Here is a 61,146-nt window from a genome sequence, read left to right as displayed (position 1 = left end):
GTGAGTGAGGCATGATGTAGCAATGAGAAGTCACTTACTATGCTGCCCTGTCTGTAACAACCTGCGCACCCGGAGATTTTAGGGACAAACCCGTAGCCCGAAGAAGGGGATGCCAAACCCGAAGTCTCCGGGTGAAACCCGGAGAGGTGGCAACCCCGGTTGCTGACCTGCCTAAGACATGCAAAGGAGCATACAGTTATATTTCCATTTGCTATATGCTTTCCTGTAGAGGATTTTTGTCACTTCTTTTACTCACCATAACTTAACTAAGTATAGATATATATATATATATATATAGATATAGATATATTGTAACATCATTGGAAGAGGAGATCAGTGTATCTCGAAAGCTCGCAAGAATAAAAGCATTCGTTAGTCACAGAACGGTATCGTCTATTCTTTTTTGATTATATATATATCAGTTTATTTTATGTATTACAGCCCCAGGGGTTATGTCACATCAACATTGGCCAAAAGGGAGGAACGGAAGCAACTTTACTGAAATATATTAAGGAACAAGAGGAGTATACAGCTACATGCAGCAGAAACTATCTTCCCCTAGCACAGTGCCTGGGAAATGTTACTGTCTTGTTTCTAATCTGCACAGCATGTGACACGTGATCCGTTTTGAAGTCTAAAAACTACAACTCCCATGATCCCCTTGGTGTGAGCATGCGCAGTAGGACACAGAGCTGTGACCTGGATGTAGTCAGTGTCTCCACTTCCGGGAAAGTGAACCGGAGACTGCAGCAGAGAGAGAAGAAATCAGAGTACACCGCCTGCGGCAATGCCAAGAGGTAGGGGGGGGGGGGGGGGGGGGCATTTTGCCCGCTGTGGGGTCTCTTACCAGTGGCTTCCTCTGCAGCTCCTGAGACCGCGTTGCCATGACACAATTGGCTTTGCATCTCATCCCAGGCTATGTTTAAAAGCTGTGTTTAAAGCAGCATGCATTGGCTTAAGGATTTTCCATGTAATGTGGACTTGACAAAAGATGGCAAGGTGCTCATTTTCATGTAATTTCCCAGAATCCCTTGCTGCAGTGGAAGCAGTGTATGATGGGTGATAATGGGGAAATGCAGGGTTGCAGACCTGTCTAAGGCCAGGTCCCTGCAGCTGTCTGCAGACCGGGGAATTCAGCTGCACAAGGCGCCGTAGCTTTAGATGTGAATGTGCTCACCAGTTATATATACACCTCTTTTTTTACCCCCTCCCCCCAGCTCAGTTTTTAGCACCTCCCCTCAGCTCAGTTTTTAACATCTCCCCCCCCTCCCCCTGTGATTTAGTGAGCCCTCGAGCTGAATCTTCACCAATTGATCACAGGAGAACGTATCGATCGGCAACTAAGCTAATCACTTGTAAGTGTTTGGATTACATTGATGTGAAACTTCTTTAGCGGCAAATACCGCAGAAACATTTGCCTGGCAGTAAAGCTAAGGCCCCGCTCCCTATGTCAGCGCGCCCGCACTGCAGACAGGCGGCGCGCTGACAGGCACAGACCGCGATATGCGGTCTGTAGGGAGCCGGGAGGGAGGGGAGCGGGAGGGAGGGGAGCGGGAGTGGGAGGGGAGCGGGAGTGGGAGGGAGCGGAGTGTGAGGGAGGGGGGCGGGAGTGGGAGGGATCTGATCGTGGTGCCGTCCACCCCCCCACAACCACCCCCACACACAACCCATACATACTGTGACAAACAGCTTACTCCGGGGCTCCGCTGCTTGTCCGGGACGGTTAGAACACGGTCTTTTGGGGTAGGTTAAATGAGGAGGCGTCACGTACTGTTCCTTTAAACAGGCTGTGCCTGGTTTATTCAGTCCCAGGCACTGAGACTGCCACAGTGCATACAACAAAACACATCAAAACAAAAACTGCTCACCTGAGCGATAACTTAACTTAGATTTCCCTAACTCAGGGTGGAAGTGGCTTTTCCACTTTCCAACAACAAAACAAGGTACTTTTGCAGAGTTAGCCAAATGAATAGAACAATTGAACCTGTGTGGGGAAGGGGCTTCTCCCCACTGTGTTCAGCAGCCTTCCAGGCTCTGGAGAAGAGACAAGAGCAAACAGGAAATCAGTCTTACATACCTGATTTCTAATTAGCATGACAGGTGACAGAAATCCCTCCGTTCCAGCGCTTGCCCAAAACTGTGGGATGGAGTGCATGTATTATAAGGCTGCACTCCCAGGCCAGACAGGATAGAAACTGTTCAGTATCCTGGGAGCCCTATATATGGAATTTATTACCATCCCCTGGTTTCTGTCACATATCCTCCCCCCCAGCTCAGACCCTGAGGGATGAGCGACCATGGATATTAGGGAGTGCATCCTTGACAACCCGTCAGCATTGCCATGTTTGTGCCCTGACCTGTGTTCCACAGAAAATTTAAAGGGTTGTAGGCTTAGGAACCACCTGGTCACTCTAGCATTCTTTTCCCTGTTTTGACACATCCAGGTAAGGGGTGCATGATCTGTGACCAACCGGAATTTTCTCCCCAACAGGTAGTATTTGAGCGTCTCTACAGCCCACTTTATTGCGAGACACTCTTTCTCTACTATGGAGTAATTTTTCTCCTGGGGATTTAGTTTCCTACTTAAATAAAGGATGGGGTGTTCCTCACCTTGAGACTCCTGGGAGAGTACCGCCCCCAGCCCTACCTCAGATGCGTCGGTTTGGACTACGAACTCTTTGGAGAAGTCAGGTGTGACCAACACTGGTTGGGCACAGAGAGCTTCTTTCAGGCTTCTAAAGGCCTGTTCGGTTTCGGGGGACCACTTTACCATAAGTGGTCCTCTTGCTTTTGTGAAGTCGGTTAGTGGGGTTGCCTTAGTCGCAAAATTGGGAATAAACCTTCTATAGTACCCAATTAACCCCAAAAAGGTCCTTACTTGTTTTTTTGTAACTGGCCTTGGCCAACCTTGTATCGCCTCCACTTTGAGTGTTTGGGGTTTGAGTAAACCTCTGCCAATAGAATACCCCAGATACTTGGCCTCCTCCAGACCAATGGTGCATTTAGCGGGGTTAGCAGTTAGTCCAGCAGACCGAACTGCGTCGAGCACAGCTTGGACCTTTGGAAGGTGGGATTGCCAATCTTCACTATGGATTACCACATCATCCAGGTAGGCAGCAGCATACCGAGCATGTGGTTTTAACATTTTATCCATCATTCTTTGGAATGTGGCGGGAGCTCCATGTAAGCCAAAAGGCAGCACCCTATACTGAAAGAGGCCGTCTGGGGTTGAGAAGGCTGTCTTTTCTTTTGCCCTTTCTGTGAGGGGAACCTGCCAGTACCCTTTTGTTAGGTCTAGGGTTGTGAGATATCGGGCTTTGCCCAGTCTCTCTACAAGTTCATCTACCCTGGGCATAGGGTAAGTATCAAATTTTGACACCGCGTTTAGTTTCCGGTAGTCATTACAAAACCTTGTTGTACCATCTGGCTTTGGGACTAAGACTATAGGGCTGTTCCACCCACTTTGGGATTCCTCAATTACGCCTAGTTTTAGCATTTTTTTAACCTCTAAACTTATAGCCTCTCTTTTGGCCTCTGGGATTCGGTACGGTTTAAGGTTAACTCGGACCCCCGGTTCAGAGACTAGGTCATGTTCAATTACGCTAGTTCTACCTGGCTGTGTAGAGAAGATTTCTTTGTTTCTGCTCACTAAATTCTGAACCTCTTGTTTCTGATGAATGGACAGGGTTTCAGCTATGCTAACCTCTGGGTCAGTTTCTTGACTCTCTGACGGACCTGGGGTTACTAGGGTTGACAAGACTTCTCTATCTTTCCAGGGCTTGAGTAGGTTTATATGGTAAATTTGCTCAGGTTTCCTCCTACCTGGCTGTCTTACCTTATAATTTACTTCTCCCACTCTTTCCAAGACCTCAAATGGCCCATGCCATTTAGCAAGGAATTTACTTTCCACGGTGGGAACCAGAACTAGTACCCTATCACCTGGAAAAAAAATTCTGACCCTAGCACCCTTATTATACGTATTCCTCTGTGCTTCTTGAGCTTTCTCCATGTGTTCCCTCACTATGGGTAGGACTGCAGCAATGCGGTCCTGCATCTGGGCAACATGCTCTATTACACTTCTGTAAGGGGTAACCTCGTGTTCCCAAGTCTCTTTGGCTATATCCAGTAAGCCCCTTGGGTGTCGGCCATACAATAGTTCAAACGGGGAGAAGCCTGTGGATGATTGGGGAACTTCCCTAATGGCAAATAACAGGTACGGTAACAAACAATCCCAGTTTTTCCCATCTTTATCGACCGCCCGCCGTAACATGCTCTTTAATGTTTTATTGAACCTTTCCACTAAACCATCTGTTTGTGGATGATAGACTGAGGTTCTGAGATGCTTGATTTTTAGGAGTTTACATAACTCTTTTGTTACTTGGGACATAAACGGTGTTCCCTGGTCAGATAGAATCTCTTTAGGAATTCCAACCCGGGAAAACAGAACTACTAACTCTTTTGCTATGTTTTTGGCAGAGGTGCTACGTAGGGGAACTGCCTCCGGATATCGGGTGGCATAATCTAATATTACCAATATATGCTGATGTCCCCTAGCAGACTTTATTAGGGGTCCTACTAGATCCATAGCAATCCGGTCAAATGGTACCTCTATTATGGGAAGGGGTACCAATGGGCTGCGGTACGCCTTGAACGGGGCGGTGATCTGACATGCTGGGCATGAGGAACAATAATTCGTAATTTCTGCCAGAACCCCAGGCCAATAGAAGCTTCGGAGAACCTTTTCTTTTGTCTTTTCCACCCCTAGGTGTCCCCCCAATGGATGACTATGTGCGAGGTGTAACACTACATTACGGAATGTCCGTGGTACCAACAATTGTTTAGTTGTAACTGATTTTCTTTTATCAACCCGATATACTAGGTCGTTCTCTACCTCGAAGTAGGGGTAAGCAAGCGACCTATCTGGTTGGCCAAGAGTACTATTCAGGTCCCGTATATTTCCCCTTGCTACCTCTAATGTGGGGTCCTCCCACTGGGCCTTCTTAAAACTCCCAGGACTGACCTCTAGGTCAGCGAGGGTCTTATCCGGTTCTGGGGTGGTAAGTGTCTGATCAACATCCTGATTTGGGGTATTCCCTACCAAAGTAGTGATGGGGAAGGGAATTTTACAGCACTCCTCCTTTTCCCCCTTCTTATTTGGGCCCTCGTCAACCTCCATTTCTGAAAACGGGAAAGGATTTATTTCTTCTAATACTTCGTTATGGTCCGCTATTGAACTCTGGGCGTTATTCTGAGCGGGGGACCACATTTTTAGAAAATGGGGAAAGTCGGTCCCTATTAACACATCATGTGCCAGTTTGGGTACAATACCCACCTTGAAATCTAAAGTACCAAACTCTGTTTAAAAAAAAACATCAACAGTGGAATATTCATGATTATCCCCATGTATACAACAAATTGCCATTCTTTGTGAACTGTTTCCCTGTTTCTTCTTAATGGGCAAGAGGTATTCGGACACTAGTGTGACCATGCTCCCAGAGTCCAGAAGTGCCCGAACCCTCCTACCATTAACCTTTACAAATGCCCACAGATGGTTATTCAAGGGGTCCTCTGGGCTAGGGCGCATACATTGGGACAACAGCGAATAAGGTTCCACGCTGTTGCATTGCATGGGCTCATCATTTAGTGGGCAGATTTTTGCTGTGTGGCCCCTCTCATGACAATTTACACATTTAGGTACATAGTCTGTGTCCCACTTAGAGCTTTTTCCCGGCTCCCCATGTTGGCTATTGCCCTTAGTGTGCGAACCACTGTTGCTGGTGCTGCGTGAAGGTGGTCGCCGCTCTTCAGCTCCCCTTAACCCCGGTACCCTTTTACCGTCTCTGGAAGAGTCCTGGAACCTCGGGTAGTGGGGTTGCTCCACGACTGTGGGTTGCGGGTGCTCTCCTGCTGCATTGTACCTTTCTACGAGGGCCACAAGCTCATCCGCATTGTGGGGGTCACTCCGACTGACCCAATGGCGTAAGGCAGAGGGAAGTTTCCTCAAGAACTGGTCCATGACCAACCGTTCCACGATGTGGCTTGCTGAGTTGATCTCGGGTTGTAGCCACTTCCGGGCGAGGTGGATGAGGTCATACATCTGGCTTCGGGTGGCTTTATCCATCGTGAAGGACCATGCGTGAAACCTTTGGGCGCGAACAGCCGTGGTTACGCCGAGGCGGGCGAGGATCTCGAACTTCAATTTTGCATAGACGTTAGCTTCGGCTGGCTCTAGATCAAAGTAAGCCTTCTGGGGTTCGCCGCTTAGGAAGGGTGCGATTAGACCAGCCCACTCAGCTTCTGGCCATCCCTCTCTCTGTGCCGTGCGTTCAAACGTGAGAAGATAGGCTTCCACATCATCCGAGGGTCCCATCTTCTGAAGGTAGTGGCTTGCCCTGGTCATTTTCGGAACTGGGGCTGCCGCTGCCAGTGGAAGGTTACTGATAGTCCCCCTCAGGATCTCGAGTTCCTGCTGTAAGCCCTGAGCGAACCGCTGTTGCTCCTCTCTCAGCAAGCGGTTTGTCTCTTGCTGGTTTGCATTCGCCTGTTGCAGGATTGCATTAGTCTCTTGCTGGTTTATTAACAGCTGTCGCTGGGTTTCACTCGCCTGTTGCTGGGCTTCATTCGCGTCTTTCTGGACAGCGACATTGCGTACCAGCGCACTCACCACGTCTTCCATCTTGTTTGGAGAGAGAGAGAAAAAACTTTTTTTTTTTTTTTTTTTTAAAGTTCTTTAACCCCCAGACCTTTTAGTGTTCTGCCCGCATTCTCCACCATATGTGACAAACAGCTTACTCCGGGGCTCTGCTGCTTGTCCGGGACGGTTAGAACACGGTCTTTTGGGGTAGGTTAAATGAGGAGGCGTCACGTACTGTTCCTTTAAACAGGCTGTGCCTGGTTTATTCAGTCCCAGGCACTGAGACTGCCACAGTGCATACAACAAAACACATCAAAACAAAAACTGCTCACCTGAGCGATAACTTAACTTAGATTTCCCTAACTCAGGGTGGAAGTGGCTTTTCCACTTTCCAACAACAAAACAAGGTACTTTTGCAGAGTTAGCCAAATGAATAGAACAATTGAACCTGTGTGGGGAAGGGGCTTCTCCCCACTGTGTTCAGCAGCCTTCCAGGCTCTGGAGAAGAGACAAGAGCAAACAGGAAATCAGTCTTACATACCTGATTTCTAATTAGCATGACAGGTGACAGAAATCCCTCAGTTCCAGCGCTTGCCCAAAACTGTGGGATGGAGTGCATGTATTATAAGGCTGCACTCCCAGGCCAGACAGGATAGAAACTGTTCAGTATCCTGGTAGCCCTATATATGGAATTTATTACCATCCCCTGGTTTCTGTCACAATACATACACATACACACACACACACACACACACATACACACACACTTTAACCCGCAGCTCCTTCCCTGCTCCCCGCCCAAGGCGCCTTCCATCTAGCTCCTTCCCTCTCCTCCTCCCCATTGGCTGACTCGCGTACCACGTGACGCGTCAGCGCTGAAAATCACTAGGATCTTGCAGCATCGGCTGCCTGACGCGTCACAGTATGTAGTCAGCCCTGCCGGAAGGAGGCAGCAGGGGGCAACGACCATTAGGGTAAGGGTCTGGTGGCTCGCGGCCGTGCGCCCCGCCGGCCCCAGCGGGTTCACAGCCTAAATTGCCCTGAAGGTGACAGAAGAACAGTACAGGTAGTGACATCACTGCTGGCAGAAGAAGCCATCAGCGACGTCAGTGTTGTCACCTCCCATCAGTTATCCACAATATCTCCTGCTCTTCGGACGGGAGCTGCGCCGTGTCGCCGGGGGAAGAGAGTGGGGTTTCTGCTCTGGGCTGCGGGAGCCCACTCGTGTCCAGTAGCGAGGAGGAAGGTGGCGTGCACAGAGCACACAGATATTCTCCTCTTCGGCCGGGAAATGCGCTGTCTCCCCGCAGCTACGCCGGAGAGAGGAGAGGGGGGGGAATAGCTGGAGCGAACCCTCCACCCCAGCGCCACACTTGGAGGACACAAACACACGCAACACAGTGATACGCACACTGACTGCGCGCACACACAGTGACCGATGCACACGAACAGTGGCACTCACACGTAGTGACACAGTGATACACACACATACACTGACTCACACACAGTGACTGGCGCACACTCACTGACACATCAAAACAAAAACTGCTCACCTGAGCGATAACTTAACTTAGATTTCCCTAACTCAGGGTGGAAGTGGCTTTTCCACTTTCCAACAACAAAACAAGGTACTTTTGCAGAGTTAGCCAAATGAATAGAACAATTGAACCTGTGTGGGGAAGGGGCTTCTCCCCACTGTGTTCAGCAGCCTTCCAGGCTCTGGAGAAGAGACAAGAGCAAACAGGAAATCAGTCTTACATACCTGATTTCTAATTAGCATGACAGGTGACAGAAATCCCTCAGTTCCAGCGCTTGCCCAAAACTGTGGGATGGAGTGCATGTATTATAAGGCTGCACTCCCAGGCCAGACAGGATAGAAACTGTTCAGTATCCTGGGAGCCCTATATATGGAATTTATTACCATCCCCTGGTTTCTGTCACAATACATACACATACACACACACACACACACACACATACACACACACTTTAACCCGCAGCTCCTTCCCTGCTCCCCGCCCAAGGCGCCTTCCATCTAGCTCCTTCCCTCTCCTCCTCCCCATTGGCTGACTCGCGTACCACGTGACGCGTCAGCGCTGAAAATCACTAGGATCTTGCAGCATCGGCTGGCTGACGCGTCACAGTATGTAGTCAGCCCTGCCGGAAGGAGGCAGCAGGGGGCAACGACCATTAGGGTAAGGGTCTGGTGGCTCGCGGCCGTGCGCCCCGCCGGCCCCAGCGGGTTCACAGCCTAAATTGCCCTGAAGGTGACAGAAGAACAGTACAGGTAGTGACATCACTGCTGGCAGAAGAAGCCATCAGCGACGTCAGTGTTGTCACCTCCCATCAGTTATCCACAATATCTCCTGCTCTTCGGACGGGAGCTGCGCCGTGTCGCCGGGGGAAGAGAGTGGGGTTTCTGCTCTGGGCTGCGGGAGCCCACTCGTGTCCAGTAGCGAGGAGGAAGGTGGCGTGCACAGAGCACACAGATATTCTCCTCTTCGGCCGGGAAATGCGCTGTCTCCCCGCAGCTACGCCGGAGAGAGGAGAGGGGGGGGAATAGCTGGAGCGAACCCTCCACCCCAGCGCCACACTTGGAGGACACAAACACACGCAACACAGTGATACGCACACTGACTGCGCGCACACACAGTGACCGATGCACACGAACAGTGGCACTCACACGTAGTGACACAGTGATACACACACATACACTGACTCACACACAGTGACTGGCGCACACTCACTGACACACACTGACTGGCGGTCACGCGCACACTGACTGGTGTGCACAGTGACACACACACACAAACACGAGGAATTCACAGTTAATATAAATGAATTGCAAATAGCTAAAACACGCGTTCTAAGTCAAACTTCTTTGCGTTTTGGCACTGAAAATGTGTTTTGATTTTTTTTTTTTTCCACATGAAATTTTTATTGGGAATTAGGTACAGACAGCAAATTATCTCCCAACCCATTATCTTACATTGGTGTAACCAACCATCCCCGTTTTTTTTGTTTTTTTTATACAGTTATGTAAATTCAGGAAAAACAGAGCCAACAAGACATCACATAAAGGAAAAAAAAAAAAAAACACTTGACTCACTGCGGAGGCTCACACCCACACTCTGACACAAAAGGAAGGGGGGGGGGGTGGGTTGTAGCCATGGATGGTTCACTCCGTTATCAGCGACTTCTTCCATTACATTTTTGGCTCTGACCGATCTTGTCCGTGTTGGCTTACCAGTCTGCCCTGTCATCTTCTGTCTCAACTGGTTTGTCAGAGGAGAATGCACGTACATCTATCATTGCCAAATAGTAGTAGCATCTACCCCAGGGATATCTGTTTTGTCTAACCAAGGGGACCATGTTTGGAGAAATTTTGTGCCGGTGTCGTTGACCAGACTTGTCAACTGTTCCATCCGGCAGACGTACCAAATTCTGTTTCTAATCTTAGGAATCGTAGGTATTTCTGGTTGCTTTCATAGTGCTGCGAGCTCACACCGTGTGGCTGTTGCAAAGTGGGCAACTAATTTGTGCTCTGATCTGTTTAGCCCCTGCATGCATCTGCCAAGCAGGAACAGCCAGGGGTCAAAGGAACCGAGATGGCCAGTATACTCTGCAGCCACGTCCGAATGTCTTCCCAAAGCGGGGCCACTTTGGTGCAGCTCCACAGCATATGCAGCAAGTCTGCCTGTTCTCCACATTGTTTAGGACACAATGGGGAGTATCCCTTGACAAACTTCGCTTATCTTGTTGGGGTCAGATACCACCTCATAAGCACTTTATATGCATTCTCCCGTAACGTGGTGCATATGGAGCTCTTTGCTACCGCCAGCAGAATATGGTCCCAGTCTTCGTCTTCTAAAGTCTCGTCCAAATCTATTTCCTATCGTTTTTGGTAACTAAGTCTGGTGTCATTGTCGTTTGCTGTACACACTACCTCCCGGTATATCCCAGATGTGAGTCCCGCTGTTACTGCTCTTCTAGAGCAGAGTGTTCAATATTGGTTCTTTTAGGTCGATTTGGAATTTTTGTGTAGAATGCTCTGATCTGGAGGTATTTAAAAAACTCGGAATTTGGTATCTCCTTCTCAGATTTGATTTGTTCGAAGGTTTTTATCGATTGGCTGCCCTCCAGATGCAATAGCCGAGTGAGGCCTTTTTGTTTCCAGATTGCAAAACTATTGCTAGTCAGGCCCGGAGCGAAGTCAGGGTTACCCACAAAGGGGGTCATGAGAGAATGCCTGTTTGTCAGCGCATATCTATACTTGGTGGCCTCCCAGATTGACAGGGAGCTAATCACCGCGGACTGCGGCTCTATGGTATTTTTACGTGCCCGTGTTCGAAGCCAAATTAGATCTTGTAAGGTGACCGGGGCACAGCAGTCTTCCTCTAATTCGACCCATCTTCTGAGGCTGGGGTGACTGGGCCATTGTACAATTTGGCTTAATTGTGCCACTCGAAAATACGATAACAAGCAAGGTACCGCTAGTACGCCTCGTGGGGTTGGGCGTTTGAGAATGCTATTTTTAATCCGTGGTTTCTTGCTACCCCAGACAAATTTCACCATGGCAGACTGTAAAAGAAGAATGTCCTCCCTGACCACCTGGGCCGGGATCGCCTGAAACAGGTATAATATTCTAGGGAGGAGATTCATTTTGATGCTATGTATTCTGCCAATCCATGAAATTCCAAATCCTGCCCAGGTCCTGAGTTCGTCTTTTAGAGTCCGTATTAGTCTGGGATAGTTTGCTTTATATAGGGCCTTATAATGTTTGGTGATATTTATACCTAGGTATTTGATTTCGAGGCTTGCCATTTAAATTTAAAGTTTAGTTCTATCAGTTTTTCGGCGGCCTTAGGCAGATTAATGCTTAAGGCTTCTGACTTAGTTTGGTTGATTTTGAATCCTGATAACTTATTAAATTCTCCTAGTAAACTGAAAACATTTGGCAGAGAGATAAGAGGTTTTGATAATGTTAAAATCACGTCATCTGCGTACAGGGCCACTTTATGTGACTGCTTCTGTGTTTGAATCCCTGTTATATCGGGGTTTAGGCGAATGTGTGCTGCCAATGGTTCAATGCATAGCGCGAATAATAGGGGCGACAGGGGGCAACCCTGTCTGGTGCCACTCTTTATTTGGAATTGCTCCGACGGGAAGCCCTGGTGTCTGACCTCGCCGTTGGTCCCTCATAAAGAGCCAGAATAGCGCCCAAGATTCTGCCGCGAAAGCCAAATGCTCCCAACGTCTCCCTTAAGTAGGGCCAATCAATTCGATCAAATGCCTTTTCGGCGTCAAGACTCAACACCATGGAGGGGATGTTTTTCCGTTGGGCCAAATCAATTAAATCTATTACCCTCCTGGTATTGTCCGCCGCCTGTCTCCCACTGATGAACCCCACTTGATCCGGGTGAACCAATTTCGGCATGACCTGATTTATCCTGTTTGCTAATAATTTAGAGAATATTTTTGTGTCCAAATTGATCAGGGAAATAGGCCTGTAACTTTTACAGTCTGCTGGGTCTTTTCCCTGTTTATGGATCAGTGAGATTGATGCCTGGAGCATCTGGCTTGGTATAGGGGCACCTGCTAGAAATTAGTTGAATAATTTTAATAGATGCGGAGCTAGGTTTTTCCGGAATTTCTTATAATATAGATTAGAGAAGCCATCGGGGCCAGGGGCCTTTGATGGCTTCAATGTCTTGAGTACCTCAGTTAGCTCCTCCATCGAGAAGTCTGCCTGTAGCGCCTCTAGCTCGTCTCTGCTTAAGTTAGGTAATTTTGCCGTTCTTAGGAATGTTTTGAGTTGTTTATGAGTCGCCTCACTTTGGACTACTTTTTTCCCATCATAAAGAGACTCATAATATTGTTTAAATTCTTCTACAATTTGTTTTGGGTCAGATATAAGGTCGCAGTTCTTTAATCGAATTGCATTAATGCGATAATTCGAAATTTTATTGCGTAATTTATTGGCAAATAGGGTATCTGGCTTGTTTGCTTTTTCGTAAAACTTCCGCTTGGTCCAGTTTATGTCCCTCTCTGCCTGGGAGGCCAGCAACAAATTTAATTTTGTTCTTGTGTCTAGCCATTCTTTTCGGGTTGTGGCTAGTTTATTATTTTTATGTATAGTAGATAGAGCAGATAATTGTGATTGTAGTATTTTAATTTTATTATTCCTATCTCTCTTGCGTCGGGCTGCAATCCCGATAAGTGTTCCCCGTAAGGTTGCCTTATGGGCCTCCCACAGGGTGGATTGTGTGGGAACTCTGCCCATGTTATCTTGGAAATATGCCCTGATCTCCTGACCCACGGTGTGTTCAATCTCTGGGATTTTGAGGAGTAACTCATTGAGTTTCCAATTCGCTCCTGCTCTGTCTAATCTGAAGTGAGAGCACCGCAGCTCAATCGGTGCGTGATCTGACCACGAAATATCGTGGATCCCGGCATGGGAGATCACCGAGACCAATCTATGTGACACAAAGAGTTGGTCTATACGGCTATATCTGTCATGTGGGTGTGAGAAGAAGGTATAACCCCGCTCTCTTTGATGTCGTTCCCTCCAAATGTCAGTAATACCTCTTCCTTTAAGCTCTTTCGTCCAGATTGTTCTAACTCTAGTCTGTGCTTTTGTCTCTGGTGTACATCTCTGGTGTACATCTGTCTAGATCTGGGTCCAGGGTCTGGTTGAAGTCTCCCCCAAGTATAATACAGCCTTAGGCTATTTTGCGTAAGATTGCGAAAAACTTACTGACGAAGTCTCCGGTTTGTTCACCTGGAGCGTATACAATTGCTAGCGTCACCGCCTGACCCTGGACATTACCTACTAGTATTAGATATCGCCCATCTCTATCGCGTTTTGTGAGGTCTACTGTCAGAGTTAGTGTATTGTTTATTAGTGTTGCAACCCTTCTTTTCTTGACCGGAGCAGATGATGCAAACCATTGTTTGAATTTGCTGTCTATGTATTTTGGGGAGTTGGTCGTGGAAAAATGTGTTTCCTGAAGGAAAATTATGTCAGGATCAGTTCGTCTATAGTCTGTTATGGCCATTCTTCGTTTCCCTGGACTATTGAATCCTTTAACATTGTGTGACAATATTATAATGTCCTTACCCATTGATGTTGGTAAGTGTGTCACTAGCAAAACGAACAACGACACAAACACATACACTAAACCTAAAACAGGGATAACATAGCCTGTGGTCTGAGGAAGTCTATAACCTCCCGCCACAGTGATTGCCTCAAACCGATGGTCGCGTGGGATGTAATCTAGTGGCCTGCCTAGTTTGTTGCCACAGACCCTCCCGGCCCATCTCTTGAGGACTTTCATGAGCCATCAGTAATAAATTCTCTGGTGCTCAAGTGGAGACGCCTACCGACCTCGGAGCTACCCCCCTGCTCTGCTACCCCCCTTATCACCGATCTTATTGATTACCTAACTAAAACCCTGGCTTTCTAGTAGCTGCTCTCTTATTTCTTTGTAACCGTGTAACATTGAGTTAACTTTAAACATTAACTTTACCTAGTGTGGTGCTATCTCCCCTCTTATCCGTGTGTCCCTGACTTTTTAAACTCCTGAACTTGATCAATCGTGTCGTATGCCTGTATCACTTCGTTGTTTTTTTTTTTTTAAACTTCTGAGCTCTGCTTCCCTGTGAGTGCACGGGTGTATTGTGCCACCTGCCTTATGCTCCTGTGTGGGTGGCTGCACTTTGGATTTCTAGCCTGGGGGATCTCCTTCCTTTCTCCCTTTTATGTGTGCTTCGTCATGTTATCTGTTTCTGCTGCCCCTTATATGGCCTTGTTGTGTGCATATGTTGTGGTAGTCCCGGTATAACCCTTGCCGCCTGGCGTCTCTGCCGTTCCTTCTTCTTGCCTGTCCATTTTTTGCTGGCCTCTGGGGTCTCCGGCGCTCTCGGTGATGTAATTTCCTCTGGCGCGCTTGCCACCTCCAAGATGGCGGTCCCGCCGCTGCCGCTGCGGCACCATCTCCTCCCCTTCCGGTCTCCTCAGAAGCTGCCTGGACTCCGTGGGGGGAGGATGTCGCCTCGCTCTCTCTTCCCGCCTTAGATCTGCATCTTCCCGCCAGAGTCGTCTTCACCTCCTGTGGATCCATGATGGCGCCTGCTTCCATGCGCTCTTTCGCAGCCATCTTGGATTGTGTCTTCCCAGGCCCTGCCACAGGTTCTCAGCCGCGGAGCCAGCTTAGGTATTGGAGGTAAGTCTCTATGTGATCTTTGTTTGTTTTTCAGTTCCAGGGTTTGTGTTTGGGCTGGCCAGGCACAGGACATTTCAAGAATTTATTTGAGGGGAGAGTTACGACACAGAAACATTAACTCTGTAAGAGACCATAACTTCGGCCCAACATTAAACTGAGCACCCCAGCTCGGGGGCTTATGACTTCACTCTGAGTCTTCAGCCTACGATCTTGGACTTTTCCTCTGCGCTTTCATCTGCTGTTGCCAGCTCGGTTCTGGCACATCTTCGGCCGCAGCAGGAGCAGGTAAGGCGTTAGTTATGCCTAGCTTCTTGAGGAAGTCTTCTCCCTCCTCTATTTCCCTCATGCTGACTGTTTTGCCATTTTTAATAACTAGCAGCCCGAATGGGAAGGTCCACCTATATCTAATTGCCCTTTCTCTCAGTATCCCCGTTATGGGCTGTAGTTTGTGCCGTCTTATCAGCGTGAGAGGGGATAGATCCTGGTATATCTGGAGTGTTTGTCCATCGTAATTCCAACTCCCCTTTGCACGGGTTGCCTGGAACAGGGCTTCCTGTGTCCGGTAATGGTGCAGTCGTAGGATCACATACCTTGATCTGTCGGTATCTAGTGGACAGCTATGTAGGGCTCTATGGCAACGGTCCATTACCAGTTCTGCCGCTGTCTTTTCAGGTAAGACCTCGCTTATCCACTTAGTTATGAACGCCTCTGTGTCCGTCACTGTCTCAGCCAGCCCTCTTATCCGGACATTATTACGCCGCTCGCGGTTTTCCGCGTCCTCCTGTCTCTCGGCAAATTCTGTGACTTGGGCCTGTAGCTTATTCTGTTGTTTGGCGATTTTCTGGACTGACCTTATGGAGGCATCCACCTTCTACTCTACCTGTCTAGTATGTTCGCCGATACTCTGGACCTCTTTCCTCAGCCCTTGAATCTAGGCCTGTAGTAAGAACTTCACATCTCTATATAATTTTGTGAAGTCAAACCGGCAGCTGTTCCGGGCTGTCCACGGTGTCCTCCTCCCGCTCCGTATCCAACTCCCTATTCGAGTCGCGCGCCATTTCTGTGTCGGCTCGTTGCGCACGGGTTCTGGAAAAATAATTCTTTAAATCCTCTCCGTTTTTCTTTTTCTGGTTCACCGGAGCCATCACTGGGTCTTTGTGTACCGATATCAAGCTTTTATTGGGCGTTGTATGGGGTTTTCAGGGTAATTACACTTTATTAATTGCTGTGGGGGGACGGAGCTCTCAGGTTAGGCAGCCATCTACTCCGGGGTCGCGCATGTGCCTCTCGTGTTTTGATTTTTAATGAAAAACATCACCATCACAAATACAATTTCAGTGACAAAACATAAAGAAGTTTCACTTAAAATGCGCGTGCTCGGCACACACATAGTTTTTTATTTTTTGAACTGCTGCTTTAAATCCAACCTAGCGGTGGGAAACCATGAGATCACTTGGAGTACACGACTTCCTTGAAAAGGATGAAATCACCTTTTAACCCTTTTTGTGCCCTTGTGCTGTAGTTGCTATGTCACCGCGTCTGGCCCCATGATGTAATAGCTACGTCATAGTTATCCTGCTGGTTTTCCTAGGAGAGATGACATTCTGTTGTGAAGATTGAGATAATGTGTGTGGCTATCATCACTTCCATTTTGGCCTAACCGTATGCTTGTATGTATGCCAATTTGTTTCATTCGTGAATGAACTGTGAATGTTTGATTCTGCAGAGTATCGCTTCTGGATGTAACCCACCCTTGTGTAATTCCTACGAGTCATGTAATAAATTGAAATAGCATTCGTAAGCGATTTCTCCTGCATTAGATATTTCTGCTGACCGTAGGATTTGTTATCTAAAAGCTACATTGCATACAGGGCTGGACAGAGTAACTCCCTTATGTCACAAGGTTAAGAGGCCCACATTATGGTAAATTATCGATAAGAATATAGCGTATGCAGCATATTTAGGTATCAACCAATATGTATTTTTGCATGTCATCATATTATCATTTATCTCTAAGCCAGCCCCCTTAAGGGGTGTATTACTCATTTTGAAATGTATAAAAATGTGATATCAAGCAATATGTTGGCAGAGGCCTGAGTTCCTTGTTGGAATTCTTTTCTCTCAATTGTGCCTTGGTACAGATAAACTCATGTTGTTACTTTTTGAACCCTTGACTCATTGATTTTATTTCTACGCTTTGACACTGTGCTCCTGTGCAGGGCAGGACGGATCTATCACTACGTGGGATAGAAGGGAGGGGGTCTCCCTGTCTGTTCTGTCATCAGTGAGGGAGCGATCACGTGACCCCTCCGTCACTCAAAGGGTTAAAATAACTTTTACTTATTTGTGTATTGTGAAAGAAATCCTGTTCTGTATTTCTCCAGGAACATTTGTGTTTGACTAATGACAAATTATAATTACTTTGTTTATGGAAATGTTATGGTTTTTTGTTTGCTAACGGATTTTTTTAACTTGACAATCAGCTACATTTAACCTATTAAATATGCCATTGTTGTTGGTTCACGTTCTTCCTGGGAGGGACGGCCCCTTAAATACCATTTTCCTACTCTGCTTCAGTGTAAATAAATCCTTAGATTACAAACACATGAGTTTGTACAATCAGCCTTTTCTCCTTGCTAGCTATCCTAAGCGCTCCTTTTCCTCTCACCCCACACAAGTCTTTCCCCGTCATGGCCACTGTTTTCAAAGCCTTATTTTTCGAACCAGAGGCAGCTGCTGACATTATGGATATCTTTGTTTGCTGTCACCTACACCAGCGGTGACCAAACTTTTTATGCCGAGCCCACCTTTTCATCCATGACATTTCTCGGGCCCCACCTGCCTGATGTAATCAAAATCGCATGAAAAACAAAACCTTTATTAAACGGTATACAATGTAAATACTAATATGTCTAAATACTTATTTCAACAGCTCGCGCTTGCAAAATTAGTCTGCGTCCACGCTGCCGCTGAGAGCGGTGACATCACCAACTCTCCAAGCATGAGCACAGGGTGTCCTGCATAATTTTGCAAGCACGATTGTGGGGGGGGGGGAGGGGGGAGCATGGATCGGGGCTATTTCTGTGTGTGTTTGTGTGGCTGTGTGTGTGTGTGCACGTGTGCGCATTGACTGCTGCTAAGCGTGCTTCAAAGTCAATTTTGTTTGTCTCCCCAAGCGCCAAGCTTGGGAGATCGTACGCCCCCCAGTTTGTGCACCGCTGCATTCAATCACAACACCCATACACACACAATCACAACTGTAAGGAATCCACTCCTGGCTTTGATTATAGCTTTTGCAGACTTCTGCAGTTGCAAAAGCTTCCTCTGGCAATCAATGACACATGTGCTGCTTCTCATTGCAGCTTCTGCCCTGTGCTCCATCATTGGAGAAATACTCACACACCCTCCTCCTGTGATTGGATCTCCGCTCTTTATATCTTGGGCTTTGGCACTGAAACAGTGCCGAGCATAAATTCCTACCCTGGACGTTACTGTCTCTGCCACAAGCCACCCTGGCTTGTATCCTGGTGTACTAACCTTTCTGGTTCTTGTCCCTAGTTCCTGAGGCCTGCTGCTAGTTCCATGCGGGGGCCCGTTCCTGACTTCTCTGCTGAAGCGTTGTTTCCTGAGGCCGCCTGCTAGTTCCATGCGGGGGCCCGTTCCTGACTTCTCTGCTGAAGCGTTGTTTCCTGAGGCCGCCTGCTAGTTCCATGCGGGGGTCCGTTCCTGACTTCTCTGCTGAAGCGTTGTTTCCTGAGGCCGCCTGCTAGTTCCATGCGGGGGGCCCGTTCCTGACTTCTGTGCTGAAGCGTTGGTTTCCCGACGCTGCCCTGCGGTGTACTTTGGCCAGCCCGCTGTCTCCCCCTGCTGAGACCGGCGTCATGGGCCGAGGCCGCTCCTCACGAAGAGGTCACTCACGCTCCTAAGCTGAAGCAGGGAACTCCTGACTACCTGTTGCCGAACTCCTGCTTGAATAACGACGATGCTGCCTTCTCCACTCCTGACCCTGCTACGTACGACTACGAACTGCGCACTCCGGATCAGTCTGCGCGGACTAAGGTCGGTGATTATATAACCCCACCTGAGCCCCGCGGTCCGGTCCCGGTTTGTGGCGAGCACAATCGTAACAGTATGCTCGGCCCCACAAAACCGGACCGTGCTGTGGCGGGGGTTGGTAAATGTGTAACTGAACCTATGTCCCAGGCTGCGGACCAGTCCCTGTTTGGAAAACCATACCGGTTTGAGAGACTGCCTTCGCCTGAAACTGCGGGCATGTGTGAAGGTTTAACCCTCCCGGAAAGTCTGATTCGTAATGAACTCCTTACTAAAGCTCAGCGCCTTAGAGAGATGAAACAGCTCCTGGTTCCCCAACTGTACCCTTCTACTTCCACTATAGACTGGGAGACAGTGGATCTTAGGGTATTGGCCCAGACTCGTGATGCGTTTCATACGCTGTGCCTAGATTTCGAACACTCCATTATTCTACGGGACCCTCTCCTCGCTGCCTACGCACATTCTAATTATACCCATTTTCCCTCAAGCCCTTTTGCTGGACCCTTGGGCTATCCTGAGGAGCAGGAACAACCTCCAACTGTCTTGGTACCTCTACAGCCTAAAGAGGAATTTGCCACGGTCCCTGCTGCTGTCTCCTCCCCCTGCAACACTGACCCACTACCACTTTCTATTCACAAACTCCTTTTTGCTAGTCCTGTTGCTATACATGTAGGGTTGCCTCCCTCTCCTAAGAATGGCCAAACAGCTGCCACGGTTCCTACTCCCGTGTTAACCCCCCTGTGTTCAGACCCCGAGGTTATTCCTGTTTTAACCCTTGCTAGTCAGGTTTATGAGTCCTCCACTGTAAATCCCTGCATTGACAAGGTCAGTGTGTCTCACCCAGCACCAGAGAATGAACACAGTTTTCCCTCTATTTCTAACCCAGAATTTCTAAGCTCTGTCCCCGAGGTTATTTCTGCTTTAACCCCTGCTAGTCTGCTCTGTGAGGTCCCCATTGTTAACCCTTGTATTCCGCAGACTAATGTTAGGTCCTTAGGGCAAGAGGCTGAACCCCCTATGACCCCACTTGCGGAGGCTAGCTTCTCTTTTCCTGATTCTCAGGTACAGCCTAGCTTAACCCTTGAGGTTTTTCCTATGTTAACCCCCGCAGGTCAGCCCTATGAACCTCCCTTGGTAAATCCGCCAATCAAGGACACCTCCTTAGTTTCAGAGGATGAACCCCTTATGTTCCCTGACTCAGCTAAAATTCTCGGGGCTATGCCCCCTGAACTTTCGGCAATAATACTGGCTCCAGTTAAAAGTATTCTGGAACCGTTTGTTTCCCTAAGCCTGTTTGCAGAATCCCCACTCCTAGGTATGTCGCTGACCCAGTCTGTCACTCAGAGAGCTGAAATCCCTGCTTCTGAGCATAGACCCCTTTTCGTGGAATCTGTAGTCGTTTCTGATGTCCCAGACACTCTTTCCGAAATACCCACTTCAGAGACCAGCACAGTTGTGGTTGCCCCCCTTGTACTGTCTGTGTTCTCCTCTTCTCAAATCCTAGGGTTAAAAGCGAACCGTACATATTATGCCCCTTTCCAAGTGACCCCTTCTGGTATCAGCGTATCTGCTGTTGTACCCTTAGTACAATTACAGTTAGGGCCCTCCTTTTTGAAGGATCAGGTTTTCAAATTTAAAACTCCCTTTTCCCCTGAGTTTGTAAACCTGCAGTCCCTTCTCACTGTAGTTAAAAGTTCTCCAGCAGCCGCTGAGTTAAGCTCTGCCGCTGCTAAAACTTCCATTGTAGAAGCAACCTTCCCTAGTTCACTTCCGTTTGTCCTATCTGTTATTCCTGTCCTTGACTCTAAGTCTGTCTCCTTGGGACCGGTGACAGCTATTAGCCTCCCTTCTACGGTCCTTCAGGCTATCACTTCAGAGATCAGCTTATCTGCCCCTGATCCCTTACGATGCTCTGAGTCTCCCCTTGTGGCTTCTAGGGTCTCCTCAGCACTCCCTGTGTTAACCCTTGGCTTCTCTCTGACTCCTAAGGCTAAAACCCCGGTTACGGCGCTGTAATGCGCGCCCGCGCTTTTGGCTGCGCGTTCCGGCGATTCCTCGGTCTGCAGCTCACTGCAGGAGCAGAGACCGGGGGGAGCGTGGCGGAGGAGTGACGGGGGCGCGGCCATGACGTCACCCGGCAGGTTCGCCCTCATTGGCTGAACCGCCGGGGGGCGTGCCTAGCCGCTCGACGCGAGTTCCTGGTCTCAATTCTATTGAGAGCAGGAGTAGCTCTCGCGCGAGCGCTGCGGCCCCCCCTCGCAGCGGGCCCGGCGCCATTGCGGGGAGGGCTCTCGTGAGCGCAGCGTCCGCCACAGCGGACGCTGTAGCAGGCAGCGGGGGCAAGGCCTAAGGTAGAGCCTGACTGCCTGCTCTCCACCTCTGCGGTAGTCTGTGAGATGCCTATCACCTTTTCTAAGAATCCTGTTTTGCAAGGTATTTCTCCTATTAAGTCTGTGATACCTGCAATTCCTGTAATTGGTTCTCAATCACCCACTTCAGTGACAAGCAAAATGTTCCTTGTTTCTATTGGAAAGTCTACCCCAGATTCTTTCACGGATCATGCCACAGCCTCCGGGATGATTAAAGATGACTTTAAGTCTGGGATGCCCACTCCTTTAATAATACTGTTTCACGCTGATTCGCCCACAGTATTCGGGGTATACACTACTGACTGTATGTCTACTACCACGAACTCAGGGGTATCGCATTTGGAACTTTCAGTAATACTCGCTGTGTCCCTTTTTTCAAAAAACCCCGTCTTTAAGATGGACTTGTATTTCTCTGTGTCTCCCACAATACTTGGGGTACTTACTATTGACTGTCCTGTCGCAAAACTAGGGTTACCTCTCAGGAAGGAGCCTGGAACTACCGATGTTAAGAACCCTATGTTTAAAACAGTAATATTTCGCATTGCTTCTCCCACAGTATCATGCGAGACCTGGGTACCTGGTACCTCCACTCCTAAGCCAAGCTCTAGTTCACTGTTTTCCTTCTCTGTGTTGGAGGTACCCAGCATTAACCCCAAGACTTCTATTCCTAAGCCTGTTACACCGTTTACCCGACTTCCTGCTTTCTCGGATAAGATCTGTTTTCTCACCTTTCAAACAGAGTTTTTACTCGCAGGTTTCTGTGCGGTGTCTGAAGTGCCCTTTCTGGATTGCATGTCTTCATTCTCTAGGACGAGGACACTCATGCTGGACCTCGTTGCTTTGCCTGAGGCGTCCATCCCTGTTCTTGATGGCCCCACTATGGGTTTGGACGTGCTGTCCCCTACTGTCTCCGTGATGCTTACTATGCCCTTCGCCAAGACCATAACTTTGGATTTGATTCCCCCCAAATTTCAGAGGCCAAAGGAGGCGGATCCTGCAACTGCATGTACCACAACCAACAATTACGTAAACACTACTACCAGCTCTCTCGAATTGCTTGGGATTACAAGCCTGGTTCGTATCAAGACTACTGCTCCAATATCTTGCAGTGAACCCGCCCGCCCTATACCCTCGCTAACCACCACCCTGAATTCCTTGGGAGCTAAAGACTCTCGCAACTTCTTACATGCTGATTCCACCAAGGCCATTGTCTGCCCCGAATTCCCCAATGTCATTTTTGTCCAACAATCAGTGTCCTGTGTCCCGTATTCTTGGATTATTACTATGCACCGGACACCTGGCTGCTGCCCTTCTGATGTCCCTATTCCGGAGTCCCCTGGTCCCATTGCCCATGTACCAAAGACCGCAGTGCCACCATTGTCCTTTGCGGCACTCGCCAATGTACACCTGTATTTTGGACCTAAATCTCGCCTGAGACACTTCAGGAACAACTCGATGTCTCCCAGACCTATGAATGGTCCTGTCCACCCAGGCTTCTCACCCAGTGGTGGGGGTACTGTAAGGAATCCCAACAAATCGTGGGCTTTCAACGTCACCTCTCGCCTAAGGAGGTTTAGAAACAACTCCATGTCCCCCAAATCTGTGATGGACCCTGTTCGTCCGGAGTTCTCACCTGGAGGGGGGGGGGGGTACTGTAAGGAATCCACTCCTGGCTTTGATTATAGCTTTTGCAGACTTCTGCAGTTGCAAAAGCTTCCTCTGGCAATCAATGACACATGTGCTGCTTCTCATTGCAGCTTCTGCCCTGTGCTCCATCATTGGAGAAATACTCACACACCCTCCTCCTGTGATTGGATCTCCGCTCTTTATATCTTGGGCTTTGGCACTGAAACAGTGCCGAGCATAAATTCCTACCCTGGACGTTACTGTCTCTGCCACAAGCCAGCCTGGCTTGTATCCTGGTGTACTAACCTTTTTGGTTCTTGTCCCTAGTTCCTGAGGCCTGCTGCTAGTTCCATGCGGGGGCCCGTTCCTGACTTCTCTGCTGAAGCGTTGTTTCCTGAGGCCGCCTGCTAGTTCCATGCAGGGGTCCGTTCCTGACTTCTCTGCTGAAGCGTTGTTTCCTGAGGCCGCCTGCTAGTTCCATGCGGGGGCCCGTTCCTGACTTCTGTGCTGAAGCGTTGGTTTCCCGACGCTGCCCTGCGGTGTACTTCGGCCAGCCTGCTGTCTCCCCCTGCTGAGACCGGCGTCATGGGCCGAGGCCGATCCTCACGAAGAGGTCACTCCTGCGCTCACGCTCCTAGGCTGAAGCGGGGAACTCCTGACTACCTGTTGCCGAACTCCTGCTTGAATAACGACGATGCTGCCTTCTCCACTCCTGACCCTGCTACGTACGACTACGAACTGCGCACTCCGGATCAGTCTGCGCGGACTAAGGTCGGTGATTATATAACCCCACCTCAGCCCCGCGATCCGGTCCCGGTTTGTGGCGAGCACAATCGTAACACACAACACAGACACAGCACACATAGTCAATCACAACACACACACACCCAGACAGAACACACAATCACAACCAACACAGACAACACATACACACTCAATCACAACCAACACAGGCACAACGCACACTCAATCACAACACACACTCAATCAGAACCAACACAAACACACCACACACATCAAACACAGACACAATCACACACTCAATCACAACCACAACACACACACCACACACTCATATCACAACACACACCACACACTCAATCACAACAGACACAGACACAACACACACATCACAACACAGACACACAACACACAATTAATACACACTTAATCACAACACACACACCACACACACAATCACACACAAACACAATCACAACCAACACAGACAACACACACATCACAACACACCACACACTCAATTACAACCAACACAGACAACACACACACATATCACAACACACTCCTCCCCCCCCAGGTGAAAGTACTATTACTGTACTGCATGCTCCGGTCCCCCATGCTGCTGAACACTGGAGCGAGTAAACAGACAGGAAGATAAGGAGGGCTTGTGTCTGTGTGCCGAGAGAAGCCCCGCCCCCGCTGCAAGCACAGGGAGCAGCAGCACGGAGCTTGTCAGCTGCTTGGACGCCCATGCACTGCTCTGCCCGCCCCCAGGTTTCGCCGCACAGCCTGCGCCCCCCCTAAATAATTTGGTGCGTCCCCCACCCCCGTTTGCGCACCGCTGACCTACACTACATTACGTAGATTACTGGGCAGCTAATGCCACATCTATATTCTCCAGACTATTACTCTGTGACCATTACCATCACTTACTGTCTTTCCAATTCCTTGCGAAACCTCCCGCAACTACTGAAGAAACAGAAATATTCATTTAATTTATCCCCCAAAAAGCTTGTTAAACTATTTCCCCAATACCCCCTCAAGAGAAGAGTTTCCCGTCTCACATGGTTTCTCTTACTGTTTCTATTGCTGTTGTTCTGTATCCGTAGGTAGAAGCAAGGCACTGTGGATTTATGTTAATGCAGATTTATTGCCAATAGATCGACGTTTCGGCCACACCAGGCCTTTTTCAAGAGTAAATGGCATAAAGTAAAAAGTCCAAAATGTCCGAATAAATAGACCCATCACCAGATGTCCCTCGTTAATCCTCAGTTTCGTCACCATCCAGCGCCGTTCGTCTCCTTCTGTTTGCAACATCACTCCGGTCACGTGGCAGCGTCATCAGGGATCCTTCCTAGGGCTCCGTCATGCCCAAGTGTTTCCCTGCAGACATTGCATGTTCCCGCAATGTTCTCGCGAGTGCGTGACGTCATCATGGTTGGCGTCCGTGCCGGGCGTCCTGCTCCCTCTGTTGCCTAGTGATCCGATATCTTGAGGTAAATTTGCATATTCTCGCGACGCTCTCGCGTGTATATGACGTCCCCACATCCAGCATCCATGCCCAGCATCCCGATTCCTCTGTGTATTCTTCTGTTGCCGAGTAACCTGGTCTATGCTGTAAGGCAGGGTTGTGTTAGTCACTTTATACTTATCCTCATACTAAGCTGACATATTCTTATAGTTTCACCATCACTGTAGTTCTTCCACAATGATTAGCATAGAGGAATATAGGCGATATAGGGATCAACATATACTTTATACCCACAAAAGATAAAATGCTGTATCCCCCTTCCTCCCACTTCCTTTATTTGCCTCCCAGGTACTGATCAGCAGGTGGTTATTTTTCCTTATCCACTTTGCCTTCTCTGTTTAACAACACTAGATTCACTAAAGTGCAATAGCCTCACATGCACTGTAACAACCACTCAAGTAAATGGCAATGAGCACGTGATCACTGCAGCTCTTTGCACCTCTCCCCTCACTCCTGTATTCTCCTCCCAGCCTTGTTCAGCACCATTGCTGCCCGTATGTAGCCTTACTCGGCCTGTTCAAACAATGGTCAGACAATTAGTGCTGAGGAGACGATAGGAAAAAGGATGGAGGTAAAACTTCATGTGCACTCTCACCTTTTTATTCTCCTGCTTTATTAGTATGATGCCCTCCTTCTCTAAATCAGAGACATCAAGGCCATGCCTGCCTTCCTCAGGTGTACTTGGCATGAAACTTTTTCATACTGACTCCTTTTACGCTTTAAGCTGCATTTCTGTATTTGATCATATATGTTCATGACCCTGCACTTGAGCTTAATGTTACACTTTACTTAGAGGCTGGTTCCACTTTTTTTAGTTTTAGTTTTCTTATTCAAGCCCAAACCGACATTGTTACCTCATTAGACTTTGGCTCAAGGCTTTTTCTATAGTCCAGTTTCCAAATCAACCATGGCCTGTTATACGCTCAGGTTGCTAATGGAACACATTCCTGCTACATCACCTTGTTACACCCACCTCCTTGTCAACCCCACTTTCTGTTTAATTTCACCTGAAGAAAACTCACATTTGTGGCACTTGTGTAATCGTGTCTGGGACTTTTTAATTACAAGTGTGGCCTGTGACTCCCATTCCTTTCAAACTGTGGTACATACAAGTGAGCCATTGTATATACATTGCTCTCCATTAACTTCTGTTCACCTCAAAAACTGTAGAGAAGAAAGAAAAGACAAGTCACATTATTAACATCTTGTATCTTTTTTCAGCTCTTCGTTTATAAAATAGACATTACTTTGAGACCTCACTAACTGTCCCAATTTTAGGTTTGTAAATTGTGCGAGAAACGAGGAAGAACAGAACCTCGTGGCGTTTCAGTATGACGGGGAAATCTACTACAGAACCTGTACAGACCTTCCTCCACACACACAGCTCCTGCTCTGGTATGGAGATGACTATGGGAAAGAGCTTGGTATCAAGTGGGGTACGCTGTGGAAAAGTAACGCGCCAACACCAGGTAATCAGGAATATGTGTGTTGTGTGGTTTTTACATCTCTATTATCTTATTACTGATGTTAAATTGCAAATATTGATAGATCTGCATACACCATTATGGGTCAACTATAACTTAATATCACTAAACTTGACTAGAGTCAAAGGGCCGGATACATCAAGCTGCGGTAACCAAAAATGCTGAATTACCGCCCATAAAAAAGTGCCTTATTATTACCGTGCAATGAATCAGCGTTGCAGCGCCAAAAATAAAGCACTTGTTATCGGACCTGTTAAAAGCATCGGATCTGATAAAAAAAACAGACACAATACCTAATTTTCAAGTAAAAACCGCCATACATCAAGTTTCGATATTTATCGTAATGGGATCAACGGCAGAAATACCGCAAATATTATATCACCTACTCCAGGCTGGCGTTAGTCCTGTCTTTCCTATGTATATAATGGCCAATATACTGCCCATTATATACATAGGCCAGATAAGCTAAACCAACATGGAATAGATGATAAAATAGTTATTAAAATACATTACAGTACATGTTAACTCTTTAGTAATCCACGGGTCAACTAGTCATCAGTTTCCATGACTAGCTGACCACAAAGGGAATAATTTAAACATTACATTACACTGCCTACCCCCCTTTGACACCTTAGTGGCTAGTAAAGTATAGTTAGTTCTTGGTTTGTCCCGCAAACATAAACAAAACACTACGGCCCAGATACATCAAATTCTGTTAAAGTGGGGTTGATATCACACCCGGGGAAATAATAAACTAAAGGGTGTTATTACCACAATTTTAAGGTGATATTAATCAAGATTGTGGTAGTAATAATTTACTGGGTGTGATTTTTTGGCCAATCTCACGATATCTGAACTAACGCGACCTTTAATAATGTGTTACATACCACATTGGGTTTAAATTTCTATCATAGGCTTCTGTAATGTCTATTATTACAGAAACCTATGATCAAAATAACATTAACCCGTTTCATGCCTGTGTTTAACAAGGTATACCAGAGGCATCAAAGGGGTTAATACTTTATTAAAAGAATACATTAGCTAACCCTGTTGACCCAGTTAGTGGCCAGTAAAGCATTGCCATTGTAGTCACTAAGGTAATTAATGGGTTAACCCCTCTCACCACCACCCCTATGCCCCCCCCCCCCCCCCACGGGAAGCCTAACCACCCTTCTCAGGGCAACTACCACTATCACCCACATTCCTTACCTCTGCCCCCCTTCTAGACTAATGCCCAATATCCCTATTAGACAAATGTGGTTTTAAACATTAACAAAAAATATATACATGTTTTAAACAAAACAAAAAAGAACATTCAAAATACATTTTACACATGAAACCATTGATTATCACTGTGAATAACTAGGCTCTCTCAATGGGAGGCCCAGATATCCACATTGGCAATAAATGGTAACCCAGTAATAAATATATACATCAACAATATTAGAAAACATTAATAACCCCCCCTTCATTACCTCAGTAGCTAACCGCTAAGGTAAATAAGGGATTTGTGATGAATGCCCTTTTTTGGGTGCTTTGATGTGACCTTAAAGGGTGGGAATCACATTCCATGATTTTGCATTGTGTGTGCATGTATGTATATATATATATGTATATATATGTATGTATAATATATATGTATATATATATTTATATATATTTGGCGTAGATAACCTAGGCGCAAAAGGATGAGATAGGATGGAGAAAAAATATATAATATTTAATACCAAAATGTTGGTTACTATTTTATAATAAAATTCAAGAAGAACACCATCTACCCCAGTTTTGTACTGATTAAAACAACATAAAGCTCTACTAATTGCATCTACCATTGAATTAACCAACTAACTCTACATATGGGACATTATTCTCATGGATATAATTTTATATGGTGACAATTTGTCTTATTAGAGATTCGAATCAGCTGTTCCTCCATTCTCATATTTGTGTGAGAATGGAGGAAGCGGCTTGGCTGCTCAGCGCCAAAAATAAAAAAGTCCTGGCAGCTCCAACCCGCGTCACGCCGCCAGCCAATATCCGATCGCACCTGGTGAGTTGGTGACTGGGTTTGTCGACCACTGTTTATATGTATATGTGTTTAATAAAATGCAATGTTTGTATGGTGGAGAATCAGTAACACAAGTACACACTCTTTATTCCCTAAAAAAAACTTTAAACAATTTAATTAAAAAATCAACACAGTTCTAGAATTCACTGGATGATATTGGTATAGCTTAATAAAGTCTGAATTACATCTGTGATGTCAAATACAATAATTGGGCATTTGGTTCCTGCTTTAACAATGGAGATGTAACAGATATTTGGGTCATCCTATAACTATTAGAGACCTGGTACATGGTGCGGTAACGGGAACACCCGGTGACTGATATGTGAGCTTCTAATGAGACACGTATTCTATTCATTGTACAAACATTTTTAATTATACCTTCACAACTGAAACTATCGGCTTACTATCAAAGGATTTGAAAAGATTTCTGCCACTTGGTGTTTTGCAGCTAGTGCGATTTCTTTAGTTAGATTTCCTTTTAAATCGTTAAATATTATTATCCACTTTAAATGTATGATCCACTACATCTATTCTCCCGGCCCTAATGCTGCACATGTTGTGCTAAACCCTTCATTTTTACAATGTACATCTACAGTTTATTTCATCCTGAACTTTTTGGGATATGCCAACTTACCTCTCCTTCATGAGCTTTTGTAAAACAGTTTGTGTAACAGTAACTTTTTTATCTCATCTAGTACAAAGCAAAGCACCAATAATCCACCCATGCCAACATTGCAAGGTTGCTTTTAGCAGTCAGTATTACCTCCTCAAACATTTGAAGTTCAAACACCCAAATGAGTATATGGAAACGATAAGGACAGAACAATCTTGCAACATTCCAATAAATATGACAGAAAATGCATCTTTCAACCAGTCAACGCAATTAATAAACAACGTAACTGCTTCTCATTCCAAAAGATTTATATTAGCAGCTGCCACAGGAAAAGATCTTGGACAAAGTGGGAAAAGTCGGACTTGGTTACCAGGCCAGAACCTACAGAAGAGGACAAACAAAGGGGAGAGACCACATGTATGTGGGGAATGTGGGAAGGGATTTAGTCAGTTATCACATCTGAACACACACAAGAGGACACACACAGGGGAGAGACCGTATGTATGTGGAGAATGTGGGAAGAGATTTAGTGACTTATCCAGCCTGAGGACACACAAGAGGACACACACAGGAGAGAGACCGCATGTATGTGGGGAATGTGGGAAAGGATTTAGTCAGTTATCACATCTGAACACACACAAGAGGACACACACAGGGGAGAGACCGTATGTATGTGGGGAATGTGGGAAGGGATTTAGTGACTTATCCAGCCTGAGGACACACAAGAGGACACACACAGGGGAGAGACCGCATGTATGTGGGGAATGTGGGAAGGGATTTAGTCGGTTACCACATTTGAACACGCATAGGAGGACACACACAGGGGAGAAACCGCATGTATGTGGGGAATGTGGGAAAGGATTTAGTGATGTATCCAGCCTGAACACACACATGAGGATACACACAGGGGAGAGACCGCATATATGTGGGGAATGTGGGAAAGGGTTTAGTCAGTTATCACATCTGAACACACACAAGAGGACACACACAGGGGAGAGACCGCATGTATGTGGGGAATGTGGGAAGGGATTTAGTCGGCTTTCACATCTGAACACACACAAGAGGACACACTCAGGGGAGAGACCGCATGTATGTGGGGAATGCTGGAAGGGATTTAGTGATGTATCCAGCCTGAACACACACATGAGGACACACACAGGGGTGAGACCTCATATATGTGGTGAATGTGGGAAAGGATTTAGTCAGTTATCACATCTGAACACACACAAGAGGACACACACAGGGGAGAGACCGCATGTATGTGGGGAATGTGGGAAGGTATTTAGTCGGTTATCACATCTGAACATACACAAGAGGACACACACAGGGGAGAGACCGCATGTATGTGGGGAATGTGGGAAGGGATTTTGTGACTTTTCCAGCCTGATCAGACACATGAGGACACACACAGGGGAGAAACCGCATGTATGTGGGGAATGTGGAAAGGGATTTAGTGTGTCATGCAGCCTGAACACACACAAGAGGACACACAGGGGTGACACCCCATGTATGTGGGAAAGGATTTAGTCGTTTTTCACATTTGAACACCACAAGGGGACACACAGGGGAGAGACCGTATGTATGTGGGAAGGGATTTAGTCGGTTATCGCAGAGAAGCCTGCACAAAGACTGTGCTGAGATCAAGACACCCAGAGACCTATATTTCCTGGACACAGAGAACCCAGGAACCTGACAGAGGCTGACATGGGAGGCCACCTGCTTAAGGTACTTCCTGAGACTTTGTGGAGATAGGCTGGTAATGGGAAAAATCCCTCCAGTCCTGCAGATAGGGTATTGGGAAATAAGTTAGCCGTTTCAAAGGGATAGGGGTTTGTTATTTTGTTGTTTTTGTATGTTTTGACTGGATAAAGGAACAGGCTCAATAAAGCCAAGATATAATTTCACCCTAATTGGTCTTCATTATATGTACTTCTGCAAACATCTCTTACATATGTTGTTTGAAGTGGGATGAGAGGTGGCCCTTGAATTTCAAAGGGGCCCCAGAGACCGCCTGTTAAATTTTTGTGCTTTTGCCTGCATACAGTTCCTGCAAATGCCTTTGCAACAAAACAAAGAATCACGTGCAGAAGTGACCAGATTTAAAGGGCTACACATCCAGGCAGGAAAGCTACAATTGCACTGGAGAAAGCCACAATGTCACAGTTTGACTGGGAGGACGGTGACCCACACAAGGGACTGATGCTGTGACCAGAGTCTATCCCACCAATTGTGAGGGGGGGAAAAACCTGGGAATTTAAATTTGCTGCCCAGCTGAAGTCAAATACAGGCATCTTCAGGGCTGGTCAAGGGATCGTCACTTATTGGTTCTGGCTTCGCTTCCCTGCCATGGTTAGTTGAGGGTTAACTATGTATATTAGATTCTAGTAGCGCACTTTTTCCTTCACTTGTATTCTCTATACACAGGTTAAAGTTACAGGTCAAAGTTATACAGTTTCTATACAAGAATCTGAAAGTGTATCTACACGAGTTTGGAGATTGGATGATGGTTATATTTTTAAAAGAAAACACTGTATTACAGCCTCGCTGGAAGGGCCTGTATCGAGTATTGTTACAACAGATGCAAAGCTCACCTTCCATGTGACTCATTGTAAAGTGGTTTCCTCTATCAAAGACACCTACACAAGTTTTTAAAGAACCAAAAGAAATTTAAACAAGTTTTTTTAAAGAACCAAAAGACATTTACACAAGTCTTTAAAAGAACTAAAATACACTTATACCAGTTTTTTATGGTTGAAGAATCAAAATAATAAGAAGTTTACATTTTTATATATTTATTATAGCTGAATTATTGTATACTAACCTTATATTTTTTATGTTTTATATTTTAGATACTAACATATAGTTTAGGATTCTGACTGGAAATTACTAAATAGATCAGTGGATCCTGGTTTGGTTATTATTAGGGGTTATTTGTATTATTATTATTATTATTTTTTATCTGGTAACCAAATGTAAGGGGTATAGAGATGAAAAGGGTTCCATATTCTATTATATCTATGTGTGTTAGGATATTGGAAGATAGCAGAGGAGAGAAATGTGTTATTAGATTTAGTATATAGGATGGCCTTAGTAACAATATTATATTTAGTTATATCTATATATGTATTTTTAAGTGTCGCAGGAGGAGGAGTGAGCTATATATCTATATCTATGTTAAGGGATATATCAAGATTTAATGTGTTTATAACCATTTCTATAGAAGAGCTGAACTAGCAATGGTTTTATATGTTATAGTTAGATAGATTTTTCAGTATAGTACAGTATATCTATTCAGAAGATGCATATATATATTTATATCAAATGAAAGATCAGAGAGATAAAATGTGGGAAAATGTTGTTTGTTCAGATTACCCAAATCTAGGTACTCAAATTTGACTATGATATATGTAGACATATCAAATGTAATAACACTATGTATTGTGCAGGAGATTTTATTTTTAGTTTGGTACAGTTAGAAACGAATGTAACTATAAGAGCAGAAATGTTTGTGTAGTGGTGGAGAAGAATGTGGTACCTATGTACCTAACAATACGGCTAATATTACACATGATATATTAGGTATAAAAATAATAGTGTCTAAATTGGAAGACTCCTTGAAAAGTATTCTATAGCAGGAATTTGGAATTGGCCACATGGTTTAAATTACTAGGAGCAAAACTTGTGTGTTGCTGATTATATGTGTATGTGTGTTTGTTGTTATGATTATTGTTATCTTTTGCGTTAAAGGATTGATCACCAATCTAACCATTAAAGTAATTTTCTCCATGCCCCTCCAAGAAGATATATATGAAGAACAAACAGAAATCTCTTTTGTACAATAATACCCTCCTGATGTGATCCAACAACAAATACATTCTTACCAGGAGAGGGAAAAACAACTGCGAATGGATAAGGAGTGGGTGAAACTCCAAGAGATTGATGATCCGGACCAAGGGTTACAATAAAGAAATACCCTCTACTAGGAAAGGATACCGTGTTTGCCAAGAATAAAGTTATACATTTCTCACTGAAGATTTCGAAAAGTATAAAATGAGGGATTGACGAAATAATATTGCTGAAATGAAGATACTGTTGATATATTACTGGAATTGACTGGGGGGGTGGTCTCTGGAGAAGGATTGAAAGTGATGTTCAGCTTCCATTTTGTAAAGTCTGTTATGTCTAGTATCCATTTTGTTAGTAAAAATGTGTATGTGGTGTGACTGAGAGTGTTTTGTTTCTAAGTAGATTTACGACTGTGCCTAAAGTAACGCCCACATTCTTGTGATAGTGTGTACCAGGTATCTATTCATGGCTGTTTTGAGGCCAGTTCTAACCAGGTTTAATGAGCTGTAAGATGATTGGTTTAAGAATTAAGGAGTGGTTAGTATAATCTGCCTAGTAACACATTTTGAACACAGGAAATTAAATGTATAAAGGTTGCTGCCTGAACACTCCCTGGCAGAGAGAGTCTTGTAGACTTTTGAATGAGTATGATTACTGTATATATGTGAAATAAAAACTACTTATTATCAACTGAACCCCGTTTATCAATTTGAAACTGTGACAGGGTGAATGAACGTCACCACCTTTATGCCTGACAGACCTATGTTTAAATCTGCAGTGCAGCAGGGACGAGGTTAACTTTCAGCTCGGAGGTCTGGTTAATTGGCCTGATCCCAGCTGTCTCATCAAGGAGCTTTAAAAACCCCAGGCTGCATGCACACACATGCAGCCCCGTCTGAACCAGAGAGAGTACTGAAATGCTGAAGTAGGATTACTGCTATAAGGTCTGTCTTCAATATACATTTTTGATGAACTGTTTGCTATACTGTTACGCTGAAATCTAAACAGCCCTTGTTGGGGAAAGGGGTAAACCCCGCTCAGGACTTATTTTCTGTTTTATATGCTAAAAAGAAGCTGTTTTGTTTTTGTGTGCTGGGAGAGACACTCACTGACTCCAAGCAACTGGAGTGGGATTTCCGGTCGGAGTACTGCTGGGTCCAGTTTAAAAGCTTGGACGGGTTGTGTAAACCACAAAGATACCAGAAACTCTGCTTTTACTCACACTGGGTCGTGTGAGTACATATGTATTAGCAACCACTTACCCCCATTGATTTTCCACATCTGAGTTTGGAGAGGTCAGGACGTATCCTGTAAAGATACCAACCTGTTTGATTTTTGCTCACACAAGGTGTAAGTATTTTATTAGCTTGGCCCCCCATACCACTATATTAGCAGTACATCGATTGCATCTGTATTGTATTGTGTCTTAATCACATGCTCCCCCATTTTTTCCGTTTCCATGTTTGTTTAAGGGCTCTGGATTGTCCCTACTCTGGGGTTGACGCAGACGGGATCTAAGGTTTGTCTCTAACTGTAAGCACTGTTCTGAGACTCAAGGTAAGCGCCTGGTTGTTCTTGTTCCCAACACACTAAGGAGACGGTTCTTGAACAAGTTGTGTTGGAACAATTCCTACATGTAATAACCACTTCCGCACGCTCTTGGGTAAAACGCCATGCTGCTGATACCCTAGATTTGGCTGTCCGACTCGTTGAGAACTTCCTTGGGGCCGAGGATCAGGCGAGTGTCTTGGACCCGACTTCACCGGCACTTGCGGACGCCCAAAGAGGGAGACCGGACTAACTGGGAAACTACGGCCCCTACATATGCAACTGCCAAGTGCCACGAAAGGAGCAGTCCTTCCAGCAAGGGAGAGGTCCAAACGCCGGTCACCGCCGAGACCCTCATCTACTTCCTGTCGTCGTCAAATGAGAGGAACTTCAGAGAACGTCTGTGACAGAGTGAAGTCAACTCCTATCAGTTACGCCTGGGAGACATATGTCTGAGTGCTTCATCCAGCACTCATAAGGGTTAACTCAGGTGGAAGTTAGGAAATCAGAACTCTTTAGCTGACACCTGAGAGCCAGCAAGGTAGATAAAGGATCATGTGACTGGCATTAGCTGCCAGAGAGAGAGAGAGTGAGAAGCACACTGCTGCGTGAACCCTTAGCCAGAGGGATTTCACCAAAGACTACTTCAACTAAAGTAAGGAATATTCATTTGTTTACTGACTGGTTAAAGTACCCTTATGGTTTGGTTCTGGTTTAGCCAGCCAGCCTGCTAGATAGGTCTGCTGTGTTATTAGTCAGTTTTTCTCCCAAAGTGGAGCAGGATTTATTTTGTTAAAGGGACAGCATGTTATGTTACTGTGGAGAAATAAAGCCACTGAACGTTTTTATTTATCCTGAAACTATACGTGTGGACTTTTCCCTGACCTCGGCTACAGGCCGTCCTGCCACAGGTGGTATCAGAAGTGGGATGTCGGACGGCCCCTGTATCTGAAGGGCCACACAAGAAAAAAATGGAGAATTTTTTTTCTCAGTTCCTTGAGCAACAGCTCCAGCTAGCAGAGAAGCAAGCAGAGCGACAAGCCCAGCAAGATGAGCGACAAGCCCAGCAAGATGAGCAACAGGCCCGGCGAGAGGAAAAGCTACTCCAACTGCTGGTCGAAGGCCCAACCCCAGGCAGACCAGGGATTCCAAATAACCCACCGGTGATGCTGCCTAAAATGAAGCCAAACGAAGACCCAGAGGCATTTCTCCTCACTTTTGAAAGGGTAGCCATGGCCCACAGCTGGACAGTTGATCGCTGGGTAACGACTCTGGCTCCACTCCTCATAGGGGAAGCTCAGGCAGCCTACCAGGCTCTTCCAGCGGACGAGGCCATGGACTATCAGAAACTAAAGGCTGCTATTCTGGATCGCCTAGGCCTCACGCCAGAGACCTACCGACAGCGGTTCCGGACAGTCAAATATACAAACCGAGACAGACCCCGGGTCGTAGCCCACCACTTAGTAGACTTATGTGCCAGGTGGATACAACCAGAAAAACATGACAAGGCAGAGATCCTTGAACAGTTTGTGCTCGAGCAGTTCATACAGATACTGCCCCCCTCCTCCCGCTCCTGGGTAAAAAGACACGCTGCATTTTCCCTGGATTCAGCGGTCCGCTTGGTGGAAAACTTCCTGGGCGACGACACCCAACAGGATAGCTGGGAACGGCCGGTGCAAACACCAGTTGCTTCTGGTGATATTAGAGGCAGGAGAGCAGACAATAGAGGGGTCTACAACCTGCCAGCTCGGGAGATCCAGTCAACGGAGGGTACAAACTCCCGCAGAGATACCCATCCTGGGTCCGAGGCCACTGTATCACTCAAAGAGGCCGCCACCCACAGTTATCCCAGAGAACCTGGACTCCTGTCACCCACCCGGTGGAGAGGATAACCCCACCAACCAGAAGGGAGGACCCCATCCAACAGCGGAGAGGTCCAAACACCGAGCCCCGTCGAGAGCTTCCGCGGACGACCGAGTTTGCGGACTCAGGAGATGAGGAAATGGACTGTTCATATGGCAGAACCACTGCCATAGCTTGTCTCCGAGGGGACCACAATCCGTGGTTAGTCCCAGCATCTCTGGAGGGGACAAAAGTAAACGCCATGCTGGACTCGGGCTCTGGAAAAACCCTGATCCTAGAGGGCCTAATTCCAAGCAATAGACTATCTCATGACTCTCCTTGGAATATCAAGTGTATCCATGGGGATACAAAGAGATACCCGACGGCGAACGTTACACTGCGTATCCAGGATCAAGAGGCTAGCCTACTAGTGGGAGTTGCTCCCTGGCTACCTGCTCCTGTTCTACTTGGCTGAGACTGGCCCTACCTCGAAACATTGTTGGCCCCTACTCCTACAGAGCCTACTTCTCTGGTACCGGAGAAGCCCGGAGACTTGTTCCCTTTTTCCCCAGAGATTTTCCCCCGTAGACACCATGTCCCAAAGACACGTAAACAGAGACGTGCGGAAAAAGAGGACTGGTTAAGAAAGGCTGGGACTTTTGGCAACATTAGTCAGCCCAAAGGACTGCAGGTCATGGCCGGGGATGACCAGGGTGGGGAACAGATAGATACGGGAGTGTTGCCAGCCCTGGATCTTCCTGACTTCCGTCAGAGGCAGAGGGAGGACCCAGCTCTGGCTAGACAATATGAGAAGGTGGTACAGGTCAACAACAAGATAATAGATGAACAAGGTGTAAAAGTGTTTCCACATTTTGAACTGTTGAATGACATACTATATCGTGTGAATAAGGTTACACAAACGGGAGGTCATTCGACAGATGCTAGTCCCTAAAGGGTTGATTAAAACAGTGTTTACCCTAGCCCATACTCTCCCATGGGGTGGTCATTTGGGCAGAGATAAGACCACGGACCGCATCTCGTCCCGGTTTTACTGGCCAGGCATACATGGTGACATCATGAAACTATGTGAGACATGTCCTGAATGCCAGTTAACTAGCCAAAAAGGACAGAAGCCGGCTCCTTTGGTTCCTCTGCCCTTGGTAGCCGTCCCATTCGAGAGAATTGGGGTAGATCTGGTCGGACCTTTAGAACCCTCTGCGAAGGGACATAAATTTATACTCGTTGTTGATTATGCCACCAGATATCCTGAGGCCTTCCCTCTGAGATCAGCCACTGCTAAATAGGTTGCTCACAGGCTGTTAGAACTGTTTTCTAGGGTAGGACTTCCCCAAGTAATGTTAACTGACCAGGGAACAACTGACCATGGCAAAGTTAATGCAGGATGTCCTGAAGTTATTGGAGGTAAAATCCGTCCGGACCTCGGTCTACCATCCTCAGACTGATGGATTGGTAGAGAGGTTTAACCGTACTTTAAAAACTATGCTTAGGAAGTTTGTGGACACTGAAAAGCGAGCTTGGGATGAACTTCTCCCTTTCCTGTTGTTTGCGGTACGAGAAGTTCCCCAATCATCCACAGGCTTCTCCCCGTTTGAGCTCCTATATGGACGCCAACCTCGGGGTATTCTCGACCTACTGAAGGAATCCTGGGAGGAGGAGCCCTCCCCCTCCAAGAATACCCTTCAGTATGTCATAGACCTTAGAAACCGCCTAGACATGATAGGTCGGTTTGCGAAGGAAAACCTCAAATCTGCTCAAGAACGTCAAGAGAGGCAGTACAACCAAAATGCTCGCTTGAGGGTCTTCCAACCTGGGGACCAAGTGATGCTACTACTACCGACATCAGAGAGTAAACTCCTTGCGAAGTGGCAGGGTCCTTTCCAAGTTCTCCGCCGCACCGGGGAGATGAATTATGAGATCTCTCAACCAGGGTCCAGGAAGGGTAAACAAATCTACCACGTGAACCTCCTGAAACCCTGGAAAACGATGAGATTGCTGTTCATTCACCCTCGGGAAGGAGAGACGGATTTGGGTCCAAAGCTTCCAAAGGGTAGTACGTACACTGACCATCAGGTTCCCATGGGAGAACAGTTAACAACGGAACAAAGGTCAGACCTACTTGATGTATGTGACCAGTTCCCAGATGTTTTTGAGACAAAACCTGGCGTAAAAGTACGGTCCCGTCCCTATAGATTGCCAGAGGGCCGAAAAGACCTGGTAGAGAGGGAGATAATAGACATGTTGGAATTGAGCGTGATCGAGGAGTCCCACAGCGAATGGTGTAGCCCTATCGTGTTGGTCCTTAAACCAGATGGGAAGGTGAGGTTTTGCGTGGATCTGCGAAAGGTAAATGCTGTATCCAGATTTGATGCATATCCAATGCCTAGGGTGGATGAATTGCTTGATTCGCTTGGTAAAGCAGAGTATATCTCCACCCTAGATCTCACGAAAGGATATTGGCAGATACCTCTAGCGGAAGAATCCAAATGCAAAACTGCCTTCGCCACCCCTCTCGGTTTATACCAATTCGTCACTATGCCATTTGGGTTACATGGGGCTCCAGCCACGTTCCAAAGGTTAATGGACAAGGTACTACGACCCCATAGGGCATATGCCGCGGCCTACTTGGATGACATTGTCATCTATAGCAGACACTGGCAGTCTCATATAAAAAGGTTAAGGGCAGTCCTAACGTCCTTAAGAGAAGCAGGGCTCACTGCAAATCCAAAAAAATGTGCCCTGGGTAAATCCACTACAAAGTACTTGGGCTATGCCGTTGGGGGAGGGATAGTAAGGCCACTAGCTAGCAAGGTGGCCGCCATAAAGGAAGTCCCCACCCCACAGACAAAGACACAGGTCCGCTCCCTTTTGGGGTTAGCAGGGTATTACCGGCGGTTTATCCCCAATTTTTCAGAAATATCTGCACCCCTAACAGATCTGACAAAAAAGAGTGCCCCGACCCAAGTTAAATGGTCTTGGGAGTGCCAAGACGCCTTTGACATGCTAAAAAAGTGCCTGTCAGAGGGCCCCGCTCTTCGGAGCCCAGATTTTAAAGAGCCCTTCATCATCCAGACGGATGCCTCAGAGGTAGGACTGGGAGCAGTGCTGTCTCAGCAATTTGATGGTGTTGAACACCCCATACTGTTCATCAGCCGGAAGCTGTTCCCAAGGGAAGTGAGGTATTCTGTTATTGAGAAGGAGTGCCTCGCTGTAAAATGGGCAATTGAGGCCTTGAGACATTATGTCGCCGGAGTACACTTCACCCTGGTCACTGACCATGCGCCCTTGAAGTGGTTAAACACCATGAAGGACAAATCCAAGGTTGACCAGGTGGTATATGGCCCTCCAACCCTTCTCTTTTGACATTCAGCATAGACCTGGAAAGAACCATGGAAATGTTGATTTTTTGTCAAGGGAAGGAGTGGAGGGTTGGGCTTCAGCCGTGTGGGACACTAGCCACACACAAACAGGGGAGGTATGTGACAGAGTGAAGTCAACTCCTATCAGTTACGCCTGGGAGACATATGTCTGAGTGCTTCATCCAGCACTCATAAGGGTTAACTCAGGTGGAAGTTAGGAAATCAGAACTCTTTAGCTGACACCTGAGAGCCAGCAAGGTAGATAAAGGATCATGTGACTGGCAGTAGCTGCCAGAGAGAGAGAGAGTGAGAAGCACACTGCTGCGTGAGCCCTTAGCCAGAGGGATTTCACCAAAGACTACTTCAACTAAAGTAAGGATTATTCATTTGTTTACTGACTGCTTAAAGTACCCTTATGGTTTGGTTCTGGTTTAGCCAGCCAGCCTGCTAGATAGGTCTGCTGTGTTATTAGTCAGTTTTTCTCCCAAAGTGGAGCAGGATTTATTTTGTTAAAGGGACAGTGTACCCGCATGTTATGTTACTGTGGAGAAATAAAGCCACTGAACGTTTTTATTTATCCTGAAACTATACGTGTAGACTGTTCCCTGACCTCGGCTACAGGCCGTCCTGCCACAACGTCGCAAACAGGACCCATCGGATGCCTGGTCTCCAGTATCCGGTCCAGCTGAGCGGTATCCGCTGCACCCTCTGGCGAGGGAACCCTCTCCATGTTTGGCCATTGTTCTTTCAGCAGGACAGTTGCCTCGGCCTTCCCCAGAGAAAGTTGCAAGCCCTGGCTACTTCCATCCCAGATTGGGGGTAAAACCGTCCATGCCCTTGTAGATTCAGGAGTGGTGTGAAGATGGTCAGCGCAAACCTCGTGGACCTCGCAGGTATGGTGGATCCGGATGAAGTATCAATGGAAGAATAAATGAAGATAAAAATAAAACACAATATTAGTGTATCGTGTCCACATGTGGGGAATGGGGGGATGGGGAGTGTGGGGGGGGGAGGGGGAGGGGGAGTGATGGGGTAAGGGAGAAGTGGACGATGGAAGGATTGATAGTGGGTTCCCACTAACTAATCACAGAATTCATAGAGTATATGGATCCAGTGACTCACACGGGCTTGTGTGGTGTCTCTCCCTCAATGCTGACTGGAGTGGGTTAATACAGACTCATAAGCTGGAGTCTCAATATACATAAAACTCACACGGCCTGATGTGAGTCCTTGCCCTCAGAGGGTGATGTCCTTTATGGATGGTGTTTTGTTGTTTCAGCAGAGTTGTCCCCCGATGGGTGTGGTGTATGGGTGTCTCCTCTCCCCGTATCCCAAATGACCAAGAAAAGAGGTGTGCAAACCAAAATATATGAAAGGTCTTTAATGGGTTAACAGTGAAGACATGTGCATACACTATGCATACATGTTGTGGTGCTTTAAAAGGTATAAAACAATGTAGGACACAATGAACTGGACAGTAGATGATGTACTGAAGCAAACACAAAAACTAGACACTCACACTAAACAAAATTTACTTGCCCAGCATCTTCCGCTCGAGACACTCCTGCACGATTTCCTCCTCCGTTTTTTGCTCCCACTGGCGCGTCCGGCAGCGGAACCGGAAAGGGAGAACCTGACAAAGCTTATTGCGAAACGCGTAGTTCCCTGCCGGAGCTCATTGACAGAGGGACCCAGCACACTGCAGGACATCCGGCACAGATCTCCCTTTCCGGTTCCGCTGCCGGACGCGCCAGTGGGAGCAAAAACGGAGGAGGAAATCGTGCAGGAGTGTCTCGAGCGGAAGATGCTGGGCAAGTAAATTTTGTTTAGTGTGAGTGTCTAGTTTTTGTGTTTGCTTCAGTACATCATCTACTGTCCAGTTCATTGTGTCATTGTGTCCTACATTGTTTTATACCTTTTTAAAGCACCACAACATGTATGCATAGTGTATGCACATGTCTTCACTGCTAACCCATTAAAGACCTTTCATATATTTTGGTTTGCACACCTTTTTTCTTGATCATTTGGGATACGGGGAGAGGAGACACCCATACACCACACCCATCGGGGGACAACTCTGCTGAAACAACAAAACACCATCCATAAAGGACATCACCCTCTGAGGGCAAGAACTCACATCAGGCCGTGTGAGTTTTATGTATATTGAGACTCCAGCTTATGAGTCTGTATTAACCCACTCCAGTCAGCGTTGAGGGAGAGACACCACACAAGCCCGTGTGAGTCACTGGATCCATATACTCTATGAATTCTGTGATTAGTTAGTGGGAACCCACTATCAATCCTTCCATCGTCCACTTCTCCCTTACCCCATCACTCCCCCACCCCCTCCCCCCCCCACACTCCCCATCCCCCCATCCCCCACATGTGGACACGATACACTAATATTGTGTTTTATTTTTATCTTCATTTATTCTTCCATTGATACTTCATCCGGATCCACCATACCTGCGAGGTCCACGAGGTTTGCGCTGACCATCTTCACACCACTACTGCTACGCTGAGAAGGACACGGGATTCCATTCTCCAAGGTCAAGCAGCAACCACAAAAATCAGCAAAAAGGGCCAGTATATGTTTTCTATATACTCTTTTGCACAACAAACAAAAAACCACATTTATATATTTTATTAATTTTAATAGAGTAAGGCGTTACAATAACTTTTTAAGCCACAAGATCCAGGGAGCGCCCCAGTCCAAATATCCTCTAGTCTTGTAGATTCAGGCTCTGGAAAAACGCTGGTCTTCCAGGAACTGTTACCGCCTGACGTGCTTTCCTTTGACTCCCCATGGAGTATAGAGTGTATACACGGCGATGTAAAATGGTATCCGACAGCCAAAATCCTGCTACATGTAAATGGTCAGGAGGCCAGGATCGAAGTAGGAGTCGCTCCTTAGCTCCCTGACCCCATTTTGCTAGTCCGTGACTGGCCTATCTTTTCAAACCTAATGGCTCCAGTCTCTCAGGAGGGGCCTTATTCTCTGGCACAGAAGAAACCTGGTAAACTGTTCCCCTTCTCGGCAGACCTGTCCCCCAGTAGACACCGGGTTCAAAAGACTTGGACGCAAAGACGCTATGATAAACAGGACTGGTTGCAGAAATCTGGGTCTCAAGATGGCCATTCAAATAGGTATAAGTCACAAGTAATGACTGGGGATGGCCAGAAGGAGGGAGAGCTTGGCCCTGGGGATTTACCAGAGCTATGTCTCCCTGATTTTCGCAAGAGGCAAAGGGAAGACCCAGTCCTGGCCAGACAATATGACAAAATGGTAAAAATTGATGACCAGATATTGAATGCACAAGGGGTAATGGTGTTCCCTCATTTTGAATTGTCGAATGATATCCTGTATAGGGTGAACAAGCAGACACAAACAGGGGAGGTCACCAGACAAATATTGGTTCCCAAAGCGTTTGTTAAAACTGTCTTCACCCTAGACCATACTGTCCCTTGGGGTGGTCACCTTGGTAGAGATAAAACCTTGGACCGTATTTCATTCCACTTCTATTGGCCAGGGATGTATAGTGATATTGATAAGTTGTGTGCGGCATGTCCTAAATGCCAGCTGACAAGTCCGAAGGGACAAAAACCAGCCCCTCTGGTTCTTCTACCCTTGGTGTCAGTTCCCTTTGAGAGGATTGGAGTAGACTTGGTAGGACCGCTAGAACCTTCTGCGAAAGGACACAGGTTTATACTCGTAATAGTCGACTATGGAACAAGATATCCTGAGTTGTTCCCCCTGAGGACAGCAACGGCGAAGCAAGTAGCCAACAAATTGTTGGAGCTGTTCTCACGGGTTGGACTTCCCCAGGTTATGTTGACCGACCAAGGTACAAATTTTATGGCTAAACTGATGCAGGATGTCTTGAAATTACTAGAGGTCAAGTCTATTCGGACATCGGTCTACCATCCACAGACTGACGGATTGGTGGAAAGATTTAACCGAACTATAAAAGCTATGCTGAGAAAAATTGTAGATTCAAAGAAAAGAGCCTGGGATGAACTTCTCTCTTTTCTGCTGTTTGCAGTGCGGGAAGTTCCCCAGGCCTCCACGGGATTCTCTCCATTTGAACTACTGTATGGCCGCAACCCCAGGGTATCCTAGACCTCCTAAAGGAGTCCTGGGAGGAACAGCAGTTCCCTTCTAAGAATACCCTTCTATATGTATTAGACCTTAGGAAGCGCCTAGATGTGGTCGACCATTTTGCTAGGGAGAATCTTAAATCAGCCCAGGACAGTCAGGAGAGACATTACAATCAAAATGCTCGTATGAGAATGTGTTACGCTGGTGCTGCCCGCAGACCAGACCCATCCCTGATGCTGAGATGGGGACGTATATGTGCACGCAGCCGCCGCAGAAGGAGCGTGTCCGGAGTGTGGTGTAGGGTGTTGCCTGACCAGATGGAAATAGCTGAAGCAATACTTGCTGGTACCGGTAAAAGAGTAGAAGTAGTAGTTGCCGTTAGCCAAGGTCAGGGATAGGAGAGATCCGGAAGGTCGAAGCCCAAGCTGAGATCGGGGGACGTGAGAAGCGCGTAGTCAAGAGGGATCTGGGGTCGAGAGCCAAAGAGAGTAGTCCGCCAAGCTGAGTTATAACCTGAATAAGCGAAGACAAGAGAGAGAGAGCCAGAACAGACATCCACAAGAGATACTATGTTGAGCAATGAGTAAGTGGCAAGACAGGCAATATATAGTGCGACTGACCGATCGGGAGCGGGGGCAGGCCTGGAGGAGCGCGTGGAGATGTCCTGGATAGGTCCCTTTGTTTGGCAGGCAGGTGAGCAAGTTTGGTCTGGGGTAATACCCTGTATGTTAGTTGGGGGTGTGGTTTCACTGCTAGTGCAGTGAATAAATTATCTTCACCCAGTGCGCACTGTCCACACGTGCGCCCGGGACTAATGGCAGCCACGTGAGAGGGAAGAGACTGCGGAGATGGCGGGGACGCCCAGGGCAACGGGAGGTGGCTGGCGCCGGCGAGGGGGACGTCCCACGGCAGCGGGAGCAGCAGGAGGTAAGGGAGATTCGCGTTGCGGTTGCAGAGACCCCCTAGTCCTCACAGAGTGTTTCACCCAGGATTCTAGGTGATGTTATTGTTACCCAGTTGTGAGAGCAAACTCCTAGCCAAATGGCAGGGCCCATTCGAAGTATTCCCCCGTACGGGTGATGTGGATTACGAGATCGCTCAACCAGGGTCCAGGAAGGGTAAACAAATTTACCATGTGAACTTGCTGAAACCCTGGAAGGTGCAGCAGTCTCTAGTCATCCACCCGGTGGAGGAGGAAACGGACCTGGGTTCTCAGCCCCCACGGGAGAACATTTGTGGTGATGAGAAAATCCCAATGGGTAGACAATTGTCCTCTGAACAAAAAGGAGACTTGTTAGAAATAATTACACAATTCAATTATGTTTTTTCTGATTTACCAGGGCAAACTAATTTAGTTTCACATGTGATAGAGACAGAACCTGGGGTAAAAGTACATTCTCGTCATACAGGTTGACTGAAAGCCATAAGGCCCTGGTAGAGAAGGAGGTACAAGAAATGTTACACTTAGGTGTGATTGGGGAATCATGCAGTCAGTGGTGTAGTCCACTAGTTATGGTCCCTAAACCCGATGGAAAGGTAAGATTTTGTGTGGACCTCCGAAAGGTCAATGTGGTATCCAAGTTTGACGCATATCCGCTGCCAAGGGTGGACAAGTTAATTGATGCCCTTGTTAACGCGGAATATATATCCACGCTGGACTTAACAAAAGAAAACTGGCAAATACCTTTTATAGGAAAAGTCCAAGTGCAAAACAGCCTTTGCCACTCCCGTAGGTTTATACCAGTTTGTGACAATGCCATTTGGACTGCATAGAGCCCCAGCCACATTTCAGAGACTCATGGATAAAGTGCTGAGACCTCATAGGGATAATGCCGCAGCCTACCTAGATGACATTGTCATTTATAGTAAACACTGGCGGGCCCATCTAAATAGGCTGAAAGCGTTCCTCAAATCTCTGAGAGGCAGGGCTCACAGCCAACCCTAAGAAATGTGCAATAGGTAAGGCAGAAACTAAGTACTTAGGGTATGCAGTGGGAGGTGGAAAAGTAAGGCCACTAGCCGATAAGGTAGCTGCCCTGAAAGAAGTTCCGACCCCCCGAACAAAATCGCAGGTACACTCCCTGTTGTGTTTAGCAGGATACTATCGGAGGTTCATCCCCAACTACTCGGAAGTTGCAGCCCCACTAACAGACCTCACAAAACAGTGTTCCCCTACAAAAGTAGTATGGTCAAGGGAGTGCCAGAGAACCTTTGAGGAGGTAAAAAAGGTGTCTATCAGAGGGTCCCATCCTTAGAAGCCCAGACTCCGATAAGTCTTTTATCGTGCAAACCGATGTCTCAGAGATATGGCTAGGGGCAGTGCTCTCACAACAGTTTGAGGGAGTGAAACATCCGATCCTTTTTCTGAGTAGGAAATTGTTCCCAAGGGAAAAAATCTACTCAGTAATTGAGAAGGTGTTTGAGGATTAGGGGGTCACGGCGACTGCAGCGTGACTCCCCCTTGCCTCCTGCTGCTCCCGCTGTCATAGGACGTTCCGATCGTCGGCTCCATCCGCCCCCCCCCCCCCGTTGTCCTGGGACGTCCCCGTCGTCTCCGACGGGCCGCCTCTGCTCTGCAGGTACTCTCCTCTCGCGCGGCTGCCATTAGTCCCGGGCGCGCGCTTGGATAGCCGGGTGAAGATAATTTATTCACTGCACTAGCAGTGAAACCACGCCTCCAACTAACGCGCAGGCTATTACCCCAGACCAAACCTGCTCACCTGCCTGCCAATCAAGTTGACCTATCCAGGACAGCTCCACGCGCTCCTCCAGGTCTGCCTCCGCTCCCCATTGGTCAGCCGCACTATATATTGCCTGTCTTACCAATTCAGTAGAAAAGTAGAAGCAGGCACACTGTCTTATTCAGCAGTGAAAGGGTTTATTGTGCCAAGAAATCCAACGTTTCGGTAGGGATACTGCCTTTCTCAAGGTGTAGGCATTTTCACTGCCGAAACGTTGGATTTCTTGGCACAATAAACCCTTTCACTGCTGAATAAGACCGTGTGCCTGCTTCTACTTTTCTACTGGACTACTTTGGGGATGTCAGGAACTCCCCAGAACCAGCGCACCGGCAGCTAAGTACCCCACTGTCACCTATTAGTCTGAGTGCGTGCACTACCCTCTATCTCTGTCTTGCAAATTCCACATTGCTCGACATAGTCTCCTTTGTGGAAGTCTACTCTGGCTCTCTCTCTTGTCTTCGCTTATTCAGGTTACGACTCGGCATGGCGGACTACACTCTCTGGCTCTCGACCTTGGCTCCCTCTCGACTACGGGGCTTCTCACGTCCCTCGATCTCAGCTTTGACCCCGACCTTCCAGATATCTCCTCTCCCTGACCTTGGCTAACGGCAACTACTATGTCTCTTCTTTTACCGGTACTGGCAAGTATTGCTACAGCTATTTCCACCTGGCCTGGCAATGCCAAAACACCACACTCCGGACACGCTCCTTCTGCTGCGGGTGCATGCACATATATGTCCCCACCTCAGTATAAGGGATGGGTCTGGTCTGCGGGCAGCCCCGGCGTAACAGAGTGCCTCGCAGTAAAGTGGGCAATCGAGGCCTTGAGGCATTACCTGGCGGGAGTCCATTTTACGTTGGTAACAGACCATGCGCCATTAAAGTGGTTAAATACTATGAAGGACTCCAATGCTAGGTTGACCAGGTGGTATATGGCCCTCCAACCCTTCTCGTTTGAGATTCATCAGCAGGCCTGGAAAATAAAATGCAAATGCTGACTTCTTTTCTAGAGAAGGGGTGGATGGTCGGGCTTCAGCCGTGCGTGACCCACCCACACAGTAACAGGGGAGGAATGTGACAGGGTGAATGAACATCACCAGACCTATGCCTGGCAGACCTATGTTTAGATCGGTAGTGCAGCAGTGACAAGGTTAACTTTCAGCTGGGAGGTCTGGTTAATTAGAAAGTGGGGACACTGGGGCGCTACCTAGATGTGCAAATAAAATATAACAGGGTGTGAGTTACGCAGTTATTTGATAATGGGTGAACGGCAGTGAGAGGCCGAAAGTATTAGAAATTATACTGGCCCAAACTGTCGCTGGTGCTCAGCTGAAGGAGAACTTACCCCCGAATTAAAGATGTACACAAGATAACAGCGAGCGCACATAAAAAACAGAATGATTTTCAGGTGAACCTGAGGAAGGATTGTTATCCGAAACGCATTGTTCAAGATTTGAAAGAACTTTCATTCTGTTCAGTCATTTGCTGGAAGACCCCTGCTTCAGACCTCCATACGCGGAAAGAATAACAACTCTAAGCAGGAACCGGACAGCATCTCAGTTACAGGACTTATTTGCTTTTTAGTGTAAGTCACACCTCCTATTTTTATTTTATTTTGTTCTTAACCTTATGTCCAATAAAGTTGTTACCCCCTTTTACCAATCTCACGTTGCCTTCCACTATATGATTAAGAGGAGCTGCGTATGAACCAACATATCTGCAGTCAAGTACCTGTTATATGAGGGCACTCACATAAGCCCATGTGAGTGATTATATATATTTTCTATATCCATACCAAGTCATTTCCCGGTATTTTATTCTGGGACCAACCCCCACTGTTTCTACTTATTTGTCTGAGGTACCATTGGATGAAACACGAGGCAGAAGCATCAAAGATTGCCTGCAAAATTCTTTCTACAAGGGCACTCACACATACCCGTGTGAGTGATTAATATAATATTTTATTTCATACTCATATTCCCTATCAGTTATTTATTATTTGGTTGTTTGGGATCAATTCTTGCCACTCTCAACTTCTCTCCGAGGTACCATCGAAGGAATTTTACAGTGAGGAGACCCTAGAAGATTCGCAGAGACAGTCTACAGGAGTATCCACACTGATTTTAGCATCCCAGGAAGAAGATTTGACGTTCAAGAGTCGTGAGTACAGCAGTGACGATATCAGAGACAATCATACTCTGCAACAGATGTGACTGTCACTCACATTTGGCCGTGTGAGTGTATATTTATATGATCCTTTTCAAACACCCTATTCTAACATTTCATTTGTTTTATCACCATCTAACTCATTATCATTATTATCATTCTGTTTTTTATGTGCGCTCGCTGTTATCTTGTGTACAGTAGGTCTGGTTAATTAGCCTGATCCCAGCTGTCTCATCAAGGAGCTTTAAAAATCCCATGCTGCACACACATGCAGCCCCGTCTGAACCAGAGAGAGTACTGAAATGCTGAAGTAGGATTACTGCTATAAGGTCTGTCTTCAATATACATTTTTGATGAACTGTTTTCTGTACTGTTAAGCTGGAATCTAAACAGCCTTTGTTGGGGAAAGGGCCAAGCCCCGCTCAGGACTTATTTTCTGTTGTATATGCTGAAAAGAAGCTGTTTTGTTTTTGTGTGCTGTATTTTTTTTTTTTGTATCAATCTTTTTTATTGGCATTGTCATTTACAGGTAACTCTCAATGTATTACTTCCTGGTAAAATATTTTATAAATAAATAAATAAATACAGGCATGGTTACATTATGGACAACAACATATAACGTTTTAACTTTGATAACACTGAGTGAATACTGGCCAACATAGTTTTTTCCTTTTTTTGGACGTTGAGGGTAAGGGTAGAGGGGAGGGGGAAGTGTGGGGGGGCGGGGTATGGGGGGGTAGACAAACAAAAAAGGGGGGGAGGGAGGTCCCCCTTAGTTCATCTCCTCGTTCCGGTTTTTCACCTTATCCCGTTATCTCAGGCCCTGGGGGCCTATCCATGGATCCCATGTGTTCCAGAACTGCGGCATTTTTTTGTGTAACATGGCAGTTCGTTTTTCCATTGACATTACCTAGTCCACCCATCTTATGACCGTGTTTCTTGCAGGAGCTTTGACCTGCTTCCAGGCTGCTGCTATTGAGCATCTGGCCGCCGTCAATATTGCAGAGACTAGTCTACTCATTGGAGGGGGTAGGTCGTCGAACGGTTTACTCAGCACCAGGGACAGTGGATCCAGGGGGAGAGGGATCCCGTTGTCTCATAGAGCAGCGTCTGAATCTTTACCCATAACCTCTGAATCTCCGGACACGACCACCAAATATGGGCCATGTCTCCCTTTTGACCACATCCTCTCCAGCACATGTCTGGTGTGCCGGGGAAGATCTGGCTCAGTCTAGCCGGGGTCAGGTACCACTGAAATAAAATGTTATAGATATTTTCTTTTGTTACTGTACAGATTGAGGTTTTAGCCGCCATCTCCCAGATATCCTCCAAGTCCTCTTTGTCAATTTGTATGTTTAGGTCCGCAGACCATTTTTGCATGTAGTGGTGGGTCGGGGATTCTGCTGCTGAGTCTATCCCCCTATAAATCTCAGAGATTATGCCTCGTTGATACCTGTCTATACTGCATAGTGTTTCGAATCTGGTGGGTGGGGGAAATTTGGAGTTCTGAGCGAGAGACATCAGAAAATGTCTAATTTGTAGGTATTTGAATAGATGGAGGTGTTGTGATTGGTACTTGTATCGTACTTCTTTGAAGGTTAAGATCTCTCCATTTTTCAGCAGATCGGCCACCAGCCTTATTCCAAGACCCTGAAATTGGTCAAATTGCTGTTTGGAGCACCCGGGCGGGAAGTTCGGGTTGCCAAAGATGGGGGTGATTTGTGACGGGGTGTTTAGCAGGCCATATTTCCCTTTGCTTTTTGTCCAAGTATCCCACGTGCATCTCATTGCTTCTAGCTCAAACCTTCTCTGTCCTCCCTCTTTTTCTCCTTGGGACCACATGAGGACCTGAAGTGTGGATGGGGCTGCGTAATGTGGTTCTATCTCGAGCCAGCGGGCCGATGCCGGGTCGCAATTCCAAACTACAGCTTGCTTCAGCTGGGCTGCGAGATAGTACCTGACCACATTGGGGACCCCCAGACCTCCTCTTGATTTTGGTGATAGCATGACCGATCTAGGGACCCTCAGTCTCTTATCATTCCAAATAAATTGGAACATTAGGGCCTGTATATTTTTCATGGCTGCTAGTGGGACAACTACGGGGAGTGTTTGAAAGAATTACAGCAGCCTTGGGAGAATATTCATTTTGAGGGAGACTATTCTCCCGAACCATGATATTTGGAGTTTTTTCCAAGACTCTAAGTCTTTTTTAATCTGGTCAAATAGTGGGGGATAATTGTGTTGATAGAGGGATCTGTGGGAGCTCGAGATTCTTATACCGAGGTATATGATATATGTGGTGCTCCACTTATATTTATAATTGGATTGCAATAGCTTCCACGTTGTGTCAGCAAGGGATATGTTCAGCGCTTCTGATTTGTCTATGTTTATTTTATAGTCAGACACAGCGCCAAACTGGTGGAGTACCTTTTGCAGGTTAGGTAGGGAGATGTTGGGGTCAACAAGGGTCAGGATCACATTGTCCGCGAATAGGGAGATTTTGTATTCTTTTTCAGAGATCGAAATCCCCTTAATGCTCTTTTCTTCTCTAATTTTGTTTGCCAAAGGTTCAATTGTTAGGGCAAATAGGAGTGGGGATAGCGGGCAGCCTGTCCGGTCCCATTTCTGATAGTAATTGGTTCTGATGGGCCTCCTGAGATTTTTACATGTGCTGCGGGATTTTGGTAGAGGGCTCTAACACCCTCCAAATAGGGACCACTAAACCCAAACTTCAGCATTGTTTGATCTAGGAAGGACCATTTGATCCTGTCGAACGCTTTTTCTGCGTCGAGGCTCAGGATCATTGCTTTGGTACCTGTGAGATGCACGTGGTCAATGATGTCCACTATTTTGCGGGTGTTGTCGGAGGCCTGTTTTCCAGACACAAAACCTACTTGATCTGTATTAATGAGTCGGGGGAGAATCGGGTTGAGCCTGCTTGCCAATATCTTGCTGTAAATTTTGAGATCTGAGTTCAGTAGGGATATTGGCTTATAGTTCCCACAGAGTAGTGGATCTCTATCCTCTTTGTGGATTATAGCCAAATTTGCTGCAATGATGGTAGCGGGGATTGGCTCTCCTTGTAGGAAGGAGTTGAACATGTCGAGCAGGTAAGGGGACAGAGTCAGCATGAATGTCTTATAAAAGGTGTTAGAGAATCCGTCTGGGCCTGGTGTTTTTGCTGGTTTTAGGGAGCTTATGGCTTCGGTTAGTTCCTCAAGGGGGATGTTTCTGTTTAGTTTTTCTAATTCAGCCTTTGAGAGGGAGGGGAGGTTACACTGCTCAAGGTATCTTGAGATCGCCCCTAAGGGGGTCTGGCTTTGGCCTGGTGGGTGTAGGTTATACAAGTCTGAGTAGTAATCAGCAAATTCTTGTGCTATTTCCTTCTCTACATATATTATTCTCCCTGTTTTTGTGCGGATTTTAGAGATCTGGGATTTGACCCGGATGCCTCTTAATTCTGTGGCTAAAAGTTTGTCGGCTTTGTTTCCTTTGTCAAATAATTTTTGTTTTGTCCACCTCAGGGCTCTTTCTACTTCTTCTTGTTGTGTTTGTTTGAGGGCTGCTCGTGTTTGGTTTAACTGCTTTAGTATCTTTTTGGATGCTGTCGCTTTATGTTGCTGCTCTTGTTGCGTGATTTTATCTGTCAGTTCTTTTTGGAGTTCAATTTTTTGTTTTTTCTTATAGGCTGAAATCGAGATTAAGTCTCCTCTAATTGAGGCCTTATGTGCCTCCCATAGCATAGCCGGGGCCGAAACAGTACCCGCGTTGATTTGGAAGAAGGATGAGAGTTTGTGCCTTATGTTCGTCTCTGTCTCTGGGCAGTTGAGAAGGGAGTCATTCAACTTCCATTTATAGGGATTGTTTTTAACAAATGGTAGGGAGAGAGTGAGTTCCACCGGGGCATGGTCAGACCAAGTAATTGGGCCAATATTGGAGTGGGAGGAAGCCTGGACTATGTTATTGGTACCGAGAAAGTAGTTGATTCTCGAATAGGACTGATGAGGGGTGGAGAAGAAGGTGTAATCCCGTTGACCCTGGTGCTGAGCTCTCCACACATCGATCAGGGAAAATCCTTCCATTATTTCCCTACATTTTTTTGCTTTTTTTGCGATTGGATGGTGTAAGATGTGCATTGGGTTGCGTTGGGCAGATTCTTTGGGGATTTTGATTTATCTTGTGTGTGTGAGGCGACCATATTGAAGTCTCCTCCTATGATTAAGGAGGAGAGTGCCTGCTGCTCCAGGGAGTCCAATACTTTTTGGAGAAACTGGGTTTGGTTGTCATTAGGGGCGTATAGATTCACCAGTGTTACAGGTGAACCTGCTAGAGTGCCCTGGAGCACCAGGAATCTTCCCTCTGGGTCTGTTTGTGTGTTGGTTAGGGCAAAGGGGACATTGTTCCTTATCAGGATTGCTACCCCTTTTTTTTTACTCAGGGAAGATGCATAGAAAGCCTTAGGGAACAGACTTTTAAATGTATTCGGGGGAACGGGCGAGTTAAAGTGCGTTTCCTGCAGGAATATGATGTCCCCTTTTGTTTTTTTCAATTCCTGGAGCGCTAGTTTCCTTTTTTTAGTTGAGTTAAGTCCCTTTACATTAAGTGTGATTAGTTTTATGTCTGTCATTTTATGGTATGTGTGTTTTTCAGAGCATTGGGCTCCGAGGCCCTTAATATTCCCATAGCAAGGGCTTGGGCTTTTGAGGTCAAGGGAAGGCTGTCCATCGGGACCGGCGCATCTATATGCCTTGTGAGCATTGGGTGGATTTGTCTAGGCGGTGGAGGGGGTGGGGGGGGGGGCCCAGGGGGGGTGGGGTGGGGAGACACAATAGGAAGGGTGGGGGTCGTCGGGCCATTAGGTGGCCCTAGAAAGTTAATCTCTCTCATGTGGGCGAGAGAGGTGGGGGGTTCAGTACTCCTAGAGATCCTTCCAGTACACAGAACACGGTCGGAGACCGGAGAGAGGGTCCCACACCCTCTGTGAATAAGCTTACATAAAACCACTTCTGGAATCACTTAGTGTGGCGTCCTTTAAACATATCAGAACAACATCACATAAACATTAACTTTTGGAGGATGCGAAACCTGTATAAAACATGCATTTTGACAGCAAACATTTATGGAGTCTATATTGCCATATTGTGGATGTACCCTCCTTATCAACTCGCCTTATCATTGCAGTGGGCCTGTTGTTAGTGCATTTCTATCTATTTTATGTCTTTCCCTATTCGGTTTGCGAGGTGCTTCGGTCCTCTCATGTTGGGGGTGGGGGGGGGTGGTTGGGGGATTTGCAGGTGGGGATGGGAGGGGGAGGAGCGGGACGGAGCAGGGAGATGACAGGGGGGGAGGGGTAGGGGGGGGGAGTTCTTGTGTGCCGGGAGTGAACGTGTATCTGACATGTCTTGGCTGCACCGCAATTCTGCACTGATTTGACAAATCCTAGTATCTACTTATCAACACTGTTTCTGACCTCTGACACGATATCTATGTAGCCCTTTTTCTGAACCCTCCCAAAGGAACTACTGGTCACTGTACAACACCTGTGGCTCCAGGAGATCTGAGCCTCCGCTAGCTGGGAGCCTGGGGTAACACTCATACACTTACTTAGCGCAGCGCCTCCACTTACCCAGGATTCCCGTGATGTGAGATTCCCCTGGGCAAGAAACATACAACACCATATGATTGTAACTGGTTTTACTAATAATAATGCACGGTAGCAATAACACATGTACACTTATACTCTAACGGTATAACCTTAACGCGTAACCTTAGTGGCTCGGCCACTCTCATCAGGAGCAACGTCTCCGTCCCCTCACCGCGTGCCCCACACACCGTGTCCATATATATTAAAGTGATGGTATAGGCTCAGTCTTGTAACCACTCGCTCAGTGTTCCTACAAAGAGTTTAGCCTAAGGCGGGATCAGCGCCTGTTGACCGGTGTTGGTGCACTTGATGTTATAGTACCTTCTGGTCACGGCGGTGACCGGCAACAACTTCACAAAGGGTCAGACGACTCCAACACGTAGCCTCCAGATATCACAGTGTCCAGCCGTCTGGTCCCAGATGACTGTAACCGCCGCAACTCTGTGCTTGGCCCCTTCGTCCCTAGCTTCCTGCACAGTAAGGGGTGATGCTCTCTCTCACTATAGGCCGTCCCTGCAGCACAGCAACCTATGGTGACTTCAGGGAATACTCCTAGGGCCTGTGGGGTAGCCTGTCCTATGCAGGTGGGTCACTGACCCCCTGCACCCACACTACCTCTCTCTTCACCACCCGGGTCCCCTCTGACTACTTCTCCCTAACCTCTGCAGCAAACGCACTGCACTCACTCTGAACCTGCAGCAACCCACTGCACTCACTCTGAACCTGCAGCAACCCACTGCACTCACACGGTACCTGCAGCAACCGCACTGCACACACACTGAACCTGCAGCAACCCACTGCACTCACACGGTACCTGCAGCAACTGCACTGCACACACACTCTGTGCCTACTTGTCAGCGCTCACAGTACTACCAGCCGTGACACTGACAAGACTGCACACTCACTCCTAAGGGCAGGTTCCCTAACCTAGGGGCTGTCCCTCAGTACCTACCCCCTGCCCTGGTGGGGATTGGGGCCTGCCTGGGATCTGGGGAACTACCTTTCCTGGTGTAGGAGCCACTTGCTCCCTACAACCTTCCTTCCCCTTCCTGCTCCCAGCTCCAACTGCCAAACGTGGTCCCCACAACATTGTAGCCTTCCTCCACAGGAGAAGCTGCAAAACCCTATTTGCTGGCTGGCTGCACGTGATGTGGGTGAAAGGGCAATCCCCAGAGGCTGCTGGGAATTGTAGTCCTCTCAGGACCTCTTTAGCATTGGGACTGCGTGCGCTACCCTTACTGCGCCTGCGCGATCCTGTAAGGGCTATCACGGTGGTTCTACGCATGGGCGACCTCACGCCAACCTTAACATTGCTGCCGGCACTCCTGGCACTGTACAGCGCGTGCGCGACTACACTACGCAACCGCGAGCAGACACAATGGCGGCCCCCGCTAGCCGGGTGCGCCGCAGAGCCTCGGAGCGCTCCCTGCTCTGGCCCCCACCTTCGCGTTGTGCCGACGGATCCGTCGCTGCCTCCGGCGGCACCCGCGACCGCTCAGCACACACGGAGGGGGGTCTCTGGGGCTGAAATAAGACCGGGGCTACATCTATAACATCAGACATTTTCACATAACGTTTGTGTGTCCCCCTAGGCTGAGACTTGGGTCTCTTATTATGGGGGGGGGAAGGGGAGGAGGGGGGGCAAGGGGGAGGGGGGGATTATGGAGGGGGGGAAGCGGGGAGGGGCGAGAGGGGAGGGGGGGAGCCTCTGAGCAGGGGGTGGATGCTTATCTGGCATGTCTTAGCTAACAACCCATATCCCCCCTCCTGACCCCCACCTACCACCCCCTTCACTCACCCTACCCCCCCCAACCTGCCCGCTCTCAAACCCGTCCCTCCCCCCCCCACCTTATTGTCAAGATATAAGCAACAGCCGAAAGAAAAATGCAAATACTGTATGAAAAATGCCAAGTGATCCTGTCAGGAATAGCGGCGATAAGTAGACATTAGCAAATGTTAAGTCAGCTCACGTTGGCTGTCTAAATAAGATAAGAAAGAGATGCATTCATCTTCCGCACAGCAACCACTGCTCACTCTAATGGAAAACACCACAAATTTACAACTTGCAAACAACTACCCAAATTTCTACTCATACTATTACTCTCTCTAGTAGGTGATATTGAAACTAACCCAGGTCCTCCCAGTTCAACTCTGTCCCATGCCCCTGAGAATTCCACCTTTAAATTCCAAAAAGGGCTATCTGTCGCCCATATTAACATCCGGAGCCTGCTGCCCAAACTGGATGAACAAAGGGCATGGTGCCTTATGCATAAACCCAAAGCCATCGTTCTTACAGAAACATGGCTATCCCCTAAAACCCCTGATGCAAATATCGCCATTCAGGGATACTCCATTTTTAGGAGAGATAGGTCAAAGAGAGGAGGAGGGGTGTTATTTTATATTGCAGACACATTACAATTTAGTGAATAGAAAAAAGGGAAATAGTGCGCAATCTAATTTTAAACGTGACGTGATAAGTGAGAATATATGAAATAAATAACTTAACCTAAGATTGAGCGTCTGCAGCTGTGATGGAAGGTGGGGGGGCTCAGGAACCCCCTGGAACTAGCAAATGGATACAAAAAAGAGACACAGCGCACAACGCTCATAGTGCATTACAAAATATTATTGACATGAATAATAAATGGTGAGTAATGTGCGTACATCAAATAAATTAATAACAAGCAGTTTCGGGATATTTTACCCAACGCCTCCGGAGACCAGGATATATGTCTTTGCAGGGGTGATACTGCTGTCCTCGATGGTGCAGGGTCCTATTGAAATGTGTGCACAACCTCTGCTTGATCTTGCTCCCCTGAGCACAGGCAGGCTGGGAGTTGCTGATTCCTGCAGTGTTTCAGCAGGGCAGTTTTAGACATCAGCTGTGCGCCAAAACTCTCCTCCGTGTGGATCACTTCCTGGATCGTGACGTCACCGCAGGGATTCGGCGCCGCTCAGCAACAGTCAAAATCGCGCAGTAGGGTGCCAGTATGGGGCTAGAGCACTAGTACAAGCTGTCCTACGCGTTTCGAAACGGAACGTTTCTTCTTCAGGGACTAATACAATTTACACTGTTAAATTGCCCACCAAGTCCACCCTCTTTTGAAACTCTAGTTGGCAAAATCTGCCTCCCCTTTTCTAAGCCCATCTTGCTTGCTGGCATCTACCGCCCCCCTAAAGCCCCTCTACAATCCTTGACTGATATCACCCAATTTCTTGGCTCCATTTCCTCTCTGAATGAGAAGAGTGAGCTGCTAGTTCTTGGGGATTTCAACTTCAATTGGCTTGACCCTAAAAACCACAAAATCCAGATACAACTCAAGTCACTTAACCTATTGCAACTCATTTCCCAACCCACACGGATAACCCTGAAACCGCATAACCATTCCTTGCTAGACTGGATTCTCTCCTCAAACCCCAGCAGAATCCAATCCTCTGGCATCCTTCCTGAGATTTTCAGTGACCATGCAATAGTGTACTGTGTAAGGAAAATTAAACCGCCCCATTCAAGCCCTAAAGTTCTCCTCACTAGAACATTTAAAAACTTTAACCCACAACAGTTTCTGGATGACCTTACCAACTGCCCATGGCACAGAATCGATTTAATTCCCGACCCCGATTCTGCGCTCGACTATTTCCAATCCGAGTTCTTAAACTCTGCGATACCTATGCTCCACTACGCAAAATAGGGGTACGGGGGGCCCACCTTCCATGGGTTACACCTGACCTTATAGCACTCTACCAGTTCAGGGATGCCTTGTGGAAAAGCTACAAAGTAACTGGCACTACCAAGGATCTCAATCACTACAGATGCATGCGGAACATGTGCACAAGGCAAACAAGGTATGCAAAAGCACAATATTACTCTGACAATCTCCACCAGAATACATCAAACCCAGCTAACTTCTGGAAGGTTATCAACAATATATTCCAGCCTCCTAACCATCAACAACCAAGTAATATCACTAAGGGGGATATTACTCTGACAAACCCCACTGACATTGCAAATGCATTCAATGATTACTTTGTGGGGTGTGCCACTAACTTATTAGCGAAACGCAGCACAAACCCCAAACATGAATCTCATCCTGGGAGTATCCCTACAGTCCCACCCCCTCCCAACACTGCCCACAATTTTCAATTTAGCCCAGTATCTGAAGAGGAGATTACACAAGCGCTCCTCAAACTAAAACTAAGCAGCCAATGTGGACCCGACTTACTACAATCTAGGTTCCTACGACTTGGTGCCCCAGCCATTGCCAAACCAATTGCGTCCATAGTCAACTCTATCCTGTCTGCAGGCCATATCCCTAAGACCTGGAAAACTGCCAGAGTTGTCCCAATCTTCAAAAGTGGGGACAAAAACACTGTCTCAAACTACAGGCCAATCTCACTTCTCCCAATTCTATCCAAAGTTATGGAAAATGTGTCCACTCCCAATTAAGCGATTTCTTCACCAAGACAAATTTCCCTAGCCAATTCCAGTCTGGGTTTCGTCCCAAACACTCCACCGTAACTACCCTGCTAAAAGTTTGCAATGAAATCCAGTGTGGAATGGAACGGCGACAACTCACTGGTGCAGTATTCCTAGATTTTGCAAAGGCTTTTGACACAGTTGATCAGGTTATCCTGCTTAACAAACTCCAGAGCTCTGGAATAGGGAAACATACTTTAAACTGGTTTCAGTCCTACCTATCAGGAAGATCCCAACATGTGTCCATCTCAGGCTCTAACTCCAACCCCCTGGATATCACCTGTGGTGTCCTGCAAGGCTCTGTTCTGGGGCCCCTACTCTTCTCAGTGTTCATTAATGATCTTCCCACAGCTTGTAAGGAAGCCTCAATACACATGTATGCAGATGACACAATCCTATATGCACACAGCCATAGCCTCTCTGACCTTCAACACATACTTCAGTCTGACTTTTTGAGACTCGAAAACTGGATTTCCCAAAACAAACTGTTTTTAAACACTGACAAGACTGTAACAATGGTATTTGGGACCAAGACTAAATTTGTAAAGCTTCCAGTGACTGAGCTCCTGATTAGAACCAACGCTAACACCACCCTAACACCTGTCACTAGTTTTAAATACCTGGGCTTATGGTTTGACTCCCACTTAACATTCGGGATGCACATTGATACCCTGACAACCAAGACCTATGCCAAACTAGGGGTACTTTACAGGAACAAATCCTCCCTAAGTCTCCTGGTCAGAAAGCGTATTGCACAGCAGATGCTAATGCCAATTATTGACTATGGAGACATAGTATATGGCTCGGCTCCTCAAACCCACCTTAGCAAACTTGACACCCTCTACAATTCAATTTGTCGTTTTGTTCTCCAATGCAACTACAACACACATCACTGCGAAATGCTCAAAGAACTAGATTGGTCATCACTAGAGTCTAGGCGCAAAGTTCACCTTTCCTGTCTCACCCTCAAATACTTTCTGGGCAAGCTACCCAGCTACCTGAACAAGCTCCTCACCCCTACCACATGCAGCACCTATCACCTGAGATCAGACTCCAAAAGACTATTCATGGTCCCAAGACTCAACAAAGTATCCGGACGTTCCTCCTTCTCCTTCCATGCACCCTAAAACTGGAACAACCTCCCAGAGACTCTCATATCCACCACCAGCTTAAGTTCTTTCAAATCTAAGGCTGTCTCACACTTTAATCTGGTCTATTACTGTTTCATACGCTCATAATATATATTTTCTATAACTGTGCACGCAATGTCTTGTATATAATGTATACCTTGTTCATTTATGTAACTGTACTTGTAACCATGTATTATTTGTTTTACTCTATGCCCAGGACATACTTGAAAACGAGAGGTAACTCTCAATGTATTACTTCCTGGTAAAATATTTTATAAATAAATAAATTAAGTCCCACAAACATGGTGTGAGTGTTATTTGGGGCAGGCAGAATGCAGGGTCAGGGTTCTGATGAAGCACTTTGCAGCTCTGCTCAGCTCAGTGTCAGACCCCGGGGGGGCTCTGTGTGAGGGAGGAGGGGGGGGGGCTCTGCGGGGGGCACTTATTATTAACATGGAAAATAAATTAAATGATAACATCAGGACAATCTGCATTTCAAAGTCGAGAGAGAGAGACACAGAGAGAGACAGAGAGAAGTATGTATGTATGTATGTATTACAGCCCCAGGGGTTATGTCACATCAACATTGGCCAAAAGGGAGGAACTGAAGCAGCTTTACTGAGATATATTAAGGAACAAGAGGAGTATACACATCTACATGCAGCAGAAACTATCTTTCCCTAGCACAGTGCCTGGGAAATGTTACTGTCTTGTTTCTAATCTGCACAGTATGTGACACGTGATCCGTTTTGAAGTCTAAAAACTACAACTCCCATGATCCCCTTAGTGTGAGCATGCGCAGTAGGACACAGAGCTGTGACCTGGATGTAGTCAGTGTCTCCACTTCCGGGAAAGTGAAACTGAGACTGCAGCAGAGAGAGATCAGAACACACCCGCCTGTGGTACGGAGTGGGGGGGTATATCTGTACAGGGCT

The 61,146-nt window shown here is 47.0% G+C and overlaps 1 protein-coding gene across 3 annotated transcripts; it reads left to right on the top strand.

Annotated features, from left to right (window-relative positions):
* Positions 1–413: 413 nt before the first annotated feature.
* On the top strand, positions 414–31,248 carry LOC142466840 (uncharacterized). Of its 3 annotated transcripts, none has more exons than XM_075572344.1 (3): positions 414–797; positions 26,458–26,648; positions 29,427–31,248. In XM_075572344.1, the coding sequence occupies exons 1-3, from the start codon at positions 673–675 to the stop codon at positions 30,869–30,871; spliced, it is 1,761 nt and encodes a 586-aa protein (XP_075428459.1). In that variant the 5' UTR covers positions 414–672; the 3' UTR covers positions 30,872–31,248. The 3 variants fall into 3 exon arrangements, with proteins under 3 accessions (XP_075428459.1, XP_075428460.1, XP_075428461.1); XM_075572345.1 differs by lacking the exon at positions 414–797 and adding an exon at positions 12,730–14,859; XM_075572346.1 differs by lacking the exon at positions 414–797 and adding an exon at positions 23,552–23,678.
* Positions 31,249–61,146: the final 29,898 nt, after the last annotated feature.

The sequence above is a fragment of the Ascaphus truei genome, chromosome 15 (genome assembly GCF_040206685.1).
Source record: "Ascaphus truei isolate aAscTru1 chromosome 15, aAscTru1.hap1, whole genome shotgun sequence".
In the NCBI taxonomy this organism is placed as follows: domain Eukaryota; kingdom Metazoa; phylum Chordata; class Amphibia; order Anura; family Ascaphidae; genus Ascaphus; species Ascaphus truei.
Note: the sequence above shows the minus strand (reverse complement) of the source record. Positions and strands in the feature narration are given on the sequence as shown.

Coding starts and splice junctions, on each gene's coding strand:
- LOC142466840 (XM_075572344.1), top strand. CDS start 673: ATGCGCAGTAGGACACAGAGCTGTGACCTGGATGTAGTCAGTGTCTCC. Junction 798..26,457: donor GCCTGCGGCAATGCCAAGAG/GTAGGGGGGGGG, acceptor TCCCAATTTTAG/GTTTGTAAATTGTGCGAGAA. Junction 26,649..29,426: donor AAGTAACGCGCCAACACCAG/GTAATCAGGAAT, acceptor TATCTCATCTAG/TACAAAGCAAAGCACCAATA.